The sequence below is a fragment of the Neoarius graeffei genome, chromosome 15, assembly GCF_027579695.1.
Source record: "Neoarius graeffei isolate fNeoGra1 chromosome 15, fNeoGra1.pri, whole genome shotgun sequence".
Classification (NCBI taxonomy): domain Eukaryota; kingdom Metazoa; phylum Chordata; class Actinopteri; order Siluriformes; family Ariidae; genus Neoarius; species Neoarius graeffei.
The window spans coordinates 57,401,158-57,472,308 of NC_083583.1; the positions used below are offsets into that span (position 1 = coordinate 57,401,158).

General features: G+C 42.4%; 4 protein-coding genes and 1 long non-coding RNA gene across 8 annotated transcripts; 2 read left to right on the top strand and 3 right to left on the bottom strand.

Annotated features, from left to right (window-relative positions):
* Positions 1-6,705: 6,705 nt before the first annotated feature.
* chrna4b (cholinergic receptor, nicotinic, alpha 4b) lies at positions 6,706-19,632 on the top strand. 2 transcript variants are annotated; one of them, XM_060940594.1, is made up of 6 exons: positions 6,706-6,763; positions 10,577-10,728; positions 10,972-11,016; positions 11,156-11,265; positions 15,940-17,302; positions 19,447-19,632. In XM_060940594.1, the coding sequence occupies exons 1-6, from the start codon at positions 6,706-6,708 to the stop codon at positions 19,570-19,572; spliced, it is 1,854 nt and encodes a 617-aa protein (XP_060796577.1). In that variant the 3' UTR covers positions 19,573-19,632. The 2 variants fall into 2 exon arrangements, with proteins under 2 accessions (XP_060796577.1, XP_060796578.1); XM_060940595.1 differs by lacking the exons at positions 6,706-6,763; positions 10,577-10,728 and having other exon boundaries at positions 15,940-16,782; positions 16,856-16,900; positions 17,134-17,302.
* A 4,317-nt stretch (positions 19,633-23,949) lies between these two features.
* Positions 23,950-24,589, bottom strand: LOC132898928 (uncharacterized). Its single transcript, XR_009656603.1, has 2 exons — positions 24,514-24,589; positions 23,950-24,418 (listed from the first exon to the last, which is right to left on the bottom strand). It is a non-coding gene; the product is annotated as an uncharacterized LOC132898928 (long non-coding RNA).
* Positions 24,590-26,164: 1,575 nt separating this feature from the next.
* On the bottom strand, positions 26,165-28,555 carry LOC132899032 (cold shock domain-containing protein E1-like). The gene has a single exon (XM_060940681.1). It carries the CDS (start codon positions 28,553-28,555, stop codon positions 26,174-26,176), a length of 2,382 nt encoding a protein of 793 aa, XP_060796664.1. The 3' UTR covers positions 26,165-26,173.
* A 758-nt stretch (positions 28,556-29,313) lies between these two features.
* LOC132899646 (actin-binding protein WASF2-like) lies at positions 29,314-38,998 on the top strand. Its single transcript, XM_060941696.1, has 13 exons — positions 29,314-29,573; positions 31,716-31,740; positions 34,191-34,382; positions 34,498-34,588; positions 35,135-35,244; positions 35,498-35,608; positions 35,770-35,826; positions 35,920-35,988; positions 36,245-36,406; positions 37,329-37,385; positions 37,796-38,019; positions 38,642-38,801; positions 38,913-38,998. The coding sequence occupies exons 3-13, from the start codon at positions 34,193-34,195 to the stop codon at positions 38,996-38,998; spliced, it is 1,317 nt and encodes a 438-aa protein (XP_060797679.1). The 5' UTR covers positions 29,314-29,573; positions 31,716-31,740; positions 34,191-34,192.
* Positions 38,999-51,159: 12,161 nt separating this feature from the next.
* Positions 51,160-71,127, bottom strand: zgpat (zinc finger, CCCH-type with G patch domain). Of its 3 annotated transcripts, XM_060940597.1 has the most exons (8): positions 70,941-71,127; positions 69,008-69,093; positions 68,323-68,926; positions 57,806-57,939; positions 55,744-55,908; positions 54,797-54,922; positions 51,954-52,350; positions 51,160-51,869 (listed from the first exon to the last, which is right to left on the bottom strand). In XM_060940597.1, the coding sequence occupies exons 3-8, from the start codon at positions 68,889-68,891 to the stop codon at positions 51,731-51,733; spliced, it is 1,530 nt and encodes a 509-aa protein (XP_060796580.1). In that variant the 5' UTR covers positions 68,892-68,926; positions 69,008-69,093; positions 70,941-71,127; the 3' UTR covers positions 51,160-51,730. The 3 variants fall into 3 exon arrangements, with proteins under 3 accessions (XP_060796580.1, XP_060796581.1, XP_060796579.1); XM_060940598.1 differs by lacking the exon at positions 69,008-69,093 and having other exon boundaries at positions 68,323-68,900; XM_060940596.1 differs by lacking the exon at positions 69,008-69,093.
* Between the last annotated feature and the right edge of the window lie 24 nt (positions 71,128-71,151).

A 71,151-nucleotide genomic window follows, 5' to 3' on the forward strand; every position in this document is an offset into this window, starting at 1 on the left:
GTCGCGGACTACGGAAATATAATAAAAAAGGATACAAAATACAGAGCAGTTACGGATTTTAATACAGATGATGTATCACAGATGCTAATAATTTATGGATTGGTCACGGACTTTTCAGACTGGTTACCGATTTCATATGGATGGGAGCCCAGGTGGCCAAGTGGTTAGAGCACTTGATCGCTAAGCGAATGGTCCCTGGTTCGAGCCTCGGCTCGACAGGGATCTGGGGCTTGCTCCCTGTCCACCCAGCAGTGAATGGGGACCTGGTGGAAACACTGGGGAAGTTAAAGGCGGCGAGGAAAGGAACTGGCCACCCTACCTCACTATGCCGATGGCCCAGGACAAGTGCGCTCTCTAACAGGCACTTCCCCAATGTACGAAAATGTATATGGGACTCCCCTTTGCTTTTTTTTTTTTGCTCATATGGATGATGCATCATTGATAAAAAACTTAAGAAGTCTAAAACAATTAAATGTTTGGACTGCCGAAGTTCATAATTAAAATATCTTACCTGCATTTATATGTTTACTTTATTAATTTACCATTGATATTTCATGGGGGGAAAAAATCATATATCCGTGAATAAAAAGTCCATGCTGTCAGTAAGGCCTCCTCTACGTCCCTAAGCATCTCCAAGGGAGACTCATCACATGGGCATATGCATCTCCTGCCACAGGCCATCCAAGTAGCCAACAGACTCAGCAGATGCTAAAGAGTAAGTACTGGTGAGAGAACATGCGATCTGAGGTCATCCAGTTCATTGCTTCCTGCTCTGATTGTGCTCAGGCAAAGGTTCCATGAACCCCTCCCTCTGGTAAACTCTGTCCCCTCCCCGTACCTCAGAGACCCTGGTCCCACCTGGCCATCGATTTCATCACAGACCTACCATCATCTCAAGGTAACACCACCATCATGGTCACTGTGGACAAAGTCACCAAGGCACTGAGACTCATTCCGCTACCTGGCATCCCTACTGCAGTCCAGACTGCTAAACTGATATTTCAATATGTTTTCAGATACTTTGGCATCCCAGAAGTCATAGTCAGCGACCGTGGTCCCCAGTTCATTTCAAGATTATGGACCTGTTTCATGGAACAATTAGAAGTCTCAGTGAGCCTAACATCTGGATATCACCCCCAATCCAATGGCGAGGTGGAGAGGGCTAACCAGGAGATTGGTTGTTTTCTTCTGATTTTCTGCATGAGCGGCTTATTGAAGTCAGCTGTCTCTCATTCACGTCTAATCAGCCATGCTACTTAAACCCCTCTCCCACACACTCTCACTGCGAAGTATCATTCTGAGTTTCACCAGTCATACCAAACCTTATCTGTTCTGCCTGCTTTTCTGTTTCTTTGACCCTCGCTATTGCCATTTCCCACTACATCTCTAATCTGCTCTATATTGCTCTGTTTACCAATCGACCGACCCTTGCCTGCCTTTGACTACTCTTCTAGTTTTGTGATTTGGCTACGTCTTCAGTTTGCTTCCCTGCTCTCCCCTGCACATACATCCATAAATGCCTGCACCCTGACACATACTTTGTATTATATTTTTTATTTTCTGTGAATCCATATTCCATGACTTCATGATGCAAGAGAGGACGAGGTGGCCAAGTGGTTAGAGCGCTTGACCGCTAAGCGAATGGTCCCCAGTTCGAGCCTCGTCTCGGACGGTGATCTGGGGCTTGCCTCCTGTCCACCCAGCAGTGAATGGGGACCTGGTGGAAACACTGGGGAAAGTAAAGGCGGCGAGGAAAGGAACTGGCCACCCTACCTCACTATGCCGATGGCCCAGGACAAGTGTGCTCTCTAACAGGCACTTCCCCAATGTACGAAAACGTATATGGGACTCTCTTTGCTTTTGCATGATGCAAGAAGGATGTACAAAGATGCCCAGGGAAAAATAGCACATGCTCAGACAACGTCACATGTAAACAATTACCTGATTGGTCAGATGTTTTATCAGATCAGGTCCAGGCCTGGAAAAATCGCTCCAGAAGCAATCTCACCGATACGGATAAACCCAGGCCTGGGCTATACAGTAGGTGTCGTTATCAGTCTGGTATGAGCACCAACCACATAAACTGCAGGTGGGGAGTGATTTATTTACACTGCAAAAACCCGGCTTACAAAAACAAGAAAAAAAAAGTAATAAAATTAGGAATATTTTACTTAAAATAAGCAAAATTATCTGCCAACAGAACAAGAAAATTTGACTTGGCAAGATTTTTAAAAACAAGTAAATATATCTAGCTTTAGAAACCCCACAGATGTCTTAAAACTAATGTATTTATACTAAAAACAAGTAAAGTTGTACTACTCATTTTAACATGCTAGATACTTTGTCCCCCAACCAACAGTTTGACTATTTCATCTGGGCGTATTGGTGTTCTCTGTTTAAGTAAGTGTTTATACCAACTGAGACCGCCAAATAAATCAAAATCAAAACAACAAACCAATCCATTTTGTAGCCTATTTTTGTTGCCAGATTGACAATACAACAATTCATTTCATTTGGTTATCTGTTTTGTGTTAAGAGATTAAAAGAAAGGATAAGATGCTTAAAATAAGAAATTCTGACTTTGACAAACTTGTCATGGTTAATATAACTCCGATGAAATTATGGTAATTCTCATTTTAAGACAGAACTTAGTCATAACCAGTAATAAAATCTCAATAACAAGTTATAATACCTTATTAAGATAATTGAGGGAAAAAAATACTCTTACACAAAACCTGCCTGGAAAGGAGAATTATCTTGGCAGACAAATAAGCATATTTTGTCTTGATTTAAGATATTTAATCTTGGTTACATTTTACTTTTTGCAGTGTATAGTTATCGTTATAGTCAGGGGCGCCGCCAGAAATTTTGGGCCCCATGAAAGATTAGAATTTTGGGCCCCCCAACTTTGCCCACCCTCGTCACAATTGCACTATTGTCATTATTTGACTTTTGATAGCCCATGGACCTTGAGTTTGTGACTTTGTTATTACATTTTATGTATTAACCTACCAGGGACTAGATGAAAACTGGTCAGTGACTAATTCTGGTGCATTTACAATCACAAATGAAAATTCAAGATTTTGCCACATGCCTTCTTGTGCTAGGACAATTGGTAGTGAAATGTGTGATGTGACTGCTAATAAATCATAGAAAAAGTTTTCTACCCAGCATCAAAATACCTATGGAAATCCCATGGATTGTTGTGTGTTAGGTAGAAAGCTGTGTGTACTGTTCTGCAAAAAGGGAATATGTTCAAAGCAAAGTGTGTCTAGACAGAAATTTGAGCGTAAGCAGAATTAGACTATTTGAAACCAATGGTTTAGAACGTGTGAACATTCCACACACGTAACCATGTCAAACACTTGACTGGTGTCCGTTATTAGCAACACTTTAATCTAGCAAACTGTATATGGCTCTCGCTCATTAAAAACTTCAATCCTAAAGCATTTATGGGTTGTATTGCTGCTTACCTCCTTCTCCAAAGGGGGGTTCAGTGGTTTGGTAGGGCGGAGGTCCCCCTGAGGCTGAATCTGTGCATATTTAGGGCACCCCATTAGTTATGAAACTGGTTATTAGCACTAGTTATTAGCACCAGCATAACGTAATATTTCATCTTGTTTATCACACAAGTCAGTTCAGTTATTAAAATGGAAAAAATGTCACTGTACAAACTGTAAAAGTGTTCTCTTGATAGGCTAATCCAACCACGTTCATACTGTTCATTTACCATTGGCTAATATTTTGAACACACATGTGAGCGATAGCTACCTTTCTTTGGGAAAAACTGAGTGACCAGTTGCCTGCCTCTCCGGTCCCTCTCAGCTTTCAGCTGCCTTTCTTTACGTTTTTGACAGCCACTCTTCATATTTAGCGATCATAGACTGTACGCACTCCACTGCTGGCTGGCTGCTGCACCGCGACACAGCAGCAAGTAGCGTTGCACTGATCAGCACAGAGATTTAACGCATCGTGCTTCTACCAGAACTGGACCGTACCATTTCGCAAAAGGGGGAGGGTTAAATGACAATATGTTGAAGAACTCAAGAAATAGACAACCTTGTTCAATTAGCTCATTTTACCAGATGGAATATTGCATTGTTGTTATTTCAAAAGTCTTATTAAAATCATATTATCAGCCCCTTAAAGGGCCCCATGGCAGTGCTGGGCCCCTAGAATTGTTCTAACCTTTCCCCCCCTGGCGGCGCCCATGGTTATAGTTGTAGTTATAGTTATCGGTATTATGGGACCAGACCTTTAGTCTTCACCCTCCCTGGCTGGTCATTATCATGTAATAGCTGACTAGTGGATGCAAATTGACAGATATCAAATTGGGAAGAAAATAGGTCATAATTTTGCTTTTCTGTTAAGTACAATTTCTTTTAGCTCCGAGTGCCCCGAGGTGTACATGTACCCTGATTTAAGAACCTCGAATGCTGATGACTGAAATCCTTTACACACATCTTTCCTGATTGCTGAACAAGAACAGACAGTGAGTGCAGTTAGTGAATGGTATCCTACAATGATTTTCCTCATGCAAGCATAACAGTGCAACCCTGCAAATTTTATCATTTGAACTTAATAAAATATGGCACAAGATAAAGAGCAGATTAAACAATAGGTCTGTTTATTAAACTTGCAGTCTGAAAAGTAAGTCCCATGATAATAACACACATTAAAGCCAGATCTATATTAATATTGATCAAAGATGGTCTGGGAATAACTTTCATTACACTAAATGATATTCGCTGTCCAGGATGTCAGCTTTAATCAGGGTGATATTGATCTTGGACACAAAGGCAGAAGAGGAAGCTTGTTGCTGACCAGTCATTTCTTCCAAAGCTTAATGAAAGTGTGGCTGGTTGATTCAAGGTTGAATTCATTTGCGTGAAGGACAACGCTGTGTGGTCATTTGAGATTGAGAATGATCATGGATGAAATTTTTCAAGACGGAATCCTTTGAGAACCAGTGAGTAACGGACACTTAAAATGACCTTAAAAGGACAGGCTTTTTTTCTTTTTTCTTTTTTTCTACAAAGGCCATTACATATACCTCACTTGCTCTAATCGTTTAGGATTTATTCACATGGCACAGAGGAGCTTTTCACAGAGATGATTTTAGTTTCTAACTAACCTGCAGTACATTTCTAGGCAGCTGGCTAATCAATTTTTCCGGGATCAGATCATGAGGGGGCAGGTGTGAAAAGACTTGGCAGAAGCACAGCAAAATATTTTCTTTATTCCGATTTTCTTTATTCCGCTAATCTCAGGTTCAGAATTGCAAGCTTAATGAATAAGTAAGAATTCTTCTATGAACACAGCATTATTATTATTATTATTATTAAAAATATTAATATTAACATGAGTAAATATCAATGCTTGTTAAGCTAGAAAACCATTTCCCTGATGCAAAATTTGCAAGAATTTACTTTGTTGTAAAGAAGATCATCATCTAGTGATGCCTGTCAGTCTCTTTCTGTTCAACGCTCTGGAGATACAGTATGGAACAGCACTGGCATGCCAGAAAATGTGCTGTGTAATTAGCAGGCAGAGAGCATCCTGTCTCTCTCTTGGCCCCTGGTCAAGTCTACACGCTCGGATCACTTTCAGAGACATTTCAAATAATCCTCTGCAGCACATTAAAGGACCACACACCTGCTTGGTCATAATGTTCCAAGGTTATCTCCATCCCGTGCCTTGAAATATTAAACAAACCCACACACAACATGCCGGTCCTGTGTGTTTTAATCTCAAGCTAAAATTGTTAAATGGTTTTACGAGTCTTAAATTATTGTTTTTCAAGACTGAAATTAAAGTGACTCAAGTGACTGAAGTGAGTCAGTTGCTTTCCAAATGTGTTCCGTCTCTCAGCCACCCACCCACACACACACACACACACACACACACACACACACACTGGTACTTCTATCTTTGTGGGGACTCTCATTGATATAATGCATTCCGTAACCCCTTACCCTAACCTTAACCATCACAACTAAATGCCTGACTCCACCCCTAACCCCACCCCTAACCCTAACCTAAACCTAATTCTAACCTGAACCCTAAAACTAAGTCGTATCCCTCAGACAGTCCTTTGAAGAAGTGAGGACCAGCCAAAATGTCCTCACGTCCCAAAAATGTCCTAACTCTGTCCATAAAAAGTGTATTCCAGTCCTCAATATGTAGCAAGTACAAGCGCGCACGCACACACACACACACACACACACACACACACACACACACACACACACACACTACTAGAACATTGTAGTTAGTCAGACAAATAATGTTTGAAAGGTGGGGGTGCAAAGAGAGATAGACAGAGTGAGGGATGGTTAAAAGGAGGAGGAGAAGACAAAATTGAGCATGAGAGAGAGAGAGAGAAGGAGGGGCAAAGTGTGAGACAGTGACAGGGGAAAGTAAAGGAACAAGACAGGAACAATCATCACTACAGTTACTCCAGTGGAGACACAGATTTCCTCCTGTCTTTACAAGCTGGTCGAATTTCTTATTTGCATTTTGAAAAAATCTTTAACCATTAAGTTTTGTTCAGTTGTTCAATTCAGTGCTGATAAATAGTTTTAACAGGCATACTCGCACCATTTGAATGGAATCTCTTCATAGACACAACAATTTGTAGGTTTAAATTTTAGATGCTTTGTAAAAACCTTTCAGACGTGACCTTTCGAGACCTCACCAGCCAGGATGAATCTAGCCAGGAGCATCCAGCTAATCCTGATCCTCTGCCTTCCATGCATCTACGGTAACGTCCTTATTTTTTTCATGCTTCTTGCTGAGCTCGGGGTTTTTAATCAACATACAGTACGTGGTGACAAATAACCCTATGTGTGCAGAATTCTATACTGAGTTTGAACATGTAATGGATACAGGTAAAGAAATGTGATGCAAAAATGTCTGACTTTAGAAAAAAAATTACTTCTAAAATAGCTTATTAGCAGCTAGAGAAAGCCTTTTTTTTAGAGTGACATTATAAAAGAAAAACATTGTTTTGCTTTCCTAAAGAACGGTTGGATTTTTGTTGCCACAGAAACATTTTTTTTCACCTCCATAAATCTCATCTCATCTCATTATCTGTAGCCGCTTTATCCTGTTCTACAGGGTCGCAGGCAAGCTGGAGCCTATCCCAGCTGACTACGGGCGAAAGGCGGGGTACACCCTGGACAAGTCGCCAGGTCATCACAGGGCTGACACATAGACACAGACAACCATTCACACTCACATTCACACCTACGCTCAATTTAGAGTCACCAGTTAACCTAACCTGCATGTCTTTGGACTGTGGGGGAAACCGGAGCACCTGGAGGAAACCCACGTGGACACGTGGACAACATGCAAACTCCGCACAGAAAGGCCCTTGCTGGCCACGGGGCTTGAACCCAGAACCTTCTTGCTGTGAGGCGACAGTGCTAACCACTACACCACCGTGCCGCCACCTCCATAAATGTTTCCATTATTTGGAAGGATCTTTGTGGAGACTGATTGCTGCATTTATTGTGGTAACAACTAAAAAAAATTGAATCATGGATCAAAAAAATGGCTCTTTTTATACACTCAAAAATGATTTACTCCTTTTCTGGAAACTAGAAACAGCGCAACACTAGCATGGTGGTGTAGTGGTTAGCACTGTTGCCTCACAGCAAGAAGGTTCTGGGTTCGAGCCCAGTGGCCGATGGAGGCCTTTCTGTGTGGAGTTTGCATGTTCTCCCCATGTCTGTGTGGGTTTCCTCCAGGTGCTCCAGTTTCCCCCACAGTTCAGGTTAGGTTAACGTGGTGCAGCCATGGCCTGAGGTTGGGCTGAAGTGCCCTTGAGCAAAACATCTAACCCCCGGGTGCTGTAGCATAGCTGTAGCATTCTCCATTAGGTAGAGTGATGCAATACACATGCGATATGCTAACAATATTGCATGCAATGAAACCTGCTAGGAATAGAATACATGTTTTTATTCCATCAAAAAAGTGTCCTGTATGTATAATAATATCTTATAAATGACACAATAAACCAGCAGGTGATTATTATTTACTGTGGAAGGAGTTGTTGTGATCTGGACGAAGCTTGCTGCTTAAGATCACACTGCTACAAGGCTTCACAACTAGGAAGTGAAGACTAAAGAGCTTATTTATCTTCATACCCAGTAATAAGACAGCAACTTTCCGGACTGTAGGGCTCTTCAGCAAGCTAAAACGCACCTGATAAATTGGATTAGCAAAACTGCATCAATTTCCCAGGCCAAGAGAGTCGCCTCATCTTAATAAGTGCTGCTCGGAGTGCACACATCTCTGCTGTAGAAGTTGATTGAAGTTATGACTTAGAGAAGACCTTCACTCAGTGTCTTTATATATGAATGGATATATTTAACAGTTATTCCACAAAATCGAGTCGTACATGAGCTGATATCCGATGAGGCGCGTAGCACCGAGTTGGCTATAAACCATGTACAACGAGATTGACTGGAATAACTGTTTTATTCTATCCACAGTCACTGGATTTTGAGAAACAGAGCATTTTTACTTTTATTTTTTTGCAAATTCGATAAATAAAAACATTATACAAAACGTCCGATGAAATCATTTCCGCTTAGAATCATTTCGCTTCAAACCGGTGAAATGACAGGAGCAGTTTGTGAAAAATGTGACAATAATAATTATTGAAAAATAAAAAATACACATTCTTACCAGGGCGGCACGATGGTGTAGTGGTTAGCGCTGTCGCCTCACAGCAAGAAGGTCCGGGTTCGAGCCCCGTAGCCGGCGAGGGCCTTTCTGTGTGGAGTTTGCATGTTCTCCCCGTGTCCGCGTGGGTTTCCTCCGGGTGCTCCGGTTTCCCCCACAGCCCAAAGACATGCAGGTTAGGTTAACTGGTGACTCTAAATTGACCGTAGGTGTGAGTGTGAATGGTTGTCTGTGTCTATGTGTCAGCCCTGTGATGACCTGGCGACTTGTCCAGGGTGTACCCCGCCTTTCGCCCGTAGTCAGCTGGGATAGGCTCCAGCTTGCCTGCGACCCTGTAGAAGGATAAAGCGGCTAGAGATAATGAGATGAGATGAGACATTCTTACCATCAAATACTTTTATTCTATATTTTGTTGCTTTTTTTGTATTTTTTGCGTTTTTGGTTTTTATTAGTTTTTATTGCGTCCTCGGTTGGTTCAGCAACACGCTCCACCATTTTGTTTTTCTCTACTCATGGTATATGAGCTGATACCCTACACTGTAAAAAAAGAATAGTCGAGAATACTTTAAATTTCAAGGCAACAGTCTGCATTAAGAATTTTATGTTTTGCCAACGATGTATGCCCATGATAATCCAAACTATGATAACACTGTTATCTTTATTAAGAATTCTTAATTAAGTCAATTTTCAATTCCTCATTCTGCCAACATAGATTTCTCTTTTTGCTGAACAGTGGCATTCACAGTAGTACAAAAAGGCAATTGAGGTTATCACAATTTTTGGGGGGGCTTTTTTTTGGATAGGACAGTGTAGAGACAGGAAATGAGCAGGAGAGAGAGACGGATTGGGAAATGACCTCAGGTCGGAATCGAACCCAGGTCCCCAGACTTATGGTATGGCACCTTATCCACCTGAGCCAATGACAACATGATCTTCAACCGGAGAGAGAACCACATTGCCCAGCCCTTGCATTTGGGAGAGGAAACCCCGTGTCTTGGTCATTAAGAGCATGCGCTGAATAAACACCTGTGGCAATTATGTATTTTCAATTCAGATTATTCACTACTGTATATTTACACATCATTGAGGTGCACCCTATCAGTTTGATGTGGATTTTTCTGTTCGTTAATAATTATTCATATTTTCTTGTCCATTCAATTGTGAATATGGAATTACTTGAACAAAGCATAATTCTATTTTTTAGAATTATCCACATCAAGAAAAATCCACATCAAACTGATAGGGTGCACCTCAATGATGTGTAAATATACAATAGTGAATAATCTGAATTGAAAATACATAATTGTCACAGGTGTTTATTCAGCGCATGCTCTTAATGACCAAGACACGTGGTTTCCTCTCCCAAATGCAAGGGCTGGGCAATGTGGTTCTCTCTCCGGTTGAAGTTCATGTTGTCGTGGCTCAGGTGGATAAGGCGCCCTACCATAAATCCGGGGGCCTGGGTTTGATTCCGACCTGAGGTCATTTCCTGATCTGTCTCTACACTGTCCTATCCAAGTAAAGGTGAAAAAAGCTCCCCTCAAAATTGTGATAACCTCAATTGCCTTTTTGTACTACTGTGAATGCCACTGTTCAGCAAAAAGAGAAATCTATGTTGGCAGAATGAGGAATTGAAAATTGACTTAATTAAGAATTCTTAATAAAGATAACAGTGTTATCATAGTTTGGATTATCATGGGCACATCGTTGGCAAAACATAAAATTATTAATGCAGACTGTTGCCTTGAAATTTCAAGTATTCTCAACTATTCTTTTTTACAGTGTAGTAGTAGAGTAGCCAATCAGAGCGTGTGATTGCTCATATACAGTGAATGTCGACAGAATAAAGTATGCACGTCTGTTTGTTTCCCTCTTGCTCTTTTAGTGTGCACACCTGCCCCAGCACGTGGCCATGCAGAGGAGCGACTACTTCAGGTTTTATTCCGTCGCTATAACAAACTCTCACGTCCTGTAGAGAACATCTCAGATGTGGTGCTGATCCACTTCGGCCTTTCCATCGCACAACTCATCGATGTAGTGAGTTTAAACTCTAGCTGGAATATAACCCTGTACATATAGTATATTTACATCAGTGCGTTAGAAAGAAGGACATAAAGAAATGCAGTGTTTTTGTTCACATATTCCAGCCTCGAAGGAACTGCTTTGTATACATTTTCTAACTTCCTGACTTCTATTTGATCAAATCATATTAAAAAAAGATATGTTTTCTTTTTATGATTGTGCCATTTGTTAATAGTTTAATTTTATTCCCTATGGCAGGATGAAAAGAATCAAATGATGACCACCAATGTGTGGGTGAAACAGGTATGTTTTGATCAGTTGGAGCAAATAATTGAAAATTAATGAGATTTTTAATTGAAACTGGCTCAGGTTCCCTCGCACCCAGTTATCCTGTCATGCCTGCTGATTCAGAACATTGATGAGAGTGTATGTGCCCTGACAGGAATGGAGTGATTACAAGCTGCGCTGGAACCCTGAGGAGTTTGAGAATGTCACCTCCATCAGAATCCCCTCCGAGCTCATCTGGAGGCCTGATATTGTGCTCTACAACAAGTGGGTGCTTCAGTGGACCAATGCCAAATCTCAACATTCTGAATACTTACTGCATATCAGCACATGATATCACAAATTCTAATAATACTTATTATGTAATCATTAGTTCTTTATTTACCGTATATATAGATATCTGGAACATTCCTGAAATATAAATATGCTTCTCCACGTTTCACCGTTGTTGTTCTCCAGACTGGCAGCTGGAGCAGTTGTCTTAAGCCAAAATTCTTAAGTTACTCGGTAGTTAGACAAGATGGAACTGAGATGCAAGTGAGAATGTAAAGCCTGTAAACTCAATGAGGTGCTGCAAAAACAAGTAGTAAACCTCCATATGGTCACTGCTTCAAAGTCAGGAAGTGTCTAGGGAACAGCAAAATTCTTACTTGCCAATTTCACAGTATCAGCATTAAACTCATTACAGTGTGGTGACAGCTGTAGGGTGGTGTAGTGTAGAGGTCTGAGCGGGTCTGATTTTTCAGGCCGGCTCCTGCCCGCGCCCGCATTGTGCAGTCCCACTCCCGCCCGCGCCCGCAAAGAATTATGATTTTCAGTCCCGCTCCCGCCCGCGCCCACAAAAAAATAATGATTTTCAGTCCCGCTCCCGCCCGCGTCTGCCATATTTTGTCCCGCTCCCGCCCCCGCCCGCAAATCCCGCATGATGCAGACGTTCGTGTTATTTCTCAGGAAAGTTCTTGTCTTGACACAGCATGATGGTGCCCTGCCCCCTACTTTGAGTGGATTTGAGCATAAATATCTACAGCTCACGTTTGTTATTGTTTACCTTGTTTCTGAATTCAGCATGTAGTATCTATAATAATAATAATAATTAGTGCTGTCAAACGATTAAAATATTTAATCGCACATTTTTATCACATGAGAAACCATTATAATTCTCTGATCAGCATAAAAAAGTGAATGGGCTTGCTTTGTACCAATGTGTTTTTTTGCTTCTGATTGGACAGCCAAATTTGCATATTACAGGAAGGATTTCTGGGATAGCATTGAGTCAAGCCTACCGTCACTGTGTAACCTGTCTCTCTGATTAAAGTTGTAGACTAACGCAACAAGTAAATCAATTCACTCATGGTTCTTTTGCTAGCTGGGTGTGAACTGCGAGTTATTATAGTCATCAAAGAATTTTTCCTTAGAGTGATCAATGGAGAGTTTAAAATGCTATTTCTCACTCAGTCTCACTCTCTCTGCAAATTTAGGCATCTTAAAATGTTTTTATTAATGCCAAATAAAATATCCAGCACAAATTATATATGATAGACATAAATTAATAATTTATGAATTTTATTTCAAGCACGTTTTTAGTTAGCGGGACTGCAGCTTATCACCGCTCCCACCCGCGCCGCATATGTGCACTCCTGCTCCCACCCGCGCGCGCATATGTGCACTTCCGGTCCCGCCCGCGCCCGCAATGAGCTTTCAAAATTTGTCCCGCGCAGCACTGCTTTGCGGCGGGTCCCGCGGGACTCCCGCGGGAGTGCAGGGCTCTAGTGTAGTGGTTGGCTTGGCACTGTCAACTAGGCTTATACAGTGCTCAGCATAAATGAGTACACCCCCTTTGAAAAGTAACATTTTAAACAATATCTCAATGAACACAAACAATTTCCAAAATGTTGACAAGACAAAGTTTAATATAACATCTGTTTAACTTATAACATGAAAGTAAGGTTAATAATATAACTTAGATTACACATTTTTCAGTTTTACTCAAATTAGGGTGGTGCAAAAATGAGTACACCCCACAACAAAAACTACTACATCTAGTACTTTGTATGGCCTCCATGATTTTTAATGACAGCACCAAGTCTTCTAGGCATGGAATGAACAAGATGGCGACATTGTGCAACATCAATCTTTTTCCATTCTTCAACAATGACTTTTGGGACACCCTGTAGCACAGGGGTGGGCAAACTTTTTGGCTCAGGGGCCACATTGACTTTTGAAATTTGCCAGGCGGGCCGGGCCGACACCAAATTCATACATATCGAACATAAACCGGAAAAGTTTTAGTGTTATTGTAAGGCCTTCACTGACAGAGACCCAAATGCAGATCAGATTGACATTTATTTTAGTTCTCAGTCAACAAAGGCAGAGCAGAAAAATGCTTGCAGTTCAATAGATTGGCACATAAAAAAATATATACACATAAAAACAAACACCAGCACTACAGCAGCCACCCACGACAACCAAAATTACTAAGAGTTATACTTTTTATATTATTATGTCTGTAAACATGTGACTACCATCTTATTACAGCTCCAACATAGTTTTAAAAAGAGAAAGTGTTAATACTCACATTCACTCAGCAACCGCTGAGCTGTATTCGTCCGTGCTTGCGCTGACTGGTTGTTAGCATAATTAGCATGCTTGGAGGAAAAGTGCCATTTGATGTTATATTCCTTTAAAACTGCAACGGTTTCTTTGCAAATAAGGCATACAGCCTTTGATCGGACTTCAGCAAAAAAAATATTTAGTTGTCCATTCTTTATTGAACACCCTGCACTCACTGTCCACTTTTCTTTTTTTAGGACCACTCATTGTAAAGTTTTATCCTGTGTTCTCGAGATCATCAGTGGCACGGGCGACAGAATGATTTCCATGGCACGCGCTGCACCACTCTGCAAATGTAATCTCGCGTGAATACGACTGACTGGAAAGACGGATCTCTAGAGTACCTGTCTACGTGATAACACTGATGCTTATAGTTTATAGATCTGCTCAATCGTGTTTATATGATTGTCTTCCGCGGGCCGGATTAAAAACGCCAACGGGCCGGATGTGGCCCGCGGGCCATAGTTTGCCCACCTCTGCTGTAGCATTTACTTTTATAAAATGACTAGGTTACCTGGTGTTGCCTGGGTTTTGCAAAATTCTGGGTTGCCCCCAGACTTCCATGTCAAATTTGGTGAAGATCCATCGAGAAATGGTGATGTTAACCGAAGACAAACAAAAATCCAAACATCCACCACCCAGGGGCCCACTGGGGACCCCCTGGGGCCCGTACATGAATTTTGTTTATATCTGCAAAATTCTGGGTCATCCCCATACCTACTTGCCAAATTTGGTGAAAATCCATTGAGAAATGGCAACGTTAGCTCAAGACAAACAAATGAACAAACAAACTTTGCTGTTTATGATATAGACAAAGTGGTGATTGAATGTTTGTGAACCCTTTAGAATTTTCTATATTTCTGCATAAATATCATCTAAAAGATCATCAGATTTTCACACAGGTCCTAAAAGTAGATAAAGAAAACCTGGTTAAACAAATGAGACAAAAGAATTATACTTGGTCATTTATTTATTAAGGAAAATGATCCAATATTACATTTCTGTGAGTGGCAAAAGTATGTGAACCTCTAGGATTAGCAGTTAATTTGAAGGTGAAATTAGAGTCAGGTGTTTTCAATCAATGGGATGACAATCAGGTGTGAGTGGGCACCCTGTTTTATTTAAAGAACAGGGATCTATCAAAGTCTGATCTTCACAACACATGTTTGTGGAAGTGTATCATGGCATGAACAAAAGAGATTTCTGAGGACCTCAGAAAAAGTGTTGTTGATGCTCATCAGGCTGGAAAAGGTTACAAAACCATCTCTAAAGAGTTTGGACTCCACTAATCCACAGTGAGACAGATTGTGTACAAATGGAGGAAATTCAAGACCATTGTTACCCTCCCCAGGAGTGGTCGAGCAACAAAGATCACTCCATGAGCAAGGCGTGTAATAGTCAGTGAGGTCACAAAGGACCCCAGGGTAACTTCTAAGCAACTGAAGGCCTCTCTCACATTGGCTAATGTTAATGAGTCCACCATCAGGAGAACACTGAACAACAATGGTGTGCATGGCAGGGTTGGAAGGAGAAAGCCACTGCTCTCCAAAAAGAACATTGCTGCTCGTCTGCAGTTTGCTAAAGATCATGTGGACCCTAAGCACACAAGTCGTTCTACCAAAGAATGGTTAAATAAGAATAAAGTGAATGTTTTGGAATGGCCAAGTCAAAGTCCTGACCGTAATCCAATGGAAATGTTGTGGAAGGACCTGAAGCGAGCAGTTCATGTGAGGAAACCCACCAACATCCCAGAGTTGAAGCTGTTCTGTACGGAGGAATGGGCTAAAATTCCTCCAAGCCGGTGTGCAGGACTGATCAACAGTTACCGGAAACATTTAGCTGCAGTTATTGCTGCACAAGGGGGTCACACCAGATACTGAAAGCAAAGGTTCACATACTTTTGCCACTCACAGATATGTAATATTGGATCATTTTCCTAAATAAATAAATGACCAAGTATAATATTTTTGTCTCATTTGTTTAACTGGGTTCTCTTTATCTACTTTTAGGACTTGGGTGAAAATCTGATGATGTTTTAGGTCATATTTATGCAGAAATATAGAAAATTCTAAAGGGTTCACAAACTTTCAAGCACCACTGTATACTGGTGGATCTGGAGCCTATCTCAGTAACACTGGCTGTAAAGTGGAATAATTCACCATGGATGGGATGACAGTCCATTGCAGGGCACCATGCGTGCCCTGCAATGGACTAGCGCACACACACACTGAGTGGAAAAATACCTTTGTATTTTGTACATTCTTTGAAAAGGGGCTCGAATTACACTCCTTCTAACCCTAAATGATTATTCATGCTTTTATCTATTGCTAGCGCTGATGGAGATTTTGCCGTGACCCACTTGACCAAAGCCCAGGTGTTCCATGATGGCAGAGTCAAATGGAAGCCTCCTGCCATATATAAAAGCTCCTGCAGTATTGACGTCACGTTCTTCCCTTTCGATCAGCAGAACTGTAAGATGAAGTTTGGCTCATGGACGTATGACAGAGCTAAGATTGATTTAATCAGCATGGACAGCAACGTGGACCAAATGGACTACTGGGAGAGTGGTGAGTGGGTCATCATTAACGCTGTGGGAAAATACAACAGCAAGAAATACGAGTGCTGCACAGAAATCTACCCAGACATCACATACTACTTCATCATCCGCCGGCTTCCTCTGTTCTACACTATCAATCTGATCATCCCATGCCTGCTGATCTCATGCTTGACCGTTCTTGTGTTCTACCTCCCCTCGGAGTGTGCTGAGAAGATCACGCTGTGCATATCCGTACTCCTGTCACTCACTGTCTTCCTCCTGCTCATCACAGAAATCATCCCTTCCACCTCGCTGGTCATCCCACTCATCGGTGAGTACCTGCTCTTCACCATGATCTTTGTCACGCTTTCCATTATCATCACCGTGTTTGTGCTGAACGTGCACCACCGCTCATCCCGTACACATCGAATGCCTCATTGGGTCCGCCAGCTCTTTCTCCACCTGGTACCACGATACCTTTTTATGAAACGTCCTCCCGATGCTGGAAAGAGAAACTGCCGTAAGCTTGTTGAAATGATGCACAGGCCAATGGCACTGCAGCCCATGCAGCAGGATAACCCCACCTTGCCCATGTCCCTTGATTTGGGTAAGGTTTCTGCTGCTTCATCATGTGCAATGCAGCAAGAAGCAGCTTCTAAATCTCCTCTTTTCTGCAGCTCCCCCAGCAGTCAGTACTCCATCCTTCAAGAGGAGCCCACATACACAAACGTCACTCCTAGACTCACATGCACTCAAGTGAACACTTCTTCTACCTCAAGTCCTTCTTTGTGTTCAGATGCACCCCTTGGGCCTCTGCTTCAAACATTAGCTCTCAGTGAGGTTTGTCAATTTCAGTGCCACAGTGCTGAGAGTGTATTTGTCGATACCACAGAGGGTACGCATGAGACAGAAACTCTTTGGCACTGTCATAAGCATGAGGAGACAAGTATACAGACATATTTCACTGCAGATAGAGGTGAAAGTACAAGTTCGTGTGTAAGACAGAAGATCCGGGGCACTCAAATCTCAAGCCCAAGCTGCAGTAAAGAATCCAAGTTGGAGGAAACTGACTTTCCAGTGTCACAGTCACTCCTGCGGGCCCTCGAGGGAGTCCAGTACATCGCTGACCATCTCAGAGCTGAGGATGCAGACTTTTCGGTATGTTTCAGAACTCTAACAGTTCAAAAGCATGCCAGACAAACAAAATGTACAGTGGTGTTTGAAAGTTTGTGAACCCTTTAGAATTTTCTATATTTCTGCATAAATATGACCTAAAACATCATCAGATTTTCACACAAGTCCTAAAAGTAGATAAAGAGAACCCAGTTAAACAAATGAGACAAAAATATTATACTTGGTCATTTATTTATTGAGAAAAATGATCCAATATTACATATCTGTGAGTGGCAAAAGTATGTGAACCTCTATTTTCTATTCTCTGTTTATCCTGTAATGATGCTGCTGGAATTTTAATTTCCCTGAAGGAATCCTCCCAAAGGGATCAATAAAGTTTTATCTTATCTAATCTAATCTAATCTAATCTAATCTAATCTAATCTAATCTAATCTAATCTAATCTAATCTAATGATTAGCAGTTAATTTGAAGGTGAAATTAGAGTCAGGTGTTTTCAATCAATGGGACGACAATCAGGTGTGAGTGGGCACCCTGTTTTATTTAAAGAACAGGGATCTATCAAAGTCTGATCTTCACAACACATGTTTGTGGAAGTGTATCATGGCACGAACAAAGGAGATTTCTGAGGACCTCAGAAAAAGTGTTGTTGATGCTCATCAGGCTGGAAAAGGTTACAAAACCATCTCTAAAGAGTTTGGACTCCACCAATCCACAGTCAGACAGATTGTGTACAAATGGAGGAAATTTAAGACCATTGTTACCCTCCCCAGGAGTGGTCGACCAACAAAGATCACTCCAAGAGCAAGGTGTGTAATAGTTGGCGAGGTCACAAAGGACCCCAGGCTAACTTCTAAGCAACTGAAGGCCTCTCTCACATTGGCTAATGTTAATGTTCATGAGTCCACCATCAGGAGAACACTGAACAACAATGGTGTGCATGGCAGGGTTGCAAAGAGAAAGCCACTGCTCTCCAAAAAGAACATTGCTGCTCGTCTGCAGTTTGCTAAAGATCATGTGGACTAGCCAGAAGGCTATTGGAAAAATGTTTTGTGGACGGATGAGACCAAAATAGAACTTTTTGGTTTAAATGAGAAGCGTTATGTTTGGAGAAAGGAAAACACTGCATTCCAGCATAAGAACCTTATCCCATCTGTGAAACATGGTGGTGGTAGTATCATGGTTTTGGGCCTGTTTTGCTGCATCTGGGCCAGAATGGCTTGCCATCATTGATGGAACAATGAATTATGAATTATACCAGCAAATTCTAAAGGAAAATGTCAGGACATCTGTCCATGAACTGAATCTCAAGAGAAGGTGGGTCATGCAGCAAGACAACGACCCTAAGCACACAAGTCGTTCTACCAAAGAATGGTTAAAGAAGAATAAAGTTAATGTTTTGGAATGGCCAAGTCAAAGTCCTGACCTTAATCCAATGGAAATGTTGTGGAAGGACCTGAAGCGAGCAGTTCATGTGAGGAAACCCACGAACATCCCAGAGTTGAAGCTGTTCTGTACGGAGGAACGGGCTAAAATTCCTCCAAGCCGGTGTGCAGGACTGATCAACAGTTACCGGAAACATTTAGTTGCAGTTATTGCTGCACAAGGGGGTCACACCAGATACTGAAAGCAAAGGTTCACATACTTTTGCCACTCACAGATATGTAATATTGGATCATTTTCCTCAATAAATAAATGACCAAGTATAATATTTTTGTCTCAATTGTTTAACTGGGTTCTCTTAGTCTACTTTTAGGACTTGTGTGAAAATCTGATGATGTTTTAGGTCATATTTATGCAGAAATATAGAAAATTCTAAAGAGTTCGCAAACTTTCAAGCACCACTATACCATTTACCAAGTAGTACCTTCTTCTTTATTTAGGAAAATCAGTTATGTTACACTTTTTACCATTTCATTTGCATGTTAGCTTTGTACACAAGGTAATGGTGAGCCATAAGCATCACATACCAAACAGGTTTTTCGATTCTTTGAACTCCTTTAAGCTGGATATGCGTGGCTTGTTATAAATTTTTACGACAGAAATAAAATGTCACAGGTAAAACACTACCCTTTCACACTGAAATCAGTCATCCATTAAAAATGCGAGATGTGGTGATTGGATGATATAGTGTGAAATATAAAATTAATAATTTTTTTCTTCTTACCAGGTAAGAGAAGACTGGAAATATGTCGCCATGGTGATTGATAGAATATTTCTCTGGATGTTTGTGCTGGTGTGTATTTTGGGTACAGCTGGACTGTTTCTGCCTCCTTGGTTGGCTGGAATGATCTAGAATCTGATTGGACAAGAAACCCGCCAAACTATTTCAGTGTCTTCATCCAGATCCACTGTTTTTGACTGCACGTCTGCAATATCACAATATCACATTCCAGAATGTCCAGAGTGGCCACTGTAATGATGAAGCATTTTTTCAAGGTCAGCTTATATTTCCTTGATATGCTTTCATGGCACAAAATGGTTTATTCCTGTCCTTTCAACCAAGGTCCGTTTCTGTCGCAAGCAAGCTGCTGTGCCGTCTTCTGAAACGTTCTTTCATCTGTGTATTATTCAGTTTAAATTTGTGCTTTAAATCTGTGCCAATTATAACCACATGCCTTCATGCCATTCGTTATATGTTAAAGATTCTGCTACAAAACTGTCCTTAAATCATAGATGAATATAATTACGAAGTTATTAAGTTAAACATATTGACGGAATATCGGCAACTTCATTCTGAAATTTATTTCAGAATAATCTAGATATTCATGTGCCATATTTGTACTGTTATTGTTATTTTTTTCCACAGGGAAACGTGAATAAATGTTTGAATAGATTGAATTCACTGGACACCCATGTTATCCCAGAGCTCTATTTTTCATCTCTGTTTCAACAAATTGTGAGAAATTGCCTTCTGCTCGATCTGGTGATTATACCACTATAGATACAGCACTACGTACACACACACACACACAATGGCGGGATCGAGATAAGCTCCTGTGCCACAGTTCATGCTGTCAGCTCGGAAGCTGTAGCTGGATGCCCAATAGTAAAGTTTTTATCTCATCTCTCATCTCTAGCCACTTTATCCTGTTCTACAGGGTCGCAGGCAAGCTGGAGCCTATCCCAGCTGACTACGGGCGAAAGGCGGGGTACACCCTGGACAAGTCGCCAGGTCATCACAGGGCTGACACATAGACAACCATTCACACTCACATTCACACCTACGGTCAATTTAGAGTCACCAGTTAACCTAACCTGCATGTCTTTGGACTGTGGGGGAAACCGGAGCACCCGGAGGAAACCCACGCGGACACGGGGAGAACATGCAAACTCCGCACAGAAAGGCCCTCGCCGGCCATGGGGCTCGAACCCGGACCTTCTTGCTGTGAGGCGACAGTGCTAACCACTACACCACCGTGCCGCCCGTAAAGTTTTTATATTTCAAGAAAATAGTTACAGCTTCAGTCAAGAACAACAAAGCCTTGCGTTTCTTTCATAATAGTTCAGACTGGTTTTAGAATTATATCAGGTAAAATTCACTCTGAAAAACAACAGGAATGTCTTTCAGTGTCTTTCAAATATTGTATATTGAGATGATCTTAATCCAAAGCAAGACTTGTAACTACATTCTGCACATGTAACTGCAGCTCATAACGGATACGTAAAACAAAGCAAGCACCAGCAGTTACATAGTCAACTTCAAATCGGTAAAATCCTTCATCTTAATAAAAATATGTTACTTTTTAAAAATGTGGATGGCTCAGTGGGTGGCATTGCTGCCTCAGGGCTCCAGGGTCCTGGGAATTTCACTTGTTCTCCCTTGTTCACTTTGATTTTCCTCTGGGTTCTCCAGTTTCCTCCATCCATCCATCCATCCATCCATCCATTATCTCTAGCCGCTTTATCCTGTTCTACAGGGTCACAGGCAAGCTGGAGCCTATCCCAGCTGACTATGGGCAAGAGGTGGGGTACACCCTGGACAAGTCACCAGGTTATCGCAGGGCTGATACATAGAGACAAACAACCATTCACACTCACATTCACACCTACGGTCAATTTAGAGCCACCAATTAACCTAACCTGCATGTCTTTGGACTGTGGGGGAAACTGGAGCACCCGGAGGAAACCCACGCGGACACGGGGAGAATATGCAAACTCCGCACAGAAAGGCCTTTGCTGGCCGCTGGGCTCGAACCCAGAACCTTCTTGCTGTGAGGCGACAGTGATAACCACTACACCACCATACTGCCCAACTGGGGGCCCATCTGTGGCGAATTCTCTTACCTTGTGCCCAGTGTTACTGGAATTAGCTCCAGATGGGCTGTGAACCTGCCCAGGATAAAGTGTCCTAAAATATAGCCATGCCTTCGGAATGTTCAAAATAAATGAGTAAATAAGTGTTATGTCATCAGTTCTTTAAAAAAAATTGATTTTTCAACTGTTCTTTCTTTCCAGGAACTCTGTTGTTGTCTGATCATTTTCTGATTCCTACGGACATAAATACCATATAAGTTTGAAGACGTGAAAACTTCTGCATTTGGAAGCGATTATTGTGATTGTATTAGGACAAAAGTGAGCCTTTTTGGAGTGCACACCACTAGAGCATTTCCTCAAACTGGGGAATTATTCAAAGTAAATTCACGCAATACCCATTGTAAAATATGGACGTTGCTCATTGATGCTTTGGGTTGTTGGTGGAGGAGCTCAGCGAAGATTGATTACATAATGAAGTACCAGGATATTTAAACTCAAAACTTGATTGGATAACTTTCCTAAATAATGCATCCCCATCAATACAGACATGACTGAAGAAACATCAAATCAATGTTTTGCAGCAGCCAAAGATAAGCATTAGCCTGAATTCAAACAGAGCTGTCTGCATGTGTAAACCTAATAACATTAACAGGAACTTCAAATTTGAAAGGAGCGGACCAAGACCCCTGTAAAAGTGTCTCCAGTGTCCTTGTTGGACATCATGATGAGTTGAGAACTAGCGTTATCCTCTCCAGTGGATACTTCACTAAATTGTAGAGTTGATCATTTTGAGAAAGGTGTTTTTAAAAACAAAATCCACTAGTTAAAGGACCCATGGCATGGTGGTTTGTTGATGCTTTAAATGGGCTCGTGGAGGTTTCCGGATGTTATATCCGCAGCCTTTCTCGAAATGAACCCTCGGCACGTAAATATAGCCTCCTGGGAGAACGCCCCATTTCAGCGCTTTTCCCAGTGCGTCGTTTTGCTAATGAGAAGCAGGAGGAGGGGAAGGGTAGAGGGTGGGGGCAGGCCATGGGGGGAGGGGGAGGGGCTTGACCAAGCTGCACACACACATACTCGCTGCTATCAGCGCCTGTAGCCACGCTGCTAAGACAAAACCCCGTTCTCCCTCGGACTCCTTTCGTAAACTCAACATGACACAGAGAACAGAGAGTGAGAGTGTTCGGAGTGGTAGTTTACGAACATATAATACCCTAGGCTTGAACACGCACTCCATAACCAAAGAGGATAGAAGCAGCAACTACAGCAACATAGCGCTTATCCAACAGAAGACATGCATTGCGGAGCAATAGTCAAACATAAGCTCATAAGTTACAGTCAATTTCCAGACTAAACTCAGTTTAACAGAGCATGCTGCATGCTCTTTAGTTTTGTAGCGCAGAGTACCTGGCTAACTGCAGGAAGCGGTTAGCTGCACAGCTAATGTAGCCATTGCTAGGCTAACGCACCGATTTTAAAACACGGCAAAACGACCAGTTATACACTTACTTGTTCGGTGTTTGCGGCTGATGCGGCAGGGATGCTTGGTACGGACCCAGGCTTCAGTGACAGTTGATGTGCAAAACCTGCCCTGTACTGTCCCAAGTTGTGGAAACATTCCTCAGGAAAATGCTTCCGACAAACACACACCGTCTTAGGTAGACTCGACGGCGTATTATTGAAGTAAATAAAATTAAGCCACTGCGTCTTCAGGGGCTCTCCCGTCGGCAGTAAAAACAGACTCCTTTCTGTGTTGTCACATCCATGTACAGCGCAATTTCCATGTTTCGCTCGCTTAGGTGATGCCATGTTGTTGTGTCCTCCCTCTATGGTCTCCTCACTACAACTGGGCGGGGCAATCCATACAGTGGGTGGGAATCCAGAGGGGGGGCGTGGGGATCATCTCCCTTGCTGACGTAGTAAAGTGAAGAGCTTATCAACGCGCCGTTTTGACGCGCCATTCTCAAATGTTGGGCATAGTTTGGTTTACACATTATGACATTTCTAGCCACTGGGGTGACTTAAGAAGGTCAGAGGAACTCATTTTAACGTTAAAAAACCTCAGAAAGTGAAAATTTCATGCCATGGGACCTTTAACACAGACATTAAAAAAAGGCAGAATTTAGCTTCATGTCCAAAAAAACTGCAGAGTTAACTCTACTACTCCATGTTCATTCACTTGGTCGATCCTATAGATTTCCTCAAGAGGAAGTTCAATCACATTATAATCCACATTATTAACTGAGCATAATGGCCAGTCGAGCTCTACACAACAGCAGAGGACGACTCTGGAGCACGTCACCTAAAACTGAGAATACATTTATTCTCCATATTTTGCCAGTATCATGTATTCTGGTTAATCCTGCTGCAGCTAATCCGCGTGCGTCAAATGAATTTGTTGAGCAAAAACACAGGAGACGTTCAAAAATTTAATTCAAAGCAACGATCGTGATTCATCTACCGTCTTTTCTCTTACTGATTTCCCGAGTGGTGAAAAGAATTTACAGACGCGAGGAAATATTCTCAAAATAAAAGTGGAACATAAAAGGACAAAAGTGTGTTTTTAAAAAGTACAGAACAAATTACATGAAGCATTTTACCATTTTGTAAAATATGACAAGAAGGTGTTCTGCTAAAACAAAAGTTCCAAATTAATCACTGCTTTCGGCGTAAACACGAGCGCTAATAACATCAGTACAAAGACGACAGGTCATTATTTACACTCCCATATGCAAGAAGGCATGCGTCAAAATTCAGTCATTTTCTTATGCGTATCTGCTTTCTTCTGAGCCTTCTGGATAGACTGCTCCTGAGCCTTCAGCTGCTGCAGCAGCTTACGAGATGCCGAGAGCTTCTCTTGCACATGACTAATAACTGCAGCATCCCTAGACAAAAAGTGAGAGAAAAAAAACACTTTGTGAGAAGAAAACAAGGCAACAGGGAGCGAATGATCAGCACAAGGAATGACACCTCCGCTTACCTTCCATTTCTCCTGTTCAGGGAATCGGTGAGCCGCTGGATTTCTCTCTCCACTTGGCTCATCCTCTCAGTGGTCTGAAAGAGTTGAACGTTAAGTGAGCGCTTGGTGCTCTTTCCTCCCTCTTATACATCTTTAGGTTGAAAGAGTCCAAAGATGTAGGTCATCTTACCAGCCACATCCCACTTATCAGAGAGTCTAACAAATGTTGTCATTTTATATACTAAATTTTTAAATTAAAACCACCCAGTAGGCCAGCGCCTACACCTACCCCCTCCAAATAACACCATGAGGCGCATGCTGAACACAGCAGTGCATCCTGGCCACTGTTTTGTGCAAGCCAGAACCTGTACCTCCCCAACTCCTTTCACCTTTTTTTGTTGTTGTTTTCATAAAACATTTATTTGGGCGGCACGGTGGTGTAGTGGTTAGCGCTGTCGCCTCACAGCAAGAAGGTCCGGGTTCGAGCCCCGTGGCCGGCGAGGGCCTTTCTGTGCGGAGTTTGCATGTTCTCCCCGTGTCCGCGTGGGTTTCCTCCGGGTGCTCCGGTTTCCCCCACAGTCCAAAGACATGCAGGTTAGGTTAACCGGTGGCTCTAAATTGACCGTAGGTGTGAATGGCTGTCTGTGTCTAAGTGTCAGCCCTGCGATGACCTGGCGACTTGTCCAGGGTGTACCTCGCCTTTCGCCCGTAGTCAGCTGGGATAGGCTCCAGCTTGCCTGCGACCCTGTAGAACAGGATAAAGCGGCTACAGATAATGAGATGAGATGAGACATTACATATAGTATATGTTATCCAAAAGTCTTGAGGATGCAGATCAGTATTAAAATCTACTTGAGGGTGAAGCCCCCTAAAGATTGTTCATATATTTTGGCAGTTGTCTGGGGAAAAGAGTATACCTCTATTGTGTGGTTGGGTTTGTTTTGTTGTTTTATTTCGAGTCTTTAGGCACCTTAATCTTACTTTTATTTTACTTGTTAAAAGCATATTAAATTGGATTTTTAAAAATAAAAAGCAAAAAAGCAAAAGATGTGTGTGCAGTGATAAAAAAAGTAAAAGAAAATATAAAAAAGGCCGCAAGTTATGAGAAGATATTAGGAATTCTCCACGTGAAAACAGAAGAAAACATGGAAGGAGGGTGAAACCAAGCGGGGCTATTAAAACAAAAGCGTACAGAACTTGATCAAAATAAACTTGGAAGGTTTGGAAGTTGTTTAACATGGTGAGTGGGTACCAAGTGACAGGAACAAATAAACAACTGCTCGGAATTGGGGTGGGGAGGTGCAGAATTCCGCACAATTTCATTTTGAGCTGAGATGGAAACACATTAGCCATCATCAGATGGTAGAACCACCAAATCCCATTTTTCTCCAACACTGTCAACACACTTCTCTTAGAGTTTCTTAAAAAATACTCAAACAGAATGCGCACACACACACGCAAACAACCAAGGAATCGTCTTTAATTACAAATGCACAAAAAACACACTAATATGAAAGGTCAGGGGAGATGATCAGTTCTTTTGGAAGGGATTTTGGAACAGAGTGAAGGTGTGTGTGTGTGGCTTATAGCAGTGCAAATACCTTCCCTGTCCTTTAGTCTTGACTGCTTCTTTTCTCTGAGGTGCTGTCAGTGTGGAGAGGGAGGAGCAGTAAATAGCAGCTCAGTCAATCACACCAGCCTGGCGAGGTTTCCTCTCCACATTAAAGCCCTTTGAATTATCAGGGCCCCGTGGTTGTCGAATGATCACCAGACGTGGGGCGCTGGCATTGGTCAGGGTGATGCTCTTCAAGCGGTTCACCAAGCGGTCAGGCCGAGGTCTTGCCACTGTTTTAGGGCCCTCACTGACTCTGCAGACATTGTGGGCACTGAACTTCCCTGTGCGCTGGTTCAGAATAACCGAGAACTCCACCTCATCTCCAGCCTGCAGCTCCAAGTTGTCCTGCACCTGCTTCATGTGGAAGAACAGCTTCTTACTCTCGCCTACCTCATATGTGATGAAACCAAACTGGTCTTTAACACAGTCCACCAAAGCTCTACGCTGTGGAATGACATTGCATGCCATCCTCTGTCCTGTCTGTAGCACGGTACACAGCTGAAAGTTCACCATCTCCCCTTTCTGCAGGCAATCTCGTTTACTGGTTATGCTAACTATTCCAAATGGGTAAATCTGACCTTTACTGGAGCCTTCTTCTGTTACCTCAATAAGTCCTTGGTATTCAGTTTGAGAGGGAGCTACACCCCGCAGGGGCCGGACCACCTTTCCCGAAAGCACAGTACTGCTAATGTCCTCTTTCAGTCCATTCACATGTGGGACTTTGGTGACCTTCTCAGCACTGAATTTGTTCCCTTTGCCCTTACACAGAGTGTATTCGACTGTATCTCCCAGGTCTAGGTCGTCCTTGCTACCACACATCTCACTGAAGTGAAAGAAGATCTCCTGATCATGGCTGGCAGTTTCGATAAAGCCAAAGTTGTCCTTAAGTGCCGCTATGTAGCCCAGGAGCCTCTTGGTGTTAGTGGTATGGTTTAAGATATTGATGGAGACGGCGTTCTGCTGGCCAGAATGCTTTACTTCACTGATTGCAAAGTCCATGTTGTCTCCAAGCTGAGGGAGAACTTCACTCTCTAGGTCTTTCATATGATTGGGTACAGTCAGCTTCACTCCACAGTCTTTATACACAATCGTGCATTCCTCTGCTTCCTTCTCTTTACCATTGTTGGGGCTGGCATTGATCTTGCCATTGAAGGCAGCTGTGGCCTGCTTCTCTACAACACCTGGGAAACACTGTTCAGACTCTGTGTCAAAAGACACTGTGCCCTTGGGCAGTCTCCTGATCCGCACTGCATGGCTCCTCTGGGCTGACAGCATGTCAGGGATGACAGTAAACTCCACTTCGTCTGAAATGTGCAGTGGGCTTTCCTCCAAAACCTCACCAAAGTGGAAGAACATTCGGGCATCACGGTCCACACACTTAATGAAGCCAAACCTATCACGCATTGCAGCGATCATACCCATTTCACGAGACTCCTTAGTAAAATGGAAGGTGTCAGGCAGTATATGGATGTTTGTAGCTCGCTCACTCTTGTCTCGCCGGTCAGTGGAAATGTTGAACCGGACATGGTCTCCTTCCAGAAGTGTCACTTTGGACTTGGTGTCTTTCTCCCTAAACAGAAGTTCCTTTTGGCTGAAATTAATCCTTGCACAAATTCGTCCAGGTAACGGGTCATTATGATTCTTGGTGGGAACCTTAGGAATAACCTTGGTGACCGTGCCCTCAAACTGTTCAATACCGATATCTTCAAATATAACTGTGCCTGGGGGGAGCACATGAACATCCGTAGCAACCTCTTTCCCATTTCGGTCCTTAATAGAAAACTCCACTTCATCTCCAACCTGCAGTGGCTCCAAGTCACCTTTGAACTCACTGTAGTGAAAGAAAATCTTTTTCACTACGTCCGCTCGCTCAATAAATCCAAATGCATCCTTAGCGGCACACACCACTCCCTGGCACCTCATCAGCTTCTTCTTAACCAACATAATGTTTTGGGCACTCACTGCTCCAGTATGCTTGTTAGTTTCCAAGCAGAAGCTGACCTTATCTCCTATTTCCAGTTGTGGTTTGCCCTCCACGTTCTCATGGGTGTAAGTGAGATAGAACACTTCCCTGTTTCTCTCATAGCACAAACTGCCAGTGGGGACCTGGCCAGGAGCAGACCTTTCATCCAGGTGGTTGGGGATGGCTGAGACAACCTGCCCAGAAATTCGTTCTTCGGGCAGGACTTCAGCCTGGATCTTTACCAGCTTCAGAGCAATAGGTTTCCCGGTGCGCTTGTCAGAAGACACCTCAAACTCCACATCATCTCCAATCTTGAGCTCTTGCAGGTTGCCATTGTACTGGGAGCAGTGGAAGAACAGGTGAGCCTGTCTCTCTGAGCATTGGATAAAACCATAGGAGGTAAGCAGCTTCCCAACCACACCAGTCTCCCGGAGGCGCATTCCAGCGGTGCCATTAGCAAGGCCATTGTTACGCTTGAAACTCATCTTGCTTAGACGGCTTGTTACGGTGTTCTGATGGCACGATTAACACTGAGATAAAGATTTAAACCCTGTTCTTAGAACACTTATGTTTCTGTTTTCCGGAACACATTCTAATTTTTAAAAAAGATTCCAAAAATTAAAAAAAAACAACCTTGATGTTTTTTTTTAAAACACATCCATGGGATGGGTGCTTTGTCAAAGGCAGTGGCGTTGTTAAGCCTTGTCACTCGGGTATTTTGGCTCTTAATAAATAAATAAACAAACAAACAAATAAATACATAAATAAATTTTTTTTAAAGGAAGAGATTAATGGAAAATAACTGACTGAAACAGACCGGAACTTGAGTTTCATCGTCCGAAGACGGAGGGGGAGGGGGACATAATTGAGCGCTGCACAGTGCACATTCGAAATGTTGGTAACCGCTAACAGAAGTAGTAATGGTCGGAAGACGATTTACAAAAAAAAAAATCCACTATTGTTGAATTTTTCTAGATGAAAACAGACGGCAAGCCATCGACTGTGTGTGTTCACAATATCAATACCAGATCCAGTAACAATGCTCTGTACGTTCCACATGTAAAATCATTTGGAAAAACATCATTTTATTACTCAGCAATCAAAATTTGGAATCAACTTCCCAACAATATTAAAAGTATTCAGAACAAGTCCAGTTTCAAACTGTCAGTGAAGAATCACCTTTTTAATGGTCTTAGACAGCAAGAAGATAATACCTTTTTATTTTACTAATTTTCCCAGCTAGCATGTATATAGTGGACCACTGGTGGCTTTTGGACGGCAAGCCGTCGGTGGTATGCCAGCCGTGGTCCGAAGTCGGGCCGCTGCCTAGCACAAATCACAGCTCGGGGCGTGAGTGGCTTTTGGTTGGCGCCCCGCGATGGTGCGCGAGGATTCGAATCCACTGCGCAAGACAGTGGCGGCTCGCCATCCTTGGACCGCTGAAGGACCGCTACCCATAGACTACAACGGACGGAAGAACCAGCCACAACTTAATAGGACTAGGTAAGTACACCATCTTCTTATCTCTTCTAAAATTATCATATACAAAAACTATAGTAAACGTAATGCTAGCCTACACTTCAAAACTTCGTGAACTGTTGTGGTATGACGTTTCTGACAGCAAGACAGAGACAAACTCATTCATTAGGACTCGTTCAGAAAACGGACATGATGGCTTACCAATTTGACATAATTAGCCAACGAAGGATAAATAAAGTAGCCTACATATCACCCTCGTATATGCACCTGGGGTGAAGTGTTTTTATTCACATATGAGAAAGGGGGGAAATTACTTTGGCTATCCGAAAGTGTACTCGCCTGTATTAAGACACCCTCTGCCCCTTGGCTGTGCCTAGAAATTCTATCCATGAAACTTTACTTAATTACACTAAACTTCACCTCAATAATGGTAACCTCTACCTCAGTAACTCTCCTTTACCTCAGTAAAGGCTAAACTTTACCTCATTATTGCTAACCTTTATGAAATAACACTTTTTTTGCCTCAGTAACACTAACATTTACCTCAGTAATGCTGTGTTATCTTAATGCTAACTTTTATTTAATAACACTAATTTTTACCTCAGTAACACTAACCTTTACTCAATAACACCATTTACCTCAATAATGCTAAGTGTTATCTTAATGCTAACCTTTATTTAATAACACTAATTTTTACCTCAGTAACACTAACCTTTACTCAATAACACCAACATTTACCTCAGTAATGCTTAATAATGCTAACCTTTATTTAATAACACTAACTTTTACCTCAGTAACACTAACCTTTACTCAATAACACCAACATTTACCTCAGTAATGCTTAATAATGCTAACCTTTATTTAATAACACTAACTTTTACCTCAGTAACACTAACCTTTACTCAATAACACCAACATTTACCTCAGTAATGCTAAGTGTTATCTTAATAATGCTAACCTTTATTTAATAACACTAACTTTTACCTCAGTAACACTAACCTTTACTCAATAACACCAACATTTACCTCAGTAATGCTAAGTGTTATCTTAATAATGCTAACCTTTATTTAATAACACTAATTTTTACCTCAGTAACACTAACCTTTACTCAATAACACCAACATTTACCTCAGTAATGCTAAGTGTTATCTTAATAATGCTAACCTTTATTTAATAACACTAATTTTTACCTCAGTAACACTAACCTTTACTCAATAACACCAACATTTACCTCAGTAACGCTAATCTCTAATTTATTAACACTAAACTTACTAATTCTTCATTACCCTAACTGACAATCAGTTTTGCATGTAGATTGATGTAGCCTTTGCTAGGCAAACCTGTCCGACTTTTTAAAAATGAAGGCAACTTTATTGGTTAATAGATGACAGATGGGGTTTAACATTTGTCCTGTGACAAAAAAAAAAGTTTCAGGTCAGCACAGCAACTTTCCTCGCCTTGGCTGTCCATGGTTGTTAGCCTAGCTATCATAGCTATCGCCCCGATATTGTTTTGTTTCTGGAGTTCATGTCTGCATCCGCTGGTGTTTTGAGGCAGCTACTGCAACTGATGTGTAGACAACATCGGGGTTCCCGCGGGGTCTTAAAAACCCTTAAAACATTGAATTGAAGCGTTTGGAAATGATACAAATGCCAGCCAGTGTCAGTGTATTGCCAGCAGTGATTTGTTCTACAGGCTACTAGACGTGAACGAGTATAAAATTATAAAGAAGGAAGAACAGGACTAGGCATGTAAACCTGTTCACTTTACCACAGAAATTTTAAGGAATAATAGGGCTGTGACTTTACTCACTCCTTACACCAACTCTTCTTCAATGTCGTGCACCGAAATATCACAGTATCACAGTATCAATATTTCAGGTAGGCCTTCTTCTACCGGCAGTTATGCAGTAAGCTGTAACCAAAACACGACATATGTATTTGACAGAATTTAAAATATACGCCACTCAACATGATCCCAAATGCTGATTCACATATTTAATGTTTATGAACGTAGTAAAAAGAAACGTATAAAAAACATTTTGTGAACCTAGGTGATGAGAGAGAGAGAGAGTGTGTGTGAGAGAGAGAGAGAGAGAGAGAGAGAATGTTGATGCAGCTTTGTAATAAGACAGATGGTGATATGTTGTCTCTTTTCCCTTTACAGGTCACCAAGAGTACAAGTCTGTAAGGTAATTTGGGGTAATTTAAGGTAATAGGCAACACTTGTGGCGCAATGTCTAGTTACTGGAGTAAGAGAAGAAGGATTGCTAAAGGCGTTGAATCAGACTTACTGAGTATAGGCCTAACTTCTTCAGCAGAGTGTGGGGGGGAAGGGGTGTCATATGAAGTGACTGAGGTCCAATTTACTCATGGGGGCAGTGGGGTAGAACCCCTACCAGGACATAGTGCCCATTCAGGACAGAGCAGTGGTGGAGTTAGTGAGCAGGTCCATTCAGGACAGAGCAGTGGTGGAGTGAGTGAGCAGGTCCATTCAGGACAGAGCAGTGGTGGAGTGAGTGAGCAGGTCCATTCAGGACAGAGCAGTGGTGGAGTGAGTGAGCAGGTCCATTCAGGACAGAGCAGTGGTGGAGTGAGTGAGCAGGTCCATTCAGGACAGAGCAGTGGTGGAGTGAGTGAGCAGGTCCATTCAGGACAGAGCAGTGGTGGAGTGAGTGAGGATGAACAGTCCAGTGAACATGCACATGACAGTGATGGCAGTGAGGAAATCTGTTCTTCAGGCGAAGACACACGAAGTCACCTTGCTCAATGGGCAGTTAGGAGAAGGATAAGCCATGCTGCTTTGGCAGATTTATTATCTTTTCTCTCTGGAAAATTGCATGGCTTGCCAAAAAATCCTAGAACGTTACTAAAAACAAAAACCACGTATCATGTTAAAAATATTTCAGGCGGTAGCTACTATCATTTTGGCTTCGATCATGGCATTTCCTCTCATCTTGCTAACAAAAAAACTCCTTTGACTTGCCCGTCTTTAACAATCCAAGTGAACATAGATGGCCTGCCCCTCTATAAAAGCTCAAATGCACAGTTCTGGCCTATTTTAGGGCTCATTGAGTGTTTTGAGAATCGGGTACAGACAAACAGGGAGCCATTTGTTATCGGGATCTACTTTGGAAATCAGAAACCTACAACACTAGAGTTTCTAGATGAGTTTGTCAGTGACGCACGTGTTCTTGAGAGAGATGGCTTTTTTTACCAGGGTGCTTCTATCGCTATAGCATTGTCAGCAGTGGTCTGTGACGCGCCTGCACGGGCATTTATCCGAAGGTCAAAGGGACACACTGGGTTCTACAGTTGTCACAAATGCCATCAAAAGGGAGTGACATACCAAGGAAGAATGACCTTTCCACAATCAGATGCACCACCTAGACTGGACAGCGAAACATTTGATGAGTTTAGTGATGAGCAGCATTTCACAGGATTTAGTCCATTCAATCTTTTGTCAGTTGGAATAGTCACACAGTTTCCTCATGACTATATGCATGTGGTGTGCTTAGGGGTAGTGCGGAAACTGTTATACTTCTGGATGAGGAAGCCATTGCACACTCGAGTAGGTACAGCTGTCGTGCAGGAGGTGTCAACTACGCTTTTGGGTTATCGCTCATATTTCCCCATTGAATTCAACCGGAAGCCCCGAACTCTTACTGATTTTGAGAGGTGGAAAGCTACTGAGCTTCGCTCATTCCTGCTATACACTGGGCCAGCTTGCTTAAAGGGCAGAGTACCAGCAGCAATTTACAACAACTTCATGTTGCTGTCTGTGGCCATGACTATTTTACTTAGTGTATCTTTAGTGGGAGATTATGCTGACTATGCACACAGTCTACTCTTGGCATTTGTGAAACACTGCAACCAACTGTATGGTAGGGAGTACATTGGGTACAATATGCATGCCTTACTCCACCTCAGTGAGGAAACAAAGACATATGGAGCGTTAGACAACATATCCTGCTTCCCTTTTGAAAATTTCCTCGGCCAGCTAAAAACAACGATCCGGAAACCCAACAAGCCCCTAGAGCAGGTCATTCGTCGCTTGTCTGAAAAAAGGTTTAAGTCCAGTGAGTGTCTAAGTATCGAGTCAGGCCTAACAATGGAACATTACAGTGGCCCTGTACCACCGCATCTTACTGCCATAAAACAATTTAAAAGAATGCTTGTTCAGAGGGTCATCATTCAGGTCTCAACAAGTGACAGTTGTGTGGAGTTAGCGGGGGGAAGGATAGTGGTCATCGAAAACATCATAGTTGACAACAAGGCAGAAGTGCACATAGTGTTTAGGTCCTTCTCAAAGCTCTGCAACCTCTTTGACTACCCACTCGAGTCATCTGAAGTTGGCATCTACCATCTGTCTGCCCTGACACCTCAACTGCATCACACTCTAGCTGCACACATAGAGAGAAAATATGTCCTCCTTCCAGTTAAGGATGGCTTTGCTGGGCTACCAATGTTGCATCAGTAGGATTGCTGTTTTTTATGTTGGTGTAAGTGTTCAAATCACAATTTTGTTCAGGTGATATATTCAGGTTTCCCATCTCATTTAGGAAATGCTGTAGCTGTAGGAATTGATTATTAAGATGCCTTGGCAAGCCCACTTAAGTGTAACTATTTCTTCTTTCCACAGAAATGTATGTAGTCGTTTCCTTCCCCGCGGAGGGCTTGTTTTTTGTGGTGCCTGTTTCATGGCTCATAGAAGATAAATGTTACTGGCCTCCCTTTAAAACGCTGGACAAGGTAAAAAAGGCTGCCCTACAAAATGAAACCCCTGACCCCAACTGTTGGACACTTCATCCAGTTGAGGTGCTTAAAGTTAAAGGTAGGCTCGGTTGTATATTTAAATATCATAATGCAGCATTTTGATTTGGGAGAAAAGGAGACAATTCAACTATTTGAATTTTGCTTGTTTGCTATTGTTGTTTTTTTTTATGTAGACACATACGAAAAGGCCCACGGCCACTACCTTAAAGCAAAAAGAGGAGAGAAGCTGGAGACAGATGAGGAGACCATGAAAAGAAAAAGAAAGTAAGATAATATTTGCATCATACTAGTCACTAATATATAAACGGAGGTAGATTGACTGAATTACATAGGCAGCATGTGATCTAGACAGGTTTGACACAATCTACCAAATAACTACTGAATTACTCACAAATATATCAAAATATGCATAAATACTAAGTCAACTCAATCAATACAACAATATTTAATTACTTTGGTCATTTATGCAAAGAAATACTGGATTCGCTTAGATGAGGTAACAAACTTCTCAAAGTGAGGTGAAGCTGAATCATGGCATCTGAGTAAGTAACCAACATGCAGGAGCCTCCTGTTCGATGTTCTACATCGACCTACATTGCTTGGCAGACATGAGGTCATATCCTGAAACTAGAAATATCAACATAAGGGTTCTTCAAGGTGAACTAAGGAAGTGGACTATATAAACCAGACTACTTGTCTGGTTTATATAGCCTTTTCTATATTTTTAACTAACCATAAATATTATTTGTACCAATGATATTGCCCTCAATGTCACATTCTTTAACATTTTGTAACTTGTGTAATCTCTAGGCCAAACATGAAATTCATCCAATCCAGTGATGAAGAAGATGACTGTCCCTATTTCCCTCCGGCTCCAAAAATTCGGCGACTGCCAGAGAAAATTTCTGTACCAAATTCAGGTTAGTGATATCTCTGAAAAGAAATTCATTTTTCTTTTTTCATGGTCTCTGTTACTTTTCATTTTGTGTTGCCTTACATTTCATGCACCCACATTTGACACAGGCCTTCTGCATATCTTCCTTTGTTTATTTTTTATGTTGCATTTGGACAAAAGTGTCAGTTAAGTATAATGTCATACCATTGCATTAAGTGTAATCATAGCATTGTATCATCTCACTAAACACGCCTTTTCATTTCCAATCTATTCAACAGAGTTTACCAGCCAGGCACCACAGGTCCCAACCACCACCACCCTGCCTCTACCACCACCACCACAACTCCCACCTCTACCACCACTACCACAGCGCCCACCCAGCCATGAAGGTAAATGGGTCAATGTCATTGTCAATGTCATTTATTGTGCTCTGATATCAGGTGGTACAACCACTGCTAATGCTCATAAATTAATTAGTAATTGGTAATTAATGTACTGCAATGAATATGCTTCTTAGATAACCATTTAAGTCTTAATCTCTTTCAAACAGTGTACAGTCAATCACACAGAACCCCTTCAGTCACCAGGACCAGTACTTACCCTGCAGGTAATATTGGCCACTGTGTACTTAGTACCATGATTTGGTCTTCTAATTACCATGAATACTTGTATATCATGTGTCTTTTCACTCTGTTTGCAGTGTTGTCCAACCAAGCAGCCAGTCCCCCGTTGGAAACCTCACATCTTTTTCTGACATCCAGCCATGGAGGTATACACATAATACATTGGCTATTGAAAGTCTACACCCCTGTTCAAATGCCAGGTGTTCATGATGTAAAAAAAAATGACAAAAAGAAACTATTTAACGTCATGACAACCTGGCACTTGAACAGGGGTATGTAAACTCATATGTGTACTTTATAAGTTGCTTTGGGTTTGGACAAAAGTTGCAGTAATAATCAATAATAATCATTGCCGTAATAATCTCACTAAACACGCCTTTTCATTTCCAATCTGTTCAACAGAGTTTACCAGTCAGGCACCACAGCTCCCCACCACCACCACCCTGCCTCTACCACCACCATCACCTCTACCACCACTACCACAGCTTCCAACGATTTCACCTCTGCCAGCACCACCACAGCTTCCATCGAAGTCACCTCTTTTTCGAACATCCAGCCATGGAGGTAAATACATAATACAGTGCCTATTGAAAATGTACACACCCCTGTTCAAATGCCAGGTGTTCATGATGTAAAAAAATGACAAAAAAGACAAACTATTTTATGTCATGAACCTGGCATTTGAACAGGGGTATGTAAACTTATCATACCCACTGTACACTGCGTTCCAAATTATTATGCAAATGACATTTTTCACTGGTTTTCCTAAATAAATAACTAGATGACAAGTCATCATAATTTTCAAGTCATCAACCGTTAGAGTACAAAGCAAATATTTTTGAACGAACCTTCCAATGATAACGGTATTTTTTTAAAAATTGAAAAACTGAAAATGCACTGTTCCAAATTATTATGCAAAGCAGAGTTTCAAAAGATGTTGTTCTTGTAAAGAACTGAAAATGGCCATTTATGAAATTTGAAGCATTAGCAGGTGATAATTACTGGAATCAAAACCTAGTTCAATCAAAAAATCTTACAGTTCAAGTTGCATTACTGGATGTGTAGCTGATTCAGAGCGCACACAGGTTTGTGCAGATAAAGGCACATTAAGAAAGGTTCTTCCAGATAAATACATCAGAACAAGAGAGTAAATGATAAAATACTATTACAAAGCAACAAACAAGTCACTTTTGAAGCTGCGAGTTGGAAGGTTCGTTCAAAAACATTTGCTTTGTACTCTAACGGTTGATGACTTGGAAAATTATGATGACTTGTCATTTAGTTATTTATTTTGGAAAACCAGTGAAAAATGTCATTTGCATAATAATTTGGAACGCAGTGTATGTTACTTTGTTCATTTTCTATTTTATAAGTTGCTTTGGACAAAAGTATCAGTTAAGTATAATGCCATAACATTGCATTCAGTGTAATCATAGCATTGCACCATCTCACTATTTACTAACCACATTTCCAATCTGTTCAACAGAGTTTACCAGTCAGGCACAGCATCATCCATCAAATCAGCAAATCAGCATCCAGCAAGGTAGAACTGAATTATCATTTATCTGGCACCAATATTAAAGGAGAAGCAGACTAACCCCTTAAGATACAGCCCCTGTTATAAATTAGCCGAATAGCTGTTACCAGAATGGCAATGACCAAGTCGTAATGTATTACTAAAGGCCCTATGCACTGTCATAGTGGTACTATGGCAGTAAAGTTTTTCTCAGTGGCCATTACAGCGTCCTTTTGGTGGAATGGCGTGTGTTAAGGGGCTATGAAAGTTTTGTTTGTTTTTGTTTTGAGAAGGACACCATACATTCATCCTTGATTATGTCAATTTCAGTAACACAGATGTTGATGTTGTTTGAAAGCTGTGTAAATGGAAACTAAGTATCTGAATTACTACATCTATACTTATACCATTTCTAATCTGTTGTCTTTGATTCATAGATTTTTGCAGACTTGTTCTGCAGCACCTCCGGACGATTGAGGAGGAGGTTAAGGAGGTTAAGCAGCAGGTGGCTGCAAATACGGCCATTCTGCAGAAGCTAGGGGGTGCTGGTGTGGCAGACCTTTGCCTCGTCCAGGAAACCAACATGCCCCTCAGTAACCTGGAGGAACTGGAGGAGCTGGAGAGGCAGCTTGGGTCTGACATTGACCTGAAAAACCAACTGGTAAGTCTGGATTTTAAAATGTTGCAATATGAATTTGAAGGCATACAAGTCTTAACCTGGCTCTCGTGATGAATGTTGCTCTGAGTTGCTCCACAAACATTTATCTGTAACTATGGCCGTAGTGCGCTTAGCCAAAGTTCCTGTCTTAAAATACCGTCTCTGGCTTAGCTCTCCAAATGTTTTATTAAAAATCCTTGCACATGATTGGAAAAAACACTTGTCTGACAATTAAAGCACTACTGTAACATTTCTGGAAATGAGTTCATTTTACACCTCTCCCTGAATTAAGTGATTTGTCGACAATGTTACATCTATGAAAGCCCTGCGAGCCGGATTGGTCAGGCTGCCTGGGTAAATCTGAAAATCCACCCAGATCCACGAGTAGCTCATAAAGCTGTGCGGAAACACACAGATCTGGCGAGAGCCAGGTGATCCCACTGATTGAGCATTGCTAAAATTGATCCCATTCCCAAGGGGAGCGATGTGTGCACAATAAATCATATATATGTTTCCAATTTTCAACATCATACCCACTGTATTTGAAGGTTACAGATGAACTATCAAACAGCTAAGATGTTTGACTGAATGTTATGCCATTGTAATTTTGGTCTTTGTATTCCAGGTGAACATACTTGCTGTTTTGGGGGGGAAAACCACCAAAGACGCGGTGAAGAGGATGTTGGGCCGTATTTTGAGGAAGTCCCTGGCGCTTCAAATAAATTGGACTGGTGCTGGAGGAAAGGTGGCGTTCAAGTCTTTACACCTGAAGAATGTGTTACACAGTAAGCTAAAAAAAAAAACTTTTTTTTTTTACATTTTGAATCATTATTGTGAAGTATTTACAACCCCTGGCAAAAGCATTTTTTTCTTACTTACTCCTTGTTTTACAACAGGAGCTGTTAGGAGAGTGGTGCACACAGCAACAGAAGAGGACCTGCAAAAAGAAGTTGCGAAGTACCTAAAGGGGGCAGCTGACTGAGAGGGAGGGAGAAAAGACAGGCAGAAAAAAGTGGGCAATGGGGAGATGGGGAATATTTGAACTAGTCATTTTATATTTATGTATTATATATTTATTATAAATTGTTCATATTTATTTATTTACTTACTTCAAACTGTAAAAACATAAAAAAAATATTGAACCTGGCTGATCTTTAAATGTGACGTTGTTAATTGTTATTTATTTGTTTGTTTATTTATTTATTTAAAACCGTAGACACATTGAAAAAACAAAAATGTATTGAACCTGGCTGGTCTTTAAATGTGATATTATAAATTATTAATTGTTATTTAGTTATTTATTTATTCATATAAAAACCGTTAACACATTAAAAATAAACAAAATGTATTGAACCTTATGTGTGGTCAGTCTGTGGGATAATATGTTTACATGTATACATTTATATTAATTTAGATCATAAATTGAATTCCATTTATATTCATTTTAATGCCTTGTTTGAATTATATGGCCATAATAAGGCTATTAAAAAAATGGTGGGTAACAATCGGTAAAAAGGCGGCCCTTTATCTGAAACCGCTTTTGAGCCGCCGGCGGACCGCCAAAGAACCGATGAGCAAAACGCCAGTGGGCCACTGGTGGGAGCCGCCGTTGGACCGACAACTCTGCCACTGGTGGGCCGCCAGTGGGCCACTGACCTATTGCTATCTGGGTTTTTTCTCTAGTCAAAATTCTTATTACTGTTCTGTTGTCTGTAGCTTTTCCCCTTTTTTATTGTTGTATGGTTGATCTTATTATCATATTTCTATCTATAAAACGTTTGTTATTAATAGTATTATTCATATTACTTTATACTTTCATAAATCACAACGTTGTTATTGCTGTTTTACGTGTTTTAATGGGACCACAATGGAAATAAGTGCTTTGCGCTTTCTTGTGTAATCCTGATTTTAATGTATTTTGTACTTCATTTTACATTATGATCGAATCAAATCAAATCATACTGTACAGAACGTATCAGCAGTGTAACCTCTTGAGTTATGCTGTTACACAAAAACCGCTCCGTGTAGTTGTTTATGTTGAGTTTAGAGTGAGGGTGTGTATGACTAGTGGACCAGGAGAGCTCAGTAGAATAGAATAGAATGCCTTTATTGTCACTATACACATGTACAATGAGATTAAAGCATCTCCAATAACAGTGCAAACAGCGTGGAGAGAGGGGGAGAGAGAGGGAGGAAGGGGGAAAGAAAAAAGGGGGGCAAGGTGCACAGTCTGAGGTGTGTGTTGTGTTACACATTATGGAGTGAGGTATTGCACATATAAAGTATTGCACAGAGACAGTCACATTATAAATTATTGCACGAGAGAGTCACATTATAAGATAAAATATTACACATTATGAATTATTGCAAGGTAAGGTAAGGTGCACAGTCCTGAGGTGTATGTGCTGTGTGTAAGGTGCACAGTCCTGAGGTGTATGTGCTGTGTGTAAGGTGCACAGTCCTGAGGTGAGTGTGCTGTGTGTAAGGTGCACAGTCCTGAGGTGTATGTGCTGTGTGTAAGGTGCACAGTCCTGAGGTGTATGTGTTGTGTGTAAGGTGCACAGTCCTGAGGTGTATGTGCTGTGTGTAAGGTGCACAGTCCTGAGGTGTGTGTGTTGTGTGTAAGGTGCACAGTCCTGAGGTGTGTGTGCTGTGTGTAAGGTGCACAGTCCTGAGGTGTATGTGCTGTGTGTAAGGTGCACAGTATTGAGGTGTATGTGTTGTGTGTAAGGTGCACAGTCCTGAGGTGTGTGTGCTGTGTGTAAGGTGCACAGTCCTGAGGTGTGTGTGCTGTGTGTAAGGTGCACAGTCCTGAGGTGTGTGTGCTGTGTGTAAGGTGCACAGTCCTGAGGTGTGTGTGCTGTGTGTAAGGTGCACAGTCCTGAGGTGTGTGTGCTGTGTGTAAGGTGCACAGTCCTGAGGTGTATGTGCTGTGTGTAAGGTGCACAGTCCTGAGGTGTGTGTGCTGTGTGTAAGGTGCACAGTCCTGAGGTGTGTGTGCTGTGTGTAAGGTGCACAGTCCTGAGGTGTGTGTGCTGTGTGTAAGGTGCACAGTCCTGAGGTGTGTGTGCTGTGTGTAAGGTGCACAGTCCTGAGGTGTGTGTGTTGTGTGTAAGGTGCACAGTCCTGAGGTGTGTGTGTTGTGTGTAAGGTGCACAGTCCTGAGGTGCGTGTGCTGTGTGTAAGGTGCACAGTCCTGAGGTGTATGTGCTGTGTGTAAGGTGCACGGTCCTGAGGTGAGTGTGCTGTGTGTAAGGTGCACGGTCCTGAGGTGTGTGTGCTGTGTGTAAGGTGCACAGTCCTGAGGTGTGTGTGTTGTGTGTAAGGTGCACAGTCCTGAGGTGCGTGTGCTGTGTGTAAGGTGCACAGTCCTGAGGTGAGTGTGCTGTGTGTAAGGTGCACGGTCCTGAGGTGTGTGTGCTGTGTGTAAGGTGCACGGTCCTGAGGTGAGTGTGCTGTGTGTAAGGTGCACAGTCCTGAGGTGTATGTGTTGTGTGTAAGATGCACAGTCCTGAGGTGTATGTGTTGTGTGTAAGGTGCACAGTCCTGAGGTGTATGGGGTGTGTGTAAGGTGCACAGTCCTGAGGTGAATGTGTTGCATTTCACATTATGGAGTGAGGTATTGCACATTATAAAAGTATTGCTTAGAGAGTCACCTTATAAAGTACTGCACATTATAAAATAGTAAAATAAATAGACTATAAAGTCAGAGCATATCCGAGTTGAGGGCGGTTATGGCTTTTGGAAAGAAGCTGTTTTTTAATCGATTTGTCTTTGTCCTGATGCACCTGTAGGTCGAGTGGTTTAATGAATATCTACAGGGGTGGTCTATTTGCCCCGATTAAGTTTATTTAACAGGTCAACAACAACAATTCGACACCAATAATTGCCCTGACGTAATTTAATCCTGTGTTTTAATGCTGCATGGAGCCTACACAGAACCAGCCAGCTGACCATCCCATAGCCAGCCTTTGGCAGATTAGTCACATACAGTAGCATGCAAAAGTTTAGGCACCCTTACTGAAAATCATACTTACCAACTTTTCAAAATTCTCCTGGGGGAGAAAAGTGCATGAACGACATTTTCAACTGGACGAGAGCATGATGCGCGGTTGAAATGATAAAAACAGTGGATCCCAATTAATTGCAAACCATTTCAGATTTATACAGTTAAAGAGTTTTTGAATTGTTGATCTTGTTCTATCAATTACTATAGGTTATGGGATTCATGCATCAGGCATGAGAGTAAAAAATCTGAAATAATACTCTTGTCTTGAATTTTAATATAACAATGAAAGGGAAGTCTTAAATCAGATTTTGAGCTGATAAAGTCTCATGCGTGAATATTGTATACATACAGAGACCCACAGAAAATAACACAAGCGATGCTTTAGAAGAATGTTTATCATTTCTTAAAATAGTCACAGTGAATGAAAGTGTTATTGGATTACATCAGATGTGTTTTCCTTCTGTAAGCTCATGTAAAAATACAGAGAACTATAATATCATATATAAATTAAATTTTAATAAGATTTGACCAAAATAGGGGCGGCACGGTGGTGTAGTGGTTAGCGCTGTCGCCTCACAGCAAGAAGGTCCTGGGTTCGAGCCCCGTGGCCGGTGAGGGCCTTTCTGTGCGGAGTTTGCATGTTCTCCCCGTGTCCGTGTGGGTTTCCTCCGGGTGCTCCGGTTTCCCCCACAGTCCAAAGACATGCAGGTTAGGTTAACTGGTGACTCTAAATTGAGCGTAGGTGTGAATGTGAGTGTGAATGGTTGTCTGTGTCTATGTGTCAGCCCTGTGATGACCTGGCGACTTGTCCAGGGTGTACCCCGCCTTTCGCCCGTAGTCAGCTGGGATAGGCTCCAGCTTGCCTGCGACCCTGTAGAACAGGATAAAGCGGCTAGAGATAATGAGATGAGATCACCAAAATAGTAACAACTCAATTAAATAAATACTGCACTGTCTTAGTACTACTAAAACGCATCGCTCTCACTAAACACTTTACAACAGAATTTTTCAAAAGCACTAGAAATCCTGTCCAAATCCTATCAGAATGCATCAAAGGAATTTGCTCATTTGCAAACTTTGACTGAAAGTTTTCAAACAAAATGTAAAAATGGCACTATAAATACTACCATACTATCAAAATATACTCCACAAAGAAATTCACTCGAATGCAAAATTTTAGTACTACCAAAATATACTCACTAGTAATCTTTCAGGGCGGCACGGTGGTGTAGTGGTTAGCGCTGTCTCCTCACGGCAAGAAGGTCCGGGTTCGAGCCCCGTGGCCGGCGAGGGCCTTTCTGTGCGGAGTTTGCATGTTCTCCCCATGTCCGCGTGGGTTTCCTCCGGGTGCTCCGGTTTCCCCCACAGTCCAAAGACATGCAGGTTAGGTTAACTGGTGACTCTAAATTGACCGTAGGTGTGAGTGTGAATGGTTGTCTGTGTCTATGTGTCAGCCCTGTGATGACCTGGCGACTTGTCCAGGGTGTACCCTGCCTTTCACCCGTAGCCAGCTGGGATAGGCTCCAGCTTGCCTGCGACCCTGTAGAACAGGATAAAGCGGCTACAGATAATGAGATGAGACTTTAGAAGTTGTACAGTTTGTTTCTGAAATGGTATGGAAGACTAGCTTAATTTCACACTCAAATGTCCATTATATTCTGATTTAAGGTATCTTTACCTTAAAATGTGTAACTGGCTGGTCGAACATTTGCTTTCATGTTTTTGCTGTTTGGTATTGGGTTTAGTGGCTATGATGAATGACTGCTTGTAAAAAATGTCGGACAGCCTGGGTGAATCCTACGTTACGGAAGTGACTGTCGTTCTGTTTGTGGATTGGTTAAAAATCAGTTGACGTCAGCAGTGTTTCTCATACGATTCTGATTGGACATAATCGGGAGTATTTTTAATTTGGTGGTAGGGATTTCCCCAAACCGGGAGATTATCCAGTTTTTAACAAATACGATCAGGAGACGGAGGCTAAAATCGGGAGCCTCCCGCTGAAATCGGGAGAGTTGGCAAGTACGATAGTTGCCCTGACGTGATTTAATCCTGTGTTTTAATGCTACATGGAGTCTACACAGAACCAGCCAGCTGACCATCCCATAGCCAGCCTTTGGCAGATTACTCACATATAGGGATAAAATAGGTTTTTGTTTTGCCACGCAATATTAACGTCAACATGAATTTGTGTTGTCCAGACGCTACAAATGAGCTGCTGCAGTCAACTGAGCCTGGATGCACTGAAGAAAATGGTATTTGTGTGTGTGAGAGGGAGAGGAACTTGGGAGACATACAGTGGCATGCAAAAGTTTGGGCACCCTCGCTGAAAATGTCTGTTACTGTGAATAGTTAAGTGAACAGAAGATGAACTGATCACCAAAAGGCATAAAAACATTTCAGCGTTTTCTGCAGGATTTGCGTATTATTTTTGTTTTGTACAATTGGAGAGCGAAAAAAGAAAAGGAACACCATGCGAAAGTTTGGGCACCCCAATACATTTGAGTTCTCAGGTAACTTTTACCAAGGTTCCAGACCTTAAAGTGCATATCACGGGTAAATTCAGGAGCAAGATCAATGTAATTCTCCTATTTTATGTTAAACTTTGGTCAAATATCTGTAACATTCTGCATTCTCTGCAATTTTTTTACCTTGCGCAATACCAGAAAAATTCAGTTGAAATCAAGCCATTTGAGGCGAATTGGTCTGCCTCTGAAAAAACTTGGCATTTGGATTTCCCGGCAAACATTGATTTTTGTGACGTCATCTGCGGGACGCCTCCCTCTGAATCCTACGTCAGCGCTGGTCACTTCCGCCAAGGAGGTTATGTTTTCGGTAGTGTTGGTTTGTTTGTTTGTTGGTTTGTCTGTTAGCAACATTACGGAAAAAGTTATGAATGGATTGCTCTGAAATTTTTTCCAGAGGTGTGACTGGGCACAAGTAACAATCCATTAAATTTTGGCGGTGATCCAGATCACCTTCTGGATCCCGGAATTTTTTAAAGGATTCTTGGCGGAGGTCTGCGCTCTCCGAGTGCTTTTCTAGTTTGTTTATGAGAAAACGACCTGGTGGTTTTCTGCAAATTTCTTCGTTATCGCGTAATTATTAAAATGGTTAACGGATGTATCGTAGGAGGGTGTAGCAACACCAATCTTGATGGGATTAGTACTCATCGTTTCCCAAAAGACCGGACAATGAGAGAGAAATGGGAGCGCTTGGTCTACACAGGCTGTGCACTGAAACCGTGCAAAGCTCTCACAGCCTGCTGGCGCTTCTGCAGGTGACGTCACGAATCTGGCTCCAGACTCCCTTGGGATTTTTCCAGACGCGTTTGGTTATTTTATTTTTTTCTGCTGTAGACAGATGGCCTTGTGCAAAATTACCCTTCTGGATGAGTGTGTAAAGGGACATACTTTCATATAAAAAAACCCAAAATTGGTCCAGAATATGCCCTTTAATTGGCTTATTGAGCTGTGGCTTGTTCAAATTCTTTGTTAAGAAGGGTCAGATGATGCAGATTTCAAAGCTGTATAAATTCTCTGACTCCTCAAACTTGTCCCTAAAATCAACAGCCATGGGCTCCTCTAAGCAACTCCCTCGCATTCTAAATAATAAAATAATTGATGCTCACAAAGCAGGAGAAGGCTACAAGAACGTAGCAAAGTGTTTTCAGGTAGCTGTTTCCTCAGATTGTAATGTTATTAAGAAATGGCAGTTAACAGAAACAGTGGAGATCAAGGTGAGGTCTGGAAGATGAAGAAAACTTTCTGAAAGAACTGCTCATTGGATTGCTAGAAAGGCAAATAAAAACCCCTGTTTGACTGCAAAAGACCTTCAGAAAGATTTAGCAGACCCTGGAGTGGTGGTGCACTGTTCTACTATGCAGCGACACCTGAACAAATATGACCTTCATGGGAGAGTCATCAGAAGAAAACCTTTCCTGCGTCCTAACCACAAAATTCAGCGTCTGAAGTTTGCAGATGAACATCTAACCCTTACGAAAATTAACCATGGTTTTACTATGAAAACTAACCATGGTTTTACCATGGTTTATAGTTATTCATGGTTTTCATGGTTTTTTTGGGTAACCATGAAAACCATGGTGCATTTTACCTCAATGTTCACTTAAATTTTTAGGTTCTAAGTAAATGTTAATGTATCTGGGCTGTTAATCGAGATCCTTCTCTACAGCATTTACTGTTGGACGAAAGCATGGTAATACTACAGTTAGTGCATCCTTTTAAAAACCATACTATCCCTTTTTAAACTAATTTCGTAGTTACTATGACCTATTACACATACAACTATGATGCTACCACAGCTACTGCAGTACTATGGATAAACCACAGTAATGCTATGGTTGGTTCATAGTACTTAGAATCACCATGAAATACCATAGTAGAACCATGGTTACTACCATGGATGAACCATAGTAATACTATGGTTGGTTCATAGTACTTAGAATCACCATGAGATACCATGGTAGAATCATGGTTACTACATAAAAACCATGGTAAAACCATAGTAAACCATGGTAGATTTTCATAAGGGAAATAAGCCTGATGCATTTTGGAAACAAGTCCTATGGACTGATGAAATCAAAAGAGAAATTTTTGGCCACAATGTGCAAAGGTACACTACCGTTCAAAAGTTTGGGGTCACTTTGAAATGTCCTTATTTTTGAAAGAAAAGCACTGTTCTTTTCAATGAAGGTCACTTTAAACTAATCAGAAATCCACTCTATACATTGCTAATGTGGTAAATGACTATTCTAGCTGCAAATGTCTGGTTTTTGGTGCAATATCTCCATAGGTGTATAGAGGCCCATTTCCAGCAACTCTCACTCCAGTGTTCTAATGGTACAATGTGTTTGCTCGTTGCCTCAGAAGGCTAATGGATGATTAGAAAACCCTTGTACAATCATGTTAGCACAGCTGAAAACAGTTGAGCTCTTTAGAGAAGCTATAAAACTGACCTTCCTTTGAGCAGATTGAGTTTCTGGAGCATCACATTTGTGGGGTCGATTAAATGCTCAAAATGGCCAGAAAAATGTCTTGACTAGATTTTCTATTCATTTTACAACTTATGGTGGTAAATAAAAGTGTGACTTTTCATGGAAACACAAAATTGTCTGGGTGACCCTAAACTTTTGAACGGTAGTGTATGTTTGGAGAAAAAAGGGTGCCGAATTCCAGGAAAAGAACACCTCTCCAACTCTAAAGCATGAGTGTGGATCGATCATGCTTTGGGGTTGTGTTGCAGCCAGTGGGCACATTTCATTGGTCGAGGGAAGCGTGGATTCGAATAAATACCAGCAAATTCTGCAAGTAAACATCACACCATCTGTAAAAAAAGTTGAAGTTAAAAAGACGATGATCCAAAACACACCTCAAAATCTACAATGGAATCCCTCAAGAGGCCCAAGCTGAAGGTTTTGCCCTGGCCCTCACAGTTCCCTGACCTAAACATCATTGAAAATCTGTGGATAGATCTCAAAAGAGCAGTGCATGCAAGACAGCCCAGGAAACTTGTAGAACTGGAAGCCTTTTGCAAGGACGAATGTATGAAAATCCCCCATAAGAACTGAAAGATTATTAGCTGGCTACAAAAAGTGTTTACAAGCTGTGATACTTGCCAAAGGGGGTGTTACTAAGTACTAACCATGCAGGGTGCCCAAACTATTGCTTCGGGCCCTTTTCCTTTTTTGTCATTTTGAAAATGTAAAAGATGAAAATAAAAAATTGTTTCTGCTTAAAATATAAAGGGAATGAGTCATCTTTAGCTTTTTGCCTTTTGGAGATCATTTCATCTTCAACTTGCTTAACTGTTCACAGTAACAGCAATTTTGACCAGGGGTGCCCAAACTTTTGCATACCACTGTATTTCTGTGACCATAGTCTTGTGAGATGGGATGTGATCTGGGATTTTGAATGTTGTAATATAATAATGTAGCTTAGAATGTATGTCTTTGTAGTCCTAAAGGAGAGAGATGTGAGTGAGAAATTATATATTTTTATTAAACTGATAAATTTTACTAGTGATCTTGAATAGTGGGGCGGCACGGTGGTGTAGTGGTTAGCGCTGTCGCCTCACAGCAAGAAGGTCCGGGTTCGAGCCCCGTGGCCGGCGAGGGCCCTTCTGTGCGGAGTTTGCATGTTCTCCCCGTGTCCGCATGGGTTTCCTCCGGGTGCTCCGGTTTCCCCCACAGTCCAAAGACATGCAGGTTAGGTTAACTGGTGACTCTTTTTTTTTTTTAATAGATAGGACAGTGTAGAGAGACAGGAAATGAGCAGGAAAGAGAGACGGGGAGGGATCGGGAAATGACCGCGGGCCGGAATCGAACCCGGGTCCCCGGATCCATGGCATGGCGCCTCAGCCATCCGAGCCATGACATCCCCAACTGGTGACTCTAAATTGACCGTAGGTGTGAATGTGAGTGTGAATGGTTGTCTGTGTCTATGTGTCAGCCCTGCGATGACCTGGCGACTTGTCCAGGGTGTACCCCGCCTTTCGCCCGTAGTCAGCTGGGATAGGCTCCAGCTTGCCTGCGACCCTGTAGAACAGGATAAAGCGGCTACAGATAATGAGATGAGATGAGCAGTGTAAAAATCAGGAATAAAGATGTCATAACCTTTGAATGTGTGTGGGTGATAATATTTTTTGTAAAGTTAGATATAACCTCGGCGGCACGGTGGTGTAGTGGTTAGCGCTGTCGCCTCACAGCAAGAAGGTCCTGGGTTCGAGCCCCGGGGCCGGCGAGGGCCTTTCTGTGTGGAGTTTGCATGTTCTCCCCGTGTCCGCGTGGGTTTCCTCCGGGTGCTCCGGTTTCCCCCACAGTCCAAAGACATGCAGGTTAGGTTAACTGGTGACTCTAAATTGACCGTAGGTGTGAATGTGAGTGTGAATGGTTGTCTGTGTCTATGTGTCAGCCCTGTGATGACCTGGCGACTTGTCCAGGGTGTACCCCGCCTTTCGCCCGTAGTCAGCTGGGATAGGCTCCAGCTTGCCTGCGACCCTGTAGAAGGATAAAGCGGCTAGAGATAATGAGATGAGATGAGATGAGATATAACCTCACCAACCTATCTTTACCAATCTCCCTTTATTAAAATCCGTAACAACTCTGTATTTTCCTTTTTTTAATTATATTTCCATAATCCGTAATCCGTGATCTATCTGTATTTTGTCAACCACCTTGTCTCAGATCACAGATTGTCTTTGCTGTTAACATTGATGGTTGGTCGGGTCAGACGTAGCAGTTTTCATATGTCTTTGGTTGCTTAGCTTGGTCGTTGTGATTGAAGTTTGACCAAAGCTTTTCTTCAAAACTAATGCATCATTGGATCGTTTTCAGGTGTGTTCTGTTTTTTTCCTTGATTTGTTTCTTCCGATTGATCTGAACTTGAAGCAGGAGTTTCAGACGGTATAAAACTCAGTTCTTTTTCACTTCATACCCAAACTATTGCTATCAGATCTGCATTTGGAAGCGATTGTGATCGTATTAGGACAAAAGTGAGCCTTTTTGGAGTGCACACCATTAGAACATTTCCTCAAACTGGGGAATTATTCAAAGTAAATTCACGCGATACCCATTGTAAAATATGGACGTTGCTCATTGATGCTTTGGGTTGGTGGTGGAGGAGCTCAGCGAAGATTGATTACATAATGAAGTACCAGGATATTTAAACTCAAAACTTGATTGGATAACTTTCCTAAATAATGCATCCCCATCAACACAGACATGACTGAAGAAACATCAAATCAATCAATGTTTTGCAGCAGCCAAAGATAAGCATTAGCCTGAATTCAAACAGAGCTGTCTGCATGTGTAAACCTAATAACATTAACAGGAACTTCAAATTTGAAAGGAGCGGACCAAGACCCCTGTAAAAGTGTCTCCAGTGTCCTTGTTGGACATCATGACGAGTTGAGAACTAGCGTTATCCTCTCCAGTGGATACTTCACTAAATTGTAGAGTTGATCATTTTGAGGCAGGTGTTTTTAAAAACAAAATCCACTAGTTAAAACCAACATTAAAAAAAAAAAAAAGGCACAATTTAGCTTCATGTCCAAAAAAACTGCAGAGTTAACTCTACTACTCCATGTTCATTCACTTGGTCAATCCTGTAGATTTCCTCAAGAGGAAGTTCAATCACATTATAATCCACATTATTAAAGGGGGACCAAATATAATATATACAGTTACTGATGTGACAAAGTAATGTATTCTTAAGTATTCTATCAAATTTATATACTAGAAAACAACGAAATATCTTGGTAATTGTAAATATAATAGTCGGTACGCTAAACGGCACAAGAGTCGCCATTTTTAAAAGACCGTGACGTCAGCGCTACCCACTGCACTAGGAGAGAAGCGTGTAATCATGGCGTCGGGCGCATCAAGTGAAAGCGACAGCGAAGAGATCCCGCAAAAGACACGTCTGGAGGATCGTTATGCTTTCCATCGGTCCTGTTATTACACCCGAAAGCAACACACTGTGGCATTGTGTAGCCGATCACTTACAATTCATCCTACTTTCCGATTCACACGTGCTAGTCCCAACCTCAATGAGCCAACACAACTGGGCACATACATACGTCATGAGTGTTACGCAGAGAAAGTGAACGTGCATTCTCATCTCATCTCATTATCTCTAGCCGCTTTATCCTTCTACAGGGTCGCAGGCAAGCTGGAGCCTATCCCAGCTGACTACGGGCGAAAGGCGGGGTACACCCTGGACAAGTCGCCAGGTCATCACAGGGCTGACACATAGACACAGACAACCATTCACACTCACATTCACACCTACGGTCAATTTAGAGTCACCAGTTAACCTAACCTGCATGTCTTTGGACTGTGGGGGAAACCGGAGCACCCGGAGGAAACCCACGCGGACACGGGGAGAACATGCAAACTCCGCACAGAAAGGCCCTCGCCGGCCCCGGGGCTCGAACCCGGACCTTCTTGCTGTGAGGTGACAGCGCTAACCACTACACCACCGTGCCGCCCACGTGCATTCTGATTGGATAAAATTAATATCATGGCGGGCTGTTCAAACTGCGGAAATAGTTTGCTCGAGCTACTTTCAAAACACTATAACTTTCCAACCTTAGAACAAAAAACTTTTGTAAGTCTTGAATAAGGTTCGTTAATGTGTGTTTTATTGTTATATTTACTCTATACATTGCCCTCTGTTCCCCTTTAACTGAGCATAATGGCCAGTCGAGCTCTACACAACAGCAGAGGACGACTCTGGAGCACGTCACCTAAAACTGAGAATACATTTATTCTCCATATTTTGCCAGTATCATGTATTCTGGTTAATCCTGCTGCAGCTAATTCACGTGCGTCAAATGAATTTGTTGAGCAAAAACACAGGAGACGTTCAAAAATTTAATTCAAAGCAACGATCGTGATTCATCTACCGTCTTTTCTCTTACTGATTTCCCGAGTGGTGAAAAGAATTTACAGACGCGAGGAAATATTCTCAAAATAAAAGTGGAACATAAAAGGACAAAAGTGTGTTTTTAAAAAGTACAGAACAAATTACATGAAGCATTTTACCATTTTGTAAAATATGACAAGAAGTTGTTCTGCTAAAACAAAAGTTCCAAATTAATCACGGCTTTCGGCGTAAACACGAGCGCTAATAACATCAGTACAAAGACGACAGGTCATTATTTACACTCCCATATGCAAGAAGGCATGCGTCAAAATTCAGTCATTTTCTTATGCGTATCTGCTTTCTTCTGAGCCTTCTGGATAGACTGCTCCTGAGCCTTCAGCTGCTGCAGCAGCTTACGAGATGCCGAGAGCTTCTCTTGCACATGACTAATAACTGCAGCATCCCTAGACAAAAAAACACACTTTGTGAGAAGAAAACAAGGCAACAGGGAGCGAATGATCAGCACAAGGAATGACACCTCCGCTTACCTTCCATTTCTCCTGTTCAGGGAATCAGTGAGCCGCTGGATTTCTCTCTCCACTTGGCTCATCCTCTCAGTGGTCTGAAAGAGTTGAACGTTAAGTGAGCGCTTGGTGCTCTTTCCTCCCTGATATGCATCCACGCCATTGATGGAGCAAGAAGGAGCCGGAGCAGACCGAGTAGAATCTCCCAGTTTAGAGTTCAGAAAGTCAAATACGTCAGGTCGGGTCGAGGTGGAAGTCCGCTTTCTCTTCATTTTCCGTTTGCTTGAAGCCGGATTGTTTTTGGCGGTTGCAGCCCGAGTCTTTTGCTGTGTAAACTCAGCACACTGGTCCAGTGAGCAGCCTTTCGGGAGCACCATGGCCTGCACGGGCTCCACACGGCCTGAAAGCGTTTTCCCCAAACCTGCACAAATGTATGCAAGCCTGGAAGTTAGAACACCACTCACATTGCCAAAATACCACACCAAGAGACAGACCGTTCGACAACAATAAACTTTCGGTTAAACTGGAAAATGAAATTAAAGGCCTGCCATGTCTGGGTTCCTAGTCAGAGTGGAATGATTATGAATCATGACATCACAAAGGATGGCAGTGTAACCCAGCAGCAGCACAAGCATTATGCAAAATAAATAGCTAGAAAATTTGCTCTAGCATTTTTCAACCTATCATGTACTGTATCTGTAGCACATGTGGGATTATGATGGACAAGAACTCAAACAGGGGCGGCACGGTGGCATAGTGGTTAGCGCTGTCGCCTCACAGCAAGAAGGTCCGGGTTCGAGCCCCGTGGCCGGCGAGGGCCTTTCTGTGCGGAGTTTGCATGTTCTCCCCGTGTCCGCGTGGGTTTCCTCCGGGTGCTCCGGTTTCCCCCACAGTCCAAAGACATGCAGGTTAGGTTAACTGGTGGCTCTAAATTGAGCGTAGGTGTGAATGTGAGTGTGAATGGTTGTCTGTGTCTATGTGTCGGCCCTGTGATGACCTGGCGACTTGTCCAGGGTGTACCCCGCCTTTCGCCCGTAGTCAGCTGGGATAGGCTCCAGCTTGCCTGCGACCCTGTAGAACAGGATAAAGCGGCTAGAGATAATGAGATGAGAAGAACTCAAACACATTTCCCTGGGGAAAAAAAATTCACAAATATTTACTACCAACTCTTTCAACTGCCCTTAGACTGGTTTGTAAAATCAAATATTTACGTCAAGCATGTTTTAAATTCAGCTTGAAATCTGTATAATTCATCCTTTCAATAGATCGAACTTTTATGAGGGAAAGAATTTGTGGTGATGCTTTACCAACATGGTTATAACTTTCTGCTTACTGTATGGTTTGTGTGTTTAGAGGTTTGAGAACGCTACAGAATAAAGCATTAAGACACTGTCTTTCTTTCTGTCTCACTCTATGACCTTTACTGTTATTGTCATGACTGTAGCCTGAAATCCACATTATACATATAAATCATACATATTTTTACAGATATTCATGTCTGTAAATTTAACCACATATGTGACAGGTCCAGTGGACAGACATTAGGTTACCAAAAGGAGTATTCCTTTAAAAGGATTGCTATAGATAGTTTTCACATGACGTCACAGAGTCGGGGATTCCCTGGTGGTGGCCATCTTGTAGGGCAAGCTTACTGTACGGGTCACTGAGCACACATTGTAGCGCGCGAGTTACATTTATTTATATATTATTTACATTTATACATTTTTACTATTTAAAGCTAGCAATGGTGCACACCTGTTGTAATCACGGCTGTCGTAATAGGTCAGATGATGATGTCAAGCAGAGCTTTTATGGAATTCCCACTGTACGGGAGCACGAAGGCGAGCAAACAAAGAAACTCAGCATACAAAGGAGAAATCTATGGCTTGCGAGAATCAACCGCAAGGATTATCAGCCTTCCAAACGCAGCAAAGTCTGCTCCGATCATTTTATAAGTGGTAAGTTGTTTAAATAAACAATCAATTGTGTAACAAGCCTACATACCAGTTAATTATATTACAAAGTTTATACTGACATGGTACTGTAATACCACTAATGGATGTAAAATTTGTCTTAATAAATCAACTCGATATTATACACACATATATGCAGTGTTGAGAGCTCTAAAACTCCAATGTGTACATACCTTGGCTGTAATTAGGACATGGCTCTCACTTGTTTTTGGTGGACTTCGCGGACCCAGCCACAGACAAAATAATTGTATGACTCCAGCGACTTGTATGCTTTGAGGTCGTCAAGTGTGTAGGCACTTTTACTATTCACGAAATAGTTCACAATATCAGGGTACGATATGGATGGTAGCTCTGCATAGTCACTTGAAAATGCTTCTTTGTCCACTTCATAGGGGTCAATTCCCCCAATCAAGGCCAGTTTGGCTGCATACCGTTGTCGTGAGATGTCGTCCAATGTATCCATATACTTCCGTTTGCTTGATTTTGCCGACATTGATCTTTATTTTAGAAAACTGACTATATAACTTAATAAATTCGTCCGAGATAACGTAGCCGGTAGTGGCGATGGTTTGTTTGCCCTGCAAGATGGCGGCTGGGCGGCGTTCCCCGGAATGCCGTGACGTCAGTGAAAACTATCTATAAACTCTCACTGGTTTATCACAAGAAAACAAACACCATTTTCTCTGAATTATAAGCCGATTTCAAATCAGTGTATAGCATAGCAGTGATTGTAAAACTATTTCAGTAGACTTGTATATTGTATATCAGCGTTATTAACTGTAGATCTAGGAATATTACAAACATCTGATGCAATCTCTCCTGCCGTACAGGCAAACGTTAACACCAATGAACTAAACAAATGCCTATGATTTCGGTTCTGATGGTATATTTTACCTTTTCCTAACTCATAACCCATCTTTAACAAGAGCTTGGATCCAATTCCACGTGTGTGAGCCTCCCAACCGCAGAACTCAGCACTGTTCACTGGGACTGTTCCCTCCTCTTTACTGGAACTGAAAACTGTAGGAAGAGTAAAAACAAGCCGTGTTTTCATCTTAGTAAATCACAATCCACTACAAAGGTACGCTACATGTCTCAATACGCAAAGTATTATAAACCTAAACACAATTTGAGGGTTTAAAAAAGAACTGAAGGCAAATTTTTTTATTATCAAAATTCTATTTCTCTCATTTTATTAAATATCGGAATGCATTTTTGATCGCCATTTTGTCGCTGCTATAGCAAGTTATGAGTGTTTGAAATACGCTCTGTAATATAGATCAGTCCATATGTCAAAGCGATAGCTGTAAACGAGATTCGTTGAGACCTGTGTGAGACATCGTAGGACGGAAGTAAAACGTACAGCGCAAATCCGACATCTGCCAACGTTGTCAAAAGACGTGCGCGCCCTCTTTCAAATCCTGACGTAATCGAGCCGGAAGTTTTGTTTGCTTTGATAGCAATCAGGAAAGTTTGAAAAAAGTAGGCAGTAATCGTCATTTAAACTCGTTTTTGTGCAAAATTTCGTTTGGAAAACAGTTTTCAAAATGGTGGCGGTGACACGTCACGTTTTGAAGTCTCGCACAAGTCTCGTGAAGATCGTGTGGATAAGCGACGCCTGCCGTGGACCAAACGAAATAAATTCAACATGGCTAAAAACTGAATAGGCCGATAAGTATAATATTTAATTGCAGTTAGTTGCCGATACGAGTCACGATATAAGGTTACTAAAACCGAAAACGTAATTGAATAACACGTTAATTAAGAAATAAAGCAAGTTTAAAAATGACTTCAGTTCCCCTTTAAGGCACTGTGGCATCTGTGCTGTTTGAACATCAAACCTTTGGCGTAACCTGCGTCACATTGTTCAAGATCGTCTTCTGAATCAGAGGAGGAAGAAGAGTTCTCGTCCTGCCGCAAAGGAGGAATGAGACAATCAGCCTCCAGGACTGCTTCCTTCAGCAACAACGAGTCAAATTTCACAGTGTAGAAGCCTCCATCGATTTCTGGGAACATCAACATATCATGAAAAATACAATGAGCATGTTTAGGATTCCGGTGCTCACTTTGACTCACTTGATTTAGCCTACAATTACTTATATATATATATATATATACACACACACACACGTTCAAAAGTTTGGGGTCACCCAGACAATTCTGTGTTTTCCATGAAAAGTCACACTTTTATTTCCCACCATAAGTTGTAAAATGAATAGAAAATATAGTCGAGACATTTTTCTGGCCATTTTGAGCATTTAATCGACCCCACAAATGTGATGCTCCAGAAACTCAATCTGCTCAAAGGAAGGTCAGTTTTATAGCTTCTCTAAAGAGCTCAACTGTTTTCAGCTGTGCTAACATGATTGTACAAGGGTTTTCTAATCATCCATTAGCCTTCTGAGGCAATGAGCAAACACATTGTACCATTAGAACACTGGAGTGAGAGTTGCTGGAAATGGGCCTCTATACACCTATGGAGATATTGCACCAAAAACCAGACATTTGCAGCTAGAATAGTCATTTACCACATTAGCAATGTATAGAGTGGATTTCTGATTAGTTTAAAGTGATCTTCATTGAAAAGAACAGTGCTTTTCTTTCAAAAATAAGGACATTTCAAAGTGACCCCAAACTTTTGAACGGTAGTGTATATGAGCCCATGCATCGAAGAACCCAAACTCCATTTATAGAATCAAAAGGTATCAGACTTTCTAGACCTTGTACAACTCTGTGGTGGTGATCTCAGAATCAGACCCACCGAGAATAAATCCTGAGACTATTTGAAGGTATTTATTGTAAACACCACTACATGACTTTTCCACCAAATCAGCTCCAGGGCTGGTTCGGGGCCAGTGCTGGTGCTGGTTCACAACTCGTTCAACTTGCGAGCCAGCTGAGAACCAGTTTGCTTTTCCATAGCTCGCGGTGCTAAGGGAAGACACGTCATTACGTCGCTGTATACATCATTACATCGCTACGTTTGCATAAATCTTGGCGCGAATATCGAAGCAGAAACAATGCGGAAGAAGCAGCAGCAACAACAATCATAATAATAATAATAATGGATGACTTTGCGTTTGGCGGCACGGTGGTGTAGTGGTTAGCGCTGTCGCCTCACAGCAAGAAGGTCTGGGTTTGAGCCCCGTGGCCGGCGAGGGCCTTTCTGTGCGGAGTTTGCATGTTCTCCCCGTGTCCGCGTGGGTTTCCTCCGGGTGCTCCGGTTTCCCCCACAGTCCAAAGACATGCAGGTTAGGTTAACTGGTGACTCTAAATTGACCGTAGGTGTGAATGTGAGTGTGAATGGTTGTCTGTGTCTATGTGTCAGCCCTGTGATGACCTGGCGACTTGTCCAGGGTGTACCCCGCCTTTCGCCCGTAGTCAGCTGGGATAGGCTCCAGCTTGCCTGCGACCCTGTAGAAGGATAAAGCGGCTAGAGATAATGAGATGAATGAGATGAGATTTCGTGTTTGTACTGTACAGCTGCTGCTTCTCGTCGCTTAAAAATGGCGATCTTTCGCAGTCTTGTTATTGGTCTTAACAACTCCGCCCCCCCGCTGACGTAAGCGGTTCTTTCCTCTGGCCCAGCAGAGTTTTGGTGCTAGCCTGGAACCGTTTTTTCTGGCCCCAGAGCCAGTTCTTTGTCAGTGGAAACAGAAAACCCGGTTCCAAACTAAGCACTGGCCCCGAACCAGCCCTGGAACTGCTTTGGTAGAAAAGGGGCATGAGAGATCCAGATGTTTCACATCAGCCACAATGGTTAAGAGGGGTGAAACAGAACTTCCTTTAAAACTACTGTACAGGCATGTTTACCAAAAAAGGGAAAAAAAACCCATGATGACGTCTTTTTTTGGATGGTATGACCATTTGAAAAATTCCGACAAGATAAATGAGAAGTTGTACCTGTAATTTTGGCAGGATACCAGATGCCGTCCTCATGCTTGGCTAAACAGGAGGACCCCTGCTGCATGTTTGTAAGATCTGCTTCAAGAAAGTCCCTCAGCTCTGATACGTGCACCACCTCCCCATGAGAGTACCTAAGAGAAAACAAGCACGCAATATCACTTTGTGGTGATTTTGGATCATTCTCAGCACAGCAGTGAACATAATAAAGAAGTGATACGAGTGGATTAGTGGTGCTGGGGTTTTTACACACTATAAAGTCCCTCCTGGGTGCAGAAGAGTCAGTCACAGTGTTTCCGCTAGAGAAAAATGTATTTCAGTTCCCTGGACAATTTAGAGAAATGCTGGTCAAATATTATGTTTGTAATGAGTGTAAAACCACTGATACTAGGACTGCAGTTGTCATGAACAGTTTTGCACTCAAGTTTCCATCAGCTGAAGAGTTAGAACATCAACGAAACTGACTTTATTTTAAAACCGTTAACGTTATAATCATGTCTGCTGTCGCCCAAATGAGGATGGGTTCCCTTTTGAGTCTGGTTCCTCTCGAGGTTTCCTCCTCATGTCGTCTGAGGGCAGGGCTGCGTTAACCCTTGCCGAGGCCCTGGGTAGACACACCCCCGAGGCCCCACCCCCGCCTGTTGTCAACTGCGCTCAGCAAATTCAGCCCCTCAGGCGTGCCTGTCTAACTAGACACAGAAACTAATGACAGTGGCACAATTAGAAATACTATTGAACGATAAAACTTTATATCCATCATATTTAATTGAGAAAAAGCAATGGTGAAATAGGCAACTGCATGGTGAAAAAATCCATCAGACATCACGGTTAACAAGTCTGGTTTACTGAAGTTTAGCCTCAAGAAGCCTTTGAATGAGTGAGTCAATGAACAACATGTCAAGAACATAACCGAGGCCTACAACAGTTTCTTTAGGATTCAGAACAAGAACATTCATTGGGTATATAACCGTTCGTTTTCATTTTGGAATCCAGGCGACTTTTAACTTGTGAAAACAAAGAGCGATAACAAAGAAAGAAAAATATCTTGCTTCTCAGAAATAAATCTCAAAATGTTAGGCTATGTGAAACTTTTCATCCTTTCACACACGCAATGTCCCAAACAGCAGTGGCACACAGCTTTGCGCATTCAGTTTGACAGCCATGGGTCAACTTACAAGGGCACTTTCCTACTTTTCTGGAAAGCGAAGTCATTAATTAAATCATTGAACTCAAGCTGGCGTAGCGTGTGAAGACATGGTGGACAGTGATCATATTGACAATGACGGGTGATTTATGCGACGGGACAAGGTGGGCTTCCTTACGGGCGGCGAAATGCATCAAAAATGTTATCAATATGATCAAAACTTCTGAAAATATCGTTTCATATTTTCCGATCTCGCTACCTCCGAGGCCCCCTAGTGGCCGAGGCCCTGGGCAGCTGCCCATGAAGCCCATTAGGATAACGTGTCCTTGTCTGAGGGAGTTTTCCCTTGCCACTGGTGCCGGAGGCGTGCTCATAGCGGATAGATTAGGCATAAAATTAGCTTATGCCAAAAAAAAATGTGTGTTTCCGGTAACATGAAATACTAAAATAAGGTCGGTAGGTAGGAAAAAGGTTTTTTTTTTCTTAATTTTTTTTTATTTTGTTCGAAAAAATTAACACAAGTAAACATCTTACAAAATAGTATTTTGGCACAGAATCCTTTATACCACACATCATAATAAAATAAAAGTGTTTTAAATCTTTAAACGAATAAAAAAAAAATCGTGAGGGTTCAAGTTATGATCTACGGAAGCGATATTTCATGATATTTTCATGTAATAACGTGAAAACACCTTATCAAGAAATAACGTGAAAATAACGTCCTAGGCTAGGCTACTTCCATTAAAAGCAGACGGCCTAGCCTAGCCTACTGTAGAACTTGGGTCGAGCAAAAACACGGCTGAATCCTGAATGACTCCTATTTGTATAAATAGGGGACTACATAGGCGGTAAAATGTAGTGTTTTTCCCTGCCATGGAAGTGCACTTGTATACTGAACAGGAAGCAATTTGCATTACAGCCTTGAATGAGGATTCAAAATGGCGGCTCGGCTCAGTTTTGCCTTCCTCCTTCAGTATACAAGTGCGCTTCCATGTTTATGCAGGAGGGCTGATAGAAGTGGCGAAACATTTTACTTTTTATTGTTTCTTTCACAACTTGAATGCGTTGAAACAAAAAATTATGACAAACTAACGCCGCTTACACTAAAAGATCGAGGGAAATTTGTAATAAAAACTTTACGGTCGGCAATTTCGACGCGGAAATTCTCGATCGGTCGGGTTACTGGAAACACACCATTTTTTTTTTTATTTGGCCTTATGTTTAAAGTCATTCAAATTCTGTAAAGCTGCTTTGCGACAATGTCTATTGCTAAAAGCGCTATAGAAATAAACTTGACTTGATACAGGCAGGCTATATAATGACTGATATCATCAAGGCACATATTTACAATATTAGTGTATTTACTGAAACTTTGGCCATTTCAAATAAAAGAAAGAAAAGAAAGAAAGAAAGAAAGAAAGCACAACTTTATTCATCACACACTTGTGAAATTTCCTCTCTGCATTTAACCCATCTGAAGCAGTGCACACACACGTGAGCAACGAGCACACACACGTACCCAGAGCAGTGGGCAGCCATGCTAACAGCGCCCGGGGAGCAATCGGGAGTTAGGTGCCTCGCTCAAGGCCGTCCCATATTAACCTAACCGCATGTCTTTGGACTGTGGGGGAAACCGGAGGAAACCCACGCAGACACGGGGAGAACGTGCAAACTCCACACAGAAAGGCCCTCGCCGGCCACTGGGTTCGAACCCAGAACCTTCTTGCTGTGAGGCGATCATGCTAACCACTACACCACCGTGCCGCCCACGGCGAAAACAAATTGCCAAACTCGTGTGCATAACACGGAAATAAATATAGCGTTAGGCTAATCAACACAGGCTGTGGTAACAAATTCCCTTTAGCTCTAGATAGCTTTTGTCATTCCAAGATAAAAATTTAGCCGTGTACTGTGAAGGAGGGCCTTTACGGACCCTGGGTACAACATCTGGCGCATTAGTGACTGCCACAAGTCAATTGTGTATTGTCGTTAAGGCTTCATTGTTGATTGGCTGCTGTGGGAAATCAGCAAAATCAACATACAGTACTAGGGATGGCAAAAACAAAAAAAAATCTTGACTGACCACCGAGCCTCATTAGCCGGTTAAAGTCGGTTAACCTAGGAGTTTAAAATTCTAGAATTGGAATTATTAGAATCTATTCTAAATCTAACCGCGAGCATGCGCACATTCAGTCCCAGTCGCTGCCCTCCACTCACATTACCTTTTCTACAGCGCCAAACATTTAGTCAAACGCGGCACTGATGTCGAGGGGTTTGTATTGGAGCGGAGGACAAATGGCTCCAGCTTAGAGACATCGTGAGAAGCGTGAAATCCTCCCTCGACCCCTCCTCCTTGTCCTTCTCCACCCGGGTCTGTGTCTGCGGCCGTGTCAGCAAGGGGCACGCACTTTTGTTAAGTTGCAACTTGGCATTAAAAATATCAGTGTGAACATGTTCTCAATAAATTGCCATCATTTTCTAAGCAGCAAGCTTTCGCTCAGTCACTACCGGTGCTTGCATTGAGTAGCCGATTGAAAACAATCCTATCAGTCCCATCTTAACTTTTCATTGAAGACAGGACGCTTTAGCGATACGGCCCCTGTGTTTACAGTTAACTGCAGTAGGCTGTGTGTTGATATTGCATACTGCTTTCTTCGAAGTGAGCCACAGAGACCTCATACTGCAATTGTTTTCCAGCTACTGATATTACGGTTACATGGCTGCTAATTGTGCACAGCCATTGGGAATGGGATAGCTGGAGCTGAGCTGATTAGCCGCTAAACTAATATAGCAACTGTCTGATGCCAAGTAACATCAGTGAGTAACCAGGTTTTAGTTCAGATCTTGTGTATTATTATTACGTTGACATTAATATTCACCAGACTAATCAACCATCGACTTCATTCATGCGCCGTGTTCTTGTTTCTTTGATTGTCAAGAATTTCCTTGATGTTACGTAGTAAAATGTAATCCAACACTGAGACTTCTTTCACCGAGTGGCAGCTGTCTTTAACTGGGGCGGGAGGGCGGGACATGACTGAATGGGTGTTTCTGATTTGTCAGCTGTCGTCCTTACACCGCATGGCATGCCCCAAGCGTTTACAACACAGAATTCCAGGTTCTCCGCTCCAAAATCGGCAGCTTCAAAACGATTGATTTTTTTTTTTAACCGACAACCAAAAAAAAATTAACCGGTTGACGTTGATTCGGTCAACCACCGGTCAAACGGTCATCGGTTAACATCCCTATACAGTACATGTAGCCTAACTCGGCCTTCCTTATAACATTTTAATTAGGCAACGTCGCACTGCTTATAATTTCCATTTTTATAACGAAATGGAATGGAACAAAGAAATATAACGTTGGCCGTCATTTCACTTTTTATGATGTTTCGCAGCAGTGAAGTGTGCAGCTGCCGCCTTAAATTCGAAAGTTTCAAGAGTCTCTCTACAAGATATGATGTGCATAAGCCTCTCTGCAAGGCGACTTTGCTGCCATCTATGATACAAGGCTTGTCTGTTTAGTAGGGCTGTAACGATACACCCAACTCACGATTCGATTCATATCGCGATTTTTGACCCACGATTCGATACACCCACGATTTTTTTAAAATGTGTTTTTAAAGTAGTAAATTTGACTTATTAACATTTACTTACTTACATTAACTATTTAATAACAGATAATTCAGACCACTGCAGAGAATGAGTAATATGTATGCAAAAATGAACAAATGTATATCCAAAGATTGTTTTATTTCTCAAAATAATACTGTTGAGCCGGAAGCTCTGTTTTTTTTCGGTTCTGAAAAAGTCATTTTTCCAAATCGTGTAAATCCGTTAAGATTTTTTTTGGGGGGGGGTGGCTCTCTCACTGTCTCACTCTCATAGGGCCAATGATTTTGTGATCGTGGAAAACAGATGGAAATTACGGAATTTTTATAGTGAAACGTTGCTCGCGTGTCAAAATGTAACTGCCGCAGAAGGCTTCCGCCCAAGCAGACATGCCTTCAGTGTTGCCAGATATTGCTAACGTTTTCCAACCCAAAATATGTTCAAAACCAGCCAAAAAGCACCTAAACCTGCCCAGTCTGGCAACACTGCATGCCTTTCCGGTCAAGTGATTGTGATTGGCTTGTGGCACACCTAGCCAGCCAATGAGCTGCTTGTTTACAGATTCGCTCCCCGCGTCGCAACCAGAATAGCGACCGCTTAAAAGAAATGAATGCTCTACCAGTGGCGAGTGTGGACTTTGCGTGACTCGCAGAAGATTGTCGCAGGTCGGCGAAAAAACGACTTACTAATAGATATAAAAAATAAAAGTAATTTAAGTACGTTTAAAATGTAATTTAAATAAAAAGTAAAGTATTCATAAATTGAAGTTTGGAAGCGCCTCTGTTTTTGGGCTGAGGAGAAGTTTGAAAGGGTGTACCGCGATTCTGCCTTCTTGTATCGCGATACGGATCGTGGCTCTGCGTATCGCGATTTCAATTTCGATACGCATATTGTTACAGCCCTACTGTTTAGCCATGTCTGATCCTCCACACTCGTTATAGCAGCCAGCCTGCGTGTTTGTTTTGACGTTAGTGCACACGCTTTGTTAGAATGAATGAAATGGGCTACAGGTTGCTTAATTCCCCAGAGCTCGGCAAACCTACAAGTTTCAGACAAAAAAAAAAAAAAAAAAACGGACAGGCTTGTTCATTTTTTAGTAGTGTACAAGTTGTTTTATCACATTTTACTAAAATTCAAATTACGCAGAGGGAATTATTTTCATCGGACATTGTGACCGGAGAGATTTAATTTCGTCAGACTTTACAAGATTTTTCTGGTCAGCCGGACAATGGAAACACAGGTCAGTGAGTCACAGATATCCAAGCAACAGCAGTTAGAAAACTGACACTGATGAAGGGCTAGAGGACGATTTATAACAAAAAAAAAAAAACACCCACCCACCCACAGCTCTAAAGGCCTCTGCATGCTCTTGCGACAAGGCTTTCGCAGATAGCTTTTCGCAGACAGTTGTAATTTATCGTTGAGCGGGGAGTAATAGGCGTGCGCAATGTTATTCACCGCCACAACGCAAGGGGGCGCGAAGTCGCGAAATCGCTAGGAGTAGTTGGTGGGTGTGGTTAGTGGAGTGTTTATCCTCCGGTTACTTATAATGACTAGAACTGGAGTCGTATAGATGTCCGTACTTCCTCGATCAACCGCTCTTCATGCTGCTCCATCTTCGCTCGTGTTTTTAAAAATGCCGGTCGTGAAAACAAACCAAACCGGGAAAGTAGGGAAGCAGAAGTGCGTGTACAGCGGATGTAAAGTGGACCAATCAGAGCCCTCTTGTCTGCGACGCTGTCTGTGAGGCTTCTGCGGTGGTCACAATTTTTGGGAGGCGCGCGCAGAGCGTCTGCGAAGGTGGGGGGGCTACGCAGACGCTGTCTGCGACGCTATCTGCGAGGACTGCGTTGTCAGCATAAATTGGCCTTAAGGAATCCTTTTTCCATTTAGTTCAAATGCGTAATTGTAAAAATATTTAGTGCAAATTGTTCAAAGTTCAGCCACCCCGTAAATTCATCCCCTGAGGTACTTGACTATTTTATTATCTGGTTTGTGGATGTGGGAGGAATTCACCCAGACACAGTCATCAAAACCAAAGACCTTCAAAAGAACCTTGTAGTAATAATATATTGTATATTCAACTGGGAACAGGAGCCACAATTAACTTGATAAACCACCACTTGTTAGTAGTTTAGCACTTTTCACATCTGTCAGTGAAAACATGACGTAAAGTCATCATTTATTAAAACAGTAGACACATTAGACAGTACTGTACTGTGATTGCGGACACTGGAGCGCTCTATGGCTTTCTTCCTACATTGTACTACGAAAGCGTATGAACATGGAGGGAGAAAACCATTCGTTTGTGATAGTGTGGAAGTGCTGGTTACCAGTTTACATAAATATGACACCAAAATGCAAATTAAAATAGTGAGAAGTTGTTGTTCAAAGCCCAAATGACCAGTTTTCTCTTGGAGAGGCTGATTTCCCCCCCAATACAAACTTAACTACAAATCAAGCATTTTTCAGGTTGTTAAAGGTCCCATGGCATGAAATTTTCACTTTCTGAGGTTTTTTAACGTTAAAATGAGTTCCTCTGACCTTCTTAAGTCACCCCAGTGGCTAGAAATTTCATAATGTGTAAACCAAACTATGCCCAACATTTGAGAATGGCGCGTCAAAACGGCGCGTTGATAAACTCTTCCCTTGCCTACGTCAGCAAGGGAGATGATCCCCACGCCCCCCCTCTGGATTCCCACCCACTGTATGGATTGCCCCGCCCAGCTCAAAAGTTGCCACCAAACATGGAAGTTGCGCTGTACATGGATGTGACAACACAGAAAAGAGTCTGTTTTTACTGCCGACGGGAGAGCCCCTGAAGACGCAGTGGCTTCATTTTATTTACTCCAATAATACGCCGTCGAGTCTACCTAAGACGGTGTATGTTTGTCAGAAGCATTTTCCTGATGAATGTTTCCACAACTTGGGACAGTACAGGGCAGGTTTTGCACATCAACTGTCACTGAAGCCTGGGTCCGTACCAAGCATCCCTGCTGCATCAGCAACAAACACCGAACAAGTAAGTGTATAACTGTTAAGTCGTTTTGCCGTGTTTTAAAATCGGTGCCACGTTAGCCTTGCAATGGCTACATTAGCTGTGCAGCTAACCGCTTCCTGCAGTTAGCCAGGTACTCTGCGCTACAAAACCAAAAAGCATGCAGCATGCTCTGTTATAATAGCCAATCAAAACAGTTTTTACAAAGACACCCACATTCTTTTTTTAAGTCACTCGTTCATTTTATTTGTTTGTTTGTTCAGTAAAAACCCAAACATTTGTTGAATTTATTTTATTTCCTCGCGTCGCACCTTAATGACGTCAGCGCGCGGTATTTTTCCTTTCGCGGTTTGTTCCTTCTCTCTCGCCATAGTAAGACACCCACATCCGCTTGTTCTGACCCACTGGAGGTAGCGTCACAGTGCTGTTAGCCAATCAGAGGTAACACGTTTACATGTCATGAATATTAATGATAAGACCCGCCCCCACCCTCTACCCTTCCCCGCCTCCTGCTTCTCATTAGCAAAACGACGCACTGGCGCTGAAATGGGGCTTTCTCCCAGGAGGCTATATCTACGTGCCGAGGGTTCATTTCGAGAAAGGCTGCGGATATAACATCCGGAAACCTCCACGAGCCCGTTTAAAGCATCAACAAACCACCATGCCATGGGTCCTTTAAAATTTGATTGTACAGATACGCCCGAGATGATACAGATGAATAAGGAAACTGTCAGAAGAATTTGTTTTACGATCAAATTTGATCATATGCAAGCTGCATACCATTACACTATGTCAAAATTGTACCTGCCCTATGTATATGGTATACTATTTTAAAATTCTACATAATACACTAGTATATGGTTAAAAAGACTTTAAATTGCCAGCCCTCGGCGTTGCTCTCATCTTTACCAAACCGCGACATTTTTAAGCACCTAAATATAAGAGAGTTCTTATTTGAAATATAGAGCTGGAGTGTATGATCACAAGGAACTTTAGAGCTGACTGATCAGCAGCGCTGCGTTAAACTCTCACACAGCGCAGGTGCACACCGTAGTGCCTCCTATATATCCTTTGTAGGGTCGTCACACTAGAGGCGGAATGCCGTCGGAATGAAAATTCTTCGTATATTCCGGGATATTCAAAGTGCCTTCCAAACATTTAGGCCCATTCTTGTGGCCGGCCCGAATGCTCAAAACATTCGAGGTGCATTCGAAGAGAAATATCGAACGGCATTCAAAGTGTATTCTGACTGCATTCTAAATATTCTTACGGCATTCCAACAGCAGGGTTTTTTCTAGAAAAATTTATTATGAGGGCGCTCACCATGGCGAGGGAGCGAAGCCGGGGGGGGGATGGTGCCGGTTGTCCCCCCCCCCCGCCGTGCAAAGCCTTTGAAAAATCCTCCAATGGGACGTTCTGAGGCTATCTGAGAGGGAAATTGTAACAAATTGTCTGTCAACATTGAAAAAGAAAGAAGTAATCATCTTCTGTCCCGGACAGTCTTTGGCTTTCTTCCGCTTCGTGCCGCGGGATGACATCTTTAAATGCCCAAGTGTCAACAAAAACAACTCGCGAGCTACTTCTGTCAAAAGCTCCCGCGCCGGTGGGTAAAAGGTCATTCGGTCTCGAGAAATCTCGCTCTACAAGTCAGCTGACCTTATATGTAACCCATGTCAAATCTCGCGAGAGCAGCCGCGACAAGTAAACAACTAAACAACATGGCGCCTCAGTCTGGAAAACGCCAATTCGGATTGTTTTTGCACCGTCTGGCGGTGTATCTACTATGATTGGAATATTTTTGGAGCAATTATAACGTATTTGATGATCAGACACATTGTCACGTAGTCTTGCTGGGATGTTTTCACGGAGTCGGTAAGGGGGCGCACGCCGAGAGTAAGAGGGCGCAGCGCCCCTGTTCCCCCGTTTAGACGAAAGCCTGAACAGCATTCGAAACATTCTGATTGCGTTTGAGGGAAAAATCGAAACGGCAAGCCACTTCAAATCCTGCCAGAATGTCCCGAATGTGCCTCGAATGAGCCGGAATGAAAATTCTTCATATATTCCAGGATATTCAAAGTACATTCTAAGTATTTGAGCTGCGTTCTCTTTAAATTCTTAGACGTTCGAAACATATTCAGTGGCTATTCCGGGAGCGTTCTGACTGCATTTGAGGTGAATTCGGGCAGCAATCGAACCGCACTCATACAGCATTCGAAGTGCATTCTTCCTGCATTCTAGGTATTCCTACTGTGTTCTAACTACATCTGAACTGCATTCGAAAGCTAACACACCCGGAATGTGTAAGAATCATCCGAGGCGGGTTCTAAGCACATTCTAAGTATTCGAATGGCATTCTTACAAAGCTATAAGAATGTTGGTCAGTTTGAAATTCCCGCCCGAATGTGGCATGCATTTTCAAAAAATTTTCATTCCAGCTGGTTCTGCTTGATTCCTGCTAATTCCGAATAAGTGTGACAGGGGCCTTAGCTCTTTTGTGCCTCCCCCCCGTCTTCTGAACTCGCATTTTCTCTCCCCTCTCATTCCCCCTCTTCTATTTCCCTTCAGTCCTTTCTATGGCGCTTGCTACTAACTTGCACCCACTGTATATTTCCTTCAGAAAACTAAAATCAGTGCACCTACGTGGTAGGCAAACCAGATAAAATGTCAATCGTCCTGATATTCAAGCATTAAACAAGAGTTCAAACTATTACATCAATGACACACACACACACACACACACACACACACACACACACACGGATACCTGCAGCTGTCCATGAAGCGGCACTTGCCTTCCAGAAAGAAATTGCAGGGCTTCATGGACTTGTGTGTAGGATGGATATAGAGCACTCGAACTTGAGCCTCATCCCCATCTGGTTCCTCAGAGCACACAACCATAGCATTATGGTACTCAAGTGTCCCCCAAGAGGTGTAGTAAGGTGCTCGAACTTTAGTGCCACTTATGTCTTCTTCCTCCTCCTCATTTTCTTTCCCATCTGGTTTCGGGTCTTGCGCTACCTCATTCGCACCCTCGGAGAGCTCGGAATAGAAGGCGGTAAACTCATCTTCCAAGTTGACCTCGTTTGGCTTTTCTTGGGTGTTGCTCGATACGGTTTCTTGCGTTGTGGTATCCTCAAGTGACGCCAACAGTTGGCTCTTTTTGATGGATATCAAGCTGGACTCGGTGAGCTCGATCAGCTGGACCAGATCCTCTTTCAGCTTGAGCAGGTCCGCCTGATCGGAAGAGCTGAGTCCACAAGCCAGTGCAGCCTCCACCTGCTGAAGCTGAGCGGTGTAGGTCTCGATGGCCTGCTCCAGGCTGCTTTCATCCATAGTAGGGAGCTGGAACACCACAAGGCATGTGAAATCTACAGAAATACAAGGATGATTCAATAAATAAATAGTGGTGCCTTCTCAGTATTTAATAAAAAAAATAAAAATAAACCCACTCGATGTAGAAAGAAGGTTTCATCTACATCTTTATGGCTTGTCTGAGGGGAAACACTGTTTTTGGGATGTCTGGAACACAGATTAGCTGTTGGGGGTGGTGGAAAGATTATTATTTTTAGCTAATTTTGCCCATTTTCAAAATATATCTTAGACCTTTACAAAACTTAGTCCCAGGGATATTAGCATACTTGCTAGCATTACCCATTTCCATTACTCTAAACAGGTGGCACGGTGGTGTAGTGGTTAGTGCTGTCGCCTCACAGCAAGAAGGTCCGGGTTCGAGCCCCGTGGCCGGCGAGGGCCTTTCTGTGCGGAGTTTGCATGTTCTCCCTGTGTCCGCGTGGGTTTCCTCCGGGTGCTCCGGTTTCCCCCACAGTCCAAAGACATGCAGGTTAGGTTAACTGGTGGCTCTAAATTGACCGTAGGTGTGAATGTGAGTGTGAATGGTTGTCTGTGTCTATTGCCGCTTTTCTACTACCAATGCGGCTGAGTTGGGCTGAGCCGTGCCGTGCTGAGTTGGGCTGAGTCGAGCTGAGCGGGGCTGTTGGAGTTGCATTTCGACTACAACCGCGCTGAACCGTGCTGACTGGAAGTGGGTGGACACATTGGGTGGAGTTAGCGAAAGTGGGTGGACGTCACGTGATGTCGTTAGGTGGTGCAAACAGTGACATCAGTGACCTTTTAAGCGGTAGTCTCACGACCCGGATAGTAAACAATAAACATGGAGGACATGGAGTCGTTAGTGTTGCTGGTCTTGGTGCTGTGGCTTGTTGTCACTGACAACGCCAACAGATACTGGCAAGAGCATATAGATGAGGCGAGGCGCATAAGGCTTCAGAAATTCTTGCAATTCATAATTATTATTCTTCCGGGTTTACGGTGTTTACAGATCCCAGCGTGCTCGCGGGGCGTGTGTGGGCATGTGAGGACACTCCTCCTCACCAATCAGTGCACAGGGGAGTGTCTCCTCACACCCCTAGCCCCATTCGGCTCGGTTTGGCTCGCTTCAGCCCCACTCCAAAACCGTGCGAGTTTTGGGTGCTGAGCAGGGCTGAAGCGAGCTGAGTCGTGCTGCTCTGAGGTAGTCGAAACGCGAGCCGTGTCGGGCTGAAGTGAGCTGAAAAAGGGTAGTGGAAAAGGGCCATATGTGTCAGCCCTGTGATGACCTGGCGACTTGTCCAGGGTGTACCCCGCCTTTCGCCCATAGTCAGCTGGGATAGGCTCCAGCTTGCCTGCGACCCTGTAGAACAGGATAAAGCGGCTAGAGATAATGAGATGAGATGATAAACACAGCCCTTACAGACACACTACCGTTCAAAAGTTTGGGGTCACTTTGAAATGTGCTTATTTTTGAAAGAAAAGCACTGTTCTTTTCAATGAAGATCACTTTAAACTAATCAGAAATCCACTCTATACATTGCTAATGTGGTAAATGACTATTCTAGCTGCTGGTTTTTGGTGCAATATCTCCATAGGTGTATAGAGGCCCATTTCCAGCAACTCTCACTCCAGTGTTCTAATGGTACAATGTGTTTGCTCATTGCCTCAGAAGGCTAATGGATGATTAGAAAACCCTTGTACAATCATGTTAGCACAGCTGAAAACAGTTGAGCTCTTTAGAGAAGCTATAAAACTGACCTTCCTTTGAGCAGATTGAGTTTCTGGAGCATCACATTTGTGGGGTCGATTAAATGCTCAAAATGGCCAGAAAAATGTCTTGACTAGATTTTCTATTCATTTTACAACTTATGGTGGGAAATAAAAGTGTGACTTTTCATGGAAAACACTAAATTGTCTGGGTGACCCCAAACTTTTGAACAGTAGTGTATGATGAGGTTTAAAGCCTCAACAGCGAGTGAAATCATACCAAACTAGTCAATGTATGCTAGCTTGCTAATAACCAAACCGGTTTGGTAGCATTTAGCTATTTACCTGCTAACAAACCCAGAGGTCTCCTCGCCGGCCTTCATTCAAATAAAAGTCTTCTGAAACAGCTCGGCATGACGAAGAATTACAGTCCTGCACTGAGTATTTGCAGAGCTCCAGTCATGTCCTGCTACCTTTTTGCTTTCAGCTAGTCAGGTCCGCCATGCTATGCTACGCTATGCTATGCTAGCACCTCTACAGAGCAGAGGAAGAATCG

Excerpts from the sequence above, each read along its gene's own strand:
- chrna4b (XM_060940594.1), top strand. The coding sequence starts at position 6,706 with ATGAATCTAGCCAGGAGCATCCAGCTAATCCTGATCCTCTGCCTTCCA. Across the intron at positions 11,266-15,939 it reads GATATTGTGCTCTACAACAA|CGCTGATGGAGATTTTGCCG; the intron begins GTGGGTGCTTCA and ends ATCTATTGCTAG. Across the intron at positions 17,303-19,446 it reads CTGAGGATGCAGACTTTTCG|GTAAGAGAAGACTGGAAATA; the intron begins GTATGTTTCAGA and ends TCTTCTTACCAG.
- LOC132899032 (XM_060940681.1), bottom strand. The coding sequence starts at position 28,555 with ATGAGTTTCAAGCGTAACAATGGCCTTGCTAATGGCACCGCTGGAATG.
- LOC132899646 (XM_060941696.1), top strand. The coding sequence starts at position 34,193 with ATGTATGTAGTCGTTTCCTTCCCCGCGGAGGGCTTGTTTTTTGTGGTG. Across the intron at positions 35,989-36,244 it reads TCTGACATCCAGCCATGGAG|AGTTTACCAGTCAGGCACCA; the intron begins GTATACACATAA and ends TCTGTTCAACAG. Across the intron at positions 38,020-38,641 it reads TTGACCTGAAAAACCAACTG|GTGAACATACTTGCTGTTTT; the intron begins GTAAGTCTGGAT and ends TTTGTATTCCAG.
- zgpat (XM_060940598.1), bottom strand. The coding sequence starts at position 68,891 with ATGGATGAAAGCAGCCTGGAGCAGGCCATCGAGACCTACACCGCTCAG. Across the intron at positions 54,923-55,743 it reads TGACGCAGGTTACGCCAAAG|TTTTCAGTTCCAGTAAAGAG; the intron begins GTTTGATGTTCA and ends CTCTTCCTACAG. Across the intron at positions 52,351-54,796 it reads GGGTTATGAGTTAGGAAAAG|GTTTGGGGAAAACGCTTTCA; the intron begins GTAAAATATACC and ends ACATTTGTGCAG.